Genomic DNA, 72,089 nt, shown 5'->3' with positions numbered 1-72,089 from the left:
TAAACGTTTTTTGACAATCTTTTAGGTATGAATAACTTATCACTAGGCAACATCATTTGGCAATTAATTACATATTGCCGGGTGAGTCCTTCTGTATAAATCTTTGCGGATCAAAACTTTTAAAAATATTATATGGTACTATCCTTGATAGGCTACCAAAGTAGTTTGAAATAGACATAATGTCTCCATGTCTGTAAAGATTTATGTTAAAAATTTTCAAAGGTCCCGTTTATTAGTTATAATGCTAAATTATTAACAAACTCACCCACAATGTTATGTTCTGTTCACTCCTTCCCCTATGCTTCCTTCCTTTCTCCTTGCTTTATATTTAAATACACTGAAAGGAGAATTTACCTTGTTTGTTATGACCTTAAACATCTTGAATTTTTCCGTACTTCTGATCCAATGAGCCCTTTCATTTAAAAGACAGAATCTAAAATGTAGCGCAAATATATGATTTTATCTCATATTTAAAACTCTGGTTATTCCAGGTTTATAATTTTGTTATTTTTATATACACCACTCCCAAGACAACAAAGCTCATATGCCATTTTCTAAGGGAGTAGCAGGTGGAAAATAATGAGGGACAAGACTCAAGGTCCTCAAGGGGGAGGAGGAAACTTGGGGACACTGGTAGAGGGAAGTTGACACTGGTGGTGAGACTAGGACTTCAACATAGTATGCCTAAAACTCAACTATGTATATCTTTGAAAATCACAGTGTCTTAATAAAATAAAATTTAATAAACATTACTTGACAAAGAAGTGTCAAGTCTAATATGTGGGATAAAAAGCATTGTATAACTGAAACCCAAGCACGAAAATTTATAAGTCTATAACTGTACCTCATGGTGTTTCACTAATAAAAAAAAAAGCATAGTAAAAAACCGTAGAAACTGAGAATTGATCTACAGAATTGAATTTACTTTGGTGTGGAGGGAGGGGTAAATTGGGGTGGAAGCCTGAGACAATGATGGAGGGGAGCAGGCATTATGGTGAAGGATGTGGTGTTGGAAAGTTGTATACATGAGAAACTCAGTCATTGATAGTATTCTACCTTAAGGTAAAAAAAAAATGGAAAAAAAAAAGTCTTAAGTTTCTTCCCTTAAAATTTCGCTTCTCATTGATAACACTGACTTAATCCCATAAATGAGTTAGGCTGATTTTACCTATTTCCCTTTATTAGGTAAAAAAAGGAATCCCGTTCTTCAAAGTTTCTGACACCTAGCTACAGTTACAGTCATTCAGAGCAGTTTTTCTCAATCTTTTTCCAAAGTTGAAACCCCTTGAATTTTGTTTCCCTTCTGTGACCACCCCCCGAACCCTGTCCTGTTTTAGCAGCTAACCCCTGGTCTCCTGCCATGACCCCAGCAACCTTTTTGTGATTTTTTTTTCACCCATAACTTCCATGAAATATCACAGGGGTTCACAGAAGGTCATGTAGCTTTGAGTTTAGAAATAGATTTAGATGACATGAGTTCCTATTTTGTAGATAACAGAGTCTAAGAGAAGAGTTACTCAAGGTACATAGTAAGAACTTATAGGTCACTTGATTCTGATTTTTAAAATTTGATAAAGTTTGAATATAAGATAAATTAAATTAACAATGCAAGCATTAATATTTTACTATGTTTCCTACACACATACATACATACTTTTTTGCTGGAGTCATTTTAAAATGGGAATACTGCTACTTGACATAAAAATTAATGCTAAATTCTTTCCCTTTAATTATTGATTTTTAGCAGAATACGTTGATATATTAATCACCTCTAAATAGCTATGGTCTTCTAATTCACATAGAAACAATGTGGCTTTAGCTAAAACGTTTAAATATAAATATTTAAATTTTAACATTGATTCTTAAGTAAAGGGGTTTATATATATATACATATATAATATGCTAGTTGATACAACTGGCTAAAGCTTTTGTAGTTCTCATTTAATTATACCTCAAAGCATCATATTCTATTGATTTTTATCTTTATTTTTAGCAAATAGCTAAACTAGATATATTAGAAATTATTATTTAAGAGGCTGTTTTTAGTTGGTTTCCATTATGTTATTAGTATACATTTCCTAGGAAAAACATTTATGAATTTGGTCTGAGTTCCACATATATAATACAAAGATTATTCTGTTTATTTTAGTGCATTCTCTGAGTGATGTCACATAAATTACTATTAAATCCCCTCAAACGGTTTAAAAATAATTTAAAAAATTATAAACATTAATGAGAACAGGAGTGAAAATATATTTGAGACCAGGAAACATGATTTTACAAATGATTAGCAGTTTTATTTTGTGAATTACTGCTTATTTTTGAATTTAGAGAAACAAGTAAAAATGTAGACCTAAGAAGAGTCAAGATGTTTTAAATATATCTAATTTTGACAACATTTTGTATTTTCTCATATTCTGTAGAACATATACTCCTTACAGATATGAAATAATATTAAGCACCTTGATTCTTCTCTAGGAAATTAAAGGGATATAAAAACCTAAATGCAATACACACTTCTCTTCATTTAAATGGATTAGTTCCTTGACACTATTTTGGTTCATGGGCTTTGGCAAAAAGTCAAGGACAAAATAAATTTTTGTTGAATTGGTAAAAAATTAAAATTTATATAGATACTATTATAAATCAATTGTAATTTTCTTGGTTTAGTTAAGATGTGATTACACTGGAAAGTTCCTTTTGTTCTTCCCATAAAATGCATGGTGAAATATTAAACTTGAAAATGCCTAAAATTTAATAAAAGTAAGTAAAGTAAAGGCCCTCCCGTTGATCATCGATTTGCTCAAGCAGGCCTAGTAACGTCTCCATTGGAGACTTTGTTGTTACTGTGTCTGGCATATCGAATACATAACGGGGAGCTTGCCAGGCTCTGCTGTGCAGGCGAGATACTCTCGGTAGTTTGCCGGGCTCTCAGCGAGGGGCGGAGGAATAGAACTCGGGTAGGCCATGTTGACTGCGTGCAAGGCAAACGCCCTACCGCTGTGCTATTGCTCCAGCCCTAAAATTTAATACTAATGATTAAACAATTATTGTTACTGTCACTGTCACTGTCTTCCCATTGTTCATCGATTTGCTCGAGCAGGCCCAGTAACGTCTCCATTGTGACGATTGTTACTGTGTTTGGCATATCAATACATCATGGGTAGCTTGCCAGGCTTTGCCGTGTGGGCGAGATACTCTTGGTAGCTTGCCAGGCTCTCCAAGAGGGGTGAAGGAATCGAACTCGGGTCGGCCATGTGGGCAAGGCAAACACCCTACCTGCTGTGCTATCGCTCCAACCATATTAATGTTACTATCATAGATAAATGGATCTATGGTAAAATTAAAAAAATATGAGAAATAGTTACCCAATTAGAAAATTCACATTGCCAATCTTTGTTAGATTCTGTTGTAGCTTTAGCTTCTGAGAATGTATCTTTGATAATACAATCTCATTTCCAAAGATAGTAACCTACTTTATTGTGAGAAGAACGCTCAGCTATGAAAAGTTCTTGGATTAATATGTGACTCTGCACGGGGTTTTGAAAATTAGTGTATATCCTCAATACAACCAAACACATATTTTGTTATTTCTCATTGAATGAACTAACATTATACAGATTACCACCTTTTGACCTTGGAAGGAATTCTTGTCATTTCAAGATAATTCTGGTGTTAAATTTAGTCACTTGTGGTTTAAAATTTTGTTTCTTTGCCATTAACTATATAGTCATAGTCAATGTTTTCTCCATTCTCCTTTCTCTAATCTTATGTTTTATGTGATGGAAGCAAGGGTAGAACAATAGTAGAGTATGCATTTAATATCATAGACCCTGAGGACCTGAGTTCAGATGTCATCTCTAGGACTTCTTAAGTGAGTGAGTTTAAGCAAGCTACTTCACTTCTTTCTCTGAGCTTTAGCTGTCTCACCTGAAAAATAGGGACAATTACAGTATGTATCTCATAAAATTGCAGTGTGAACTATAAGGCCCATTTGTCAATTGGCTTTAATGGAGAAATGCCATCTGTTTGGTCATTAGGTGTCACCACTTCTGTGCTATATCTACCATGGGAATTTAGACTTATTCCATGTCTCCTAGCTTGGGGTCATCCTTGTTCCACCTATACAGCAGCTACTACACTGAACAAAGTACAATACATCTCAATTTTCAATTACCTTCTTTGTCTCTCTTAGGGGTTGTGGAAGTTTTTTAAATGATAACTCCAGGTGAGAGGAAAGACTTTATGGAAAGCAATCTCAAGACTTCCATCTATCTTCATTTGTCCTACTGCCATTATCACTCAACTCTGACCTCCCTATGTTGGTGGAGAATTCTGACAGTTATTTTCTCTCGGGTTAAAAATGAAAAGCCAGCCATATGTCCCTATGCTTCTAGAAACCACATAACTGCCTAAATAATTTTATCTGAAGCGGGAGCAAAAAAAGAAAATGCTATCACAGAATCCAGGCATTCTTGTTGTTTCTACTCCTTTTGCTTCCTCTTAAGAGGCAAAGCATTGCATTTATAACATATTGAAGCACACCTTCTTCCTGTGAGTTTTAATTCAGAGTTTGAGCTCAGTTCTTCAAATCTGTCTGTTAAAGTTAAAATTTCTCATAGTGGATATCCCAAATCTCCTGTGTCTAGCTATAGAAAATGATAGAACTTTATAACTACTTTTTTTCTTACTTTGAGTTTAAAGTGAGGATTTTGGGAAGTCTAAATTAGACAATATTTTCCTTTTTATATGATTCTATTCTTGTCTTTCTCAAAGGTTGAAAAGTTGTGGGCAACAGAAATTATCAGGAGAAATTCATACAAATTGTTGTTCTACGTCTCATATTTATAGCATAATGCTCATACTCAATAAACTATAAGGAGTGATTCTAAATATGAGGTATCAAGAAAACAAGTTATTATGCTGTCACTTTTGATGCTTAGAAACATTCTCATGTTGAGGTTGAGAAGATAGTATAGCAGGCAGGATGTCTACCTTGCACACAGCTAACTCATGTTTGATTCCAGCATTCCGTATGGTCCCCTGAGCACCACCAGGAGTAATTTCTGAGTGCTAGTCAGGAATAAACTAAGCATTGCTGGATGTGGCCCAGATATTCAATGATAACCAACAAGCTTGCTCTTGAAACAAATGAAATCGCCATTCTGCCTTTCACTATTTCTTTCTTTTTTAATTATACTTCAGTTTTTGAACAGAATAGTTTTCAATGCATCTGATCCTTATGCACCTTTCCCATCCCTACTTCCATTCAATTTAAAAATATATATTTTTAAATTTTATTTCTCATTTCAGTGTATGCTATTGTTTATGTGGCTGACCAAGACAAGTATGAAAGATATCACTAATTAACATTTCTCATTTTAAATCTCAGATTCAATAAAAAATCTTGATATTTGATTTGATTTGATTTGATATTGGGACCATGCCTGGTGTTGTTCAGGGTTTAGTTCTGGCTTTGTGCCTAGAAATCAATCCTGGTGGTGTTTGGGGAACCAAATGTGGTGTTTGAGGATTGAATAGCCATTGGTTATGTGCCAAGAGTGTCTTAGTGTCTGTACTGTATATACAGTCAAATACTATTCTGTTTTGTTCAAAATAATATTTAAATATTTTGTTAGTTCTCTTCTCCTATTACAATCCTAGTCCTTAATTTAGAGGTATTCAATGATGTCCCATTCCAGTTAGGAAAATTGGTGCATTACCAACTCGGCCTGAATCTTTAAACTTCAAATTGGGCATCATGGATCTTCTTTAAACTTTCACAAAATATTAACTAATATTTACAAAATTTGACCTATAATTATTCAGTGAGTTCTCCCTATATTTCTATTTTCCAACCTTGTTTGACTAACTCAATTAAGTCCTTCAATACTTATAAATTATGGAACTTATAAAAATTTTATTTTCTTTCTAATTCCCACCAGATTAGGTTTTCCTGTAGTACTTCTTGAAGCATATTTTCTTTTCTTTTCATATCTCTTATTAAATATACTTTGCAAATATATATGCATGTATACAACGGTTAGTTTAATGACTATTTTTTCTCTATTCTCTAAATTCCTTGAGAGAAAAGGCAATGTTTATTTTGCCTACATTGGATTTTCAGTATCCTGAGACTGACACTTAGAAATTGAGCAATGAGGGGATATGGTGCCACCAGCAGGTCAATATGTACCTGTGAAGTGACTGCATCAGCAGCCTCATGGTGCCTTCAGACTTCTAGAAACCCCAAAAGTGATGCCATGCCTTTGGCCAGACCCCAAAAACTTGGGGCCAGTTTACCAAGAAAGTAAACATCCAAAAGTTAGGTATGTGGGAGACACACCCACAAACCACCTCCGGCTCAGCTATATAATTGGAGGCATGGCCTCTCTGGTTCCTGATCAAACTGCTTAATGGCCATGATTACAGAGACTCAGAAACGAATCTTGAAACCCAATGGCTTTTGGTAGAAATGCTTCTTGTCCCTGCAGTAGGCTACTGGCGCTGGGCCACCCCAGGTGGGAATAGGTTTTGTGGCTTGGCCTGTTCCTCCTACGTCCTGGTGACTGTCATCCTCCAGAGGCCACTGGAGAGTCAGGTTTGGGTCTGCAGTGACAGGACACTTAGGGCCTCATGGGATGGGGGTGAAGCCCTTTCCTCCTCCCCATCCCAACAAGACCCTAAGTCGCCGCCAATGAACGGACTCTCTGGCTTCTCCTCAAGCTGCTTAACGGCCATGATCCCAGAGACTCAGAAAAAAATCTCGAAACCAAGCAGTTTTTGGCAGAAATGCATCTGGACCGCATAGTAGGCTACTGTCATTGGGCCACCCCAGGGGGGAAAGGGTGCTGTCCCTCTGCCTGCTCCCCCTTGGTGGCCTGGTGGCCACCATCCTCCAGAGGCCATTGGACAGTCAGGTTTGGGCCCACAGTGATGAGACACACGGGACCTCACAGGATGGGGGTAGAGCTGACCCTTTTCTCCCCACCACAATGAGACCATGAGTCGCCTCCCACAAACGTTCTCTCTGACTCCTGATCAAGCTGCTGGTCATGATCCCAGAGACTCAGGAACAAATATTGGAACCCAGCAGATTTTGGCAAGTAATCCCTCCATATTTAAGTGTTAAAATTTTGGAATTTCAAAATCACACAGCCACTACTGCAGCCATGAGACAGCATATGTTATTCATGACCAGCAATAGAAAACAAATTGTCTACTGTTGCCTTTTCGGAAGATCTGAGTTGGGGTAAAATTCCAAATAATAATGGTGGTGTGGTGTTGAAATGTTGAATGTAATCAAAGTATAGAGAGAGTAATTTGGAAATCATCTGCCTCACAGGAAAGGGGAGGGTTTGGGAAGGGGGTGTACTGGGGATTTTGGTGGTGGATAATAGGCACTGGTGAAGGTATGCATGTTTCATTGTATGACTGAGACTTAAATCCAAAAGCTTTGTAACTGCTTTCACAGCGATTCAATAAATAAATTTATAAAAAATGAAATTGAGCAATAAAAATATGTTAAATCATTAAAATATGAAAATATTAAGAGGGTGTTCCAGTAATGGAGTAGTAATAAAGGTGTTTCTTTTTTTCAGGCAAGAGTTGCCGAAGCATGAACTATTATTCTATTATTGGCAACCACATACATTTTTAAATTTTTTTGTAATTTGTTTATTAGAAACTAAAATATATCAACAGAATGTTTCTTCTGATTGGCCGACTCCAGTGTTGTACCTCTCATAAGTACATTGTGTACCATCTTTATTGAGAAATAAATACATTCATTCTGAAGAAATTATGCTTATAATCAATTGTTTAATTAGAGGAAAATAGACACTTAAGATAGCTAAATTATCAGTTACCACTTTTTATCATAATATTTCATAAAAGGAGGAAGAACCTATCATTAAACTTACTTTACTACATACATACATATATATGTATATATATATATATATATATATATAAAGAGCTTGTCTCTAAAGTTGCATCAGCAGAACAAATTGTACTAGATTCTTGAAAAATAACTGGGGAATTACTCACAGAAAGCATCTGTAGTGGTTTAGCTCAGACTCTCAGTATCCTAAAAACAAAGGTGCTAAAATAAATGTTCTAAACTAAATACTGTGGGACATTAACATGCTGTATATTACTTGAGAAAACCCTCAACAGAAAGACAAATATGAAAGTTGAGGAAAGGGAAATAAATGAACACTCATGTCGTGTTGGAGAAAATTGTAGTATGTTTTTCTGTTAGGAACAGCCTTTAGCATAGATATTTTCTTATGGTATACATCAGGGTCTGTAGGGCCATAAAATTTCTGAATGTCTTTTCGATGCTTAAGTGTATTTCGTCCATTGTTTGAGGCATTATTTTGAAAGTACACAGTATGGTGTATTTTATTTTGTTTAGCAAGGAAAGGGCACTCTACATTAAATAATATATATACATGAATGTAATAATGACCATTTTTTATGAAAGCTTTATATTTTCATTTTTCTTTCTTCCAAATGTCCAAGTGTGACATAGGAATAAAATATATAGAGCTCAAATCTAGACACCATCTAAAAACATGTTTCTCATTAAATATTCCTGGCCTTTAAGACTTTAAAACTGGTCATTTTGTGAGACAAATATTATGTCCCTTTTTAAGAGGCAAGGCCATGTAATGCCATGATTTAACTGAGCAGGATGGATGATACCTTCCTGCCCAATATCAGTGTCTCTTTGCTCCTGATCTTAGCTGGATTTGGTTGGTTACTTCAGAGGTTGGAATAGGGTTTATTCCTTTTACTTAAATTATAATCTCTGTTAAAATGCACATCATTCTTCTTTTCTTCCTTACAATTTATTTCTAACCATTTAAACTTTAATGAACTATATCTGGTATTTTCTGAAAATCAGACTGGGTAGGTGATATAGGAACCTAGAACTGTAATTCTGCTCCTTGTGTAGACTTGAAGCTTCTACAGATAAGCTAGTCCCTAAAAACAGAAATAGCTTAAAAATAATAGGACTGAAATGATATCTCATTGCTGTTTTGATCTGCACCTCCCTGATGATTAATGATGTAGAGCATTTTCTCATGTGCCTATTAGCCATTCGGATTTCTTCTTTGAGAAAGTTTCTGCTCATTTCGTCGCCCCATTTTTTGATGGGGTTGGTTGTTTTCTTCTTGTAGAGTTCAACCAGGATTTTGTATATCCTTGATATCAACCCCTTGTCGGATGTGTATTTGGAGAATATCCTTTCCCATTCTGTAGATTGTCTTTGTATTTTGGTCACTGTTTCTTTGAAGGTGCAGAAGCTTCTTCATTTGTGATAGTCCTATTCGTCTATCTCTGTTTTCACTTGCTTGGCCAGTGGCGTGACATCTTTGAAGATACCATTAGCTTTACCAAAAGACCAAAAGCAACCAGTGTTGGCATGGATGTGGCGAGAAAGGGACTCTTCTTCACTGCTGGTGGGAATGCCGACTGGTTCAGCCCTTCTGGAAAACAGTATGGCTGATCCTCAAAAAAATTAGAAATTGTGTTCCCATTTGACCCAGCAATACCACTCCTGGGAATATATCCCAGAGAGGCAAAAAAAGTATAGTTGAAGTGACATCTGCACTTGTTTGTTCATTGCAGCACTCTTTACGATAGCTAGAATCTGGAAAAAATCTGGGTGCCCGAGAACAGATGACTGGTTAAAGAAACTTTGGTACATCTACACAATGGAGTACTATGCAGCTGTTAGAAAAGATGAAGTCATGAAATTCATATACAAGTGGTACTACATGGAAAGTATCATGCTAAGCGAAATGAGTCAGGAAGAAAGGCACAGACATAGAAAGATTGCATTCATCTGGGGAACATAAAATAGCAAAATAGGAAACTAACACCCAAGAATAGCCGAGATAAATACCAGGAGGATGACTCCATGGCTTTGAGGACAGCCACACATGCTAGGGGAAAAGGCAGCTCAGATAGAGAAGTGAACACCAAATAAAGGGTGTTGGGAGGTTTTTCTCAGCATGGGAAATGCGTGATGAGAGTAGACTATAGACCGAACAAGATTGCCACTCAATGTCTCTTTTGCAAACCACAGCACTCAAAAGGAGAGAGATAACAAAAGGGAATGCCCTGCCACAGAGGTAGGGTGGGATGGGGGTTGGGGGTGGAAGGGATACTGGGACTGGTGGTGGTGGAGAATGGGCACTGGTGGAGGGATGGGTATTTGATCACTGTGTAACTGAAACCCAAGCACAAAAATTTCTAAGTCTACAACTGTACCTCATGGTGTTTCACTAATAAAAATTTAAGGAAAACAATAGTAGGAATGTGGTTCTCACCAAAGGACCTAGCTCATGTTTTGAGAATCTAGTAACATAATCCTCTTTCATTTAGTAAAAAAAAATGTAAAAATACTGGATGAATAAACATGGGAACAAATGATGTTTAGCTTGAATTTTATATTTTTTCCATACAAAACAGTATTACCTAGATTGACCCTACATGAAGGCAATAAAATTAACTCACTATGAAACTTTGATTAATTGTTGAGTCCATTTGTTTCTGTAAAAGGTATTTCTCAAGAGTAGACAAAGGCAGTTTTGGACATGTTTATTTTTTTTCATGTCACAGAGGTGCTATTTAATAAAGTAGTCTTCTTGGGTACTAAAACTCACCTTGATTCATTGAAAAAGTTTGACACAGCTGTTAACAATGTCCAAGTTATTCCCAAGGAACTATATAGTAAAAGTCTGTATTATTTAGGAAATGACTAAATAAAAAAGAATTAAATAAAAAAGACAGTACAAAGTAAAGCAAATTACAGATAGGTGGATATTATGATTTATAGACAGTTCACAAAAATTCATGAAAATGTCATTATATTAGATATCTTTGATCTATACCTTTACTCATCCATGAAATTTTTGCTTTTGTTTCTATAGAATTAAAAGCATGTATTTGGTATCTTATATTTGCAAATTTTTTATTTGATTTGGGCTGGAGCGATAGCACAGCGGGTAGGGCACTCGCCTTACAAGCGGCCAACATGGCCGACCCGAGTTCGATTCCTCCGCCCCTCTCGGAGAGCCCGGCAAGCTACCGAGAGTATTCGATATGCCAAACACAGTAACAACAAAGTCTCCAATGGAGACGTTACTGGGCCCGCTCGAGCAAATCGACGATCAACGGGAGGGCCTTTACCTTACCTTTACCTTTATTTGATTTAGTGTTATAATACTTTTCTGAAGGGTATTGCTCCACCAAAGTTGAGGATGACTTCTGGAGTCACAGTTCTCTGGCATTGAATCTTGACTTTAACACTGCTTATCTGCTTAACCTTGGCATGCTACTTAATATTGCCGTGCTTTAGTTTTCTCATTAGAATAAGAAAAAATTACCTATTTCATGGTTAGAAATATGCACTTAAAAATTTCTGGTACATATCCCTTTAAACTCACTAGTATTATCACTGTATTCATTTATGAAAAAATAATATTCCTTATGCACTCATTGCCTTAGTGAAATAATATGACAATTGTGTAGCTATTAAAAATATCATACTTCAATTATCTGAAACATTAAGTTCAAAGCATATTTTAAGCACACATTATCAATATAATTTACTTTTTGAAAATTAGCAAGTCAATAATTTTATTTATTTGATAAATCTCAATTAAGTCAAATAGTGTAGCATAATAATTCCAAAGGTCAAGCTTAATTTTGAATTCTGCTCTGGCATTTACTGGGTCTGTGACCCTGGGAAAGTCATTTAAAAGCTTTAGGCTTCAGTTTCCACATTTGTAACATGGATGAAAATTAAATCTGCATTATTATATGAATATTAAACACTGCACTGTGCCTGACACATAACAGAGCTAAATAGAAGGAAGGTATAAAAAGCATAGTCAAATTTGTCAAATCTAGAGAATGATGTTTTTGAAAAAAACTATGCCAATTTATGCAACACTGAGCTAGTTTTGAATGTAAAATTGTTCTTTCTTGATTCTAAGTTCTATTCTAAATAAACAAATTATAAATTAAGAGTTGAAGGCATTATTGCTTATAAAGAAACTTTAATGTGTGAAGATTAATGTGCTCTATAGCTAATCTCTCAGTATAGGGCTTTCTTGTATTGTGATGAAACACTGAACCCCTCGCACAAGTGGAAGAGATTGAAGTATCTCCTATTTAAGTCAGTATTTCTTAATTCCTTAAAATTCAGTGTAGGACAAATACTTCTGTTCGCTCCATCAATTTAAGTTTATGTAGCTACTAAGGTAAGACCTAAATTCAAAAACCTTGTGTATAAATAAATGTATTCAAGATTATATCACTTATGCTTGCTACTAATAGCCTATGATACTGTCTGCTAGGCAATCTTGTATGACATTGTTAGCACCAATGGATGGATACTGTTTGTTCATTTTTTGCATTCAGTTAAATTGGATAAAATAGGAAATTCTTAAGTCTGTATTTTTAAATCCAAATTTCCTGAAATCACAGTGAGACATCAAGGACCTCAGATCATCTAAACACACACACACACACACACACACACACGCACACACACACATGCACACACACACACACACACACAAATCTGGCTCAACCTTACAAAATGAAGCTCAGGTAAGGGTTTTTGACCTGACAACATGCCTAAGATTACTCTGAAGCTGAAGGGCCTTAATAGGGATTCAATAGAGTTTCTAAATTGCAAGTAATGCTACTTCAGAAAATAACTTGAAGAACTGGGACAGGCACCTTCTCTAAGATTGTTTCTTTAAGTTGGTGCTCTGGTTTTTCTACTTGCAAGGAAAGGATAGAAATAAGATTCTAGCACTGTAGCACTGTCCTCCTGTTGTTCATTGATTTGCTTGAGCGGGTACCAGTAATGTCTCCATTGTGAGACTTGTTGTTACTGTTTTTGGCATATCAAATATGTCACGGGGAGCTTGCCAGGCTCTGCTGTGCTGGCGGGATGCACTCAGTAGCTTGCCGGGTTCTTTGAGAGGGACGGAGGAATTGAACCCAGGTCGGCCGTGTGCAAGGCTAACACCTTACCCACTGTGCTAGGGAGGAGAATTTGAAAATGAAGTTTATCACTTTATTTTAACTTGTGGGTGAAATATAAAATTAGCCTCTCAAGATCTTGAAAATGCCATTAGTGGTCCTTCCTGCCCCGCCGAGATCACAAGTTGCCCCCCACGAGTGGCTCTTTGGCAGAGCATGGCCCAGAGGCACACGGACCTAATTGGGAACCCAGCAGCTTTTGGCAGAAATGTGAATGGACTATGCATTAAGTTACAGCGCCATGCCCCACCCCGCATCAGGAAGGAAAGCGTGTCTGTCTTTTCCGTCTCCCCTCCTCCCCCACCCGGTGGCAAGTGGCCGCTGCCTCAGAGCTTATTGGACAGCCAGGTATGAGCCGGCGGTGACGGGGCAACTGCAGCCTCATGGGATCTGGGGCAGAACTGGTGTGTCCTTCTTGCCCTGCAGAGACCACGAGCTGCTTTCTGGCATAGTCATGGACCAGAGTCACACAAACCAATCTCGGAACTATGTGGCTTTTGGCAGAAGTCCCACCAGACTTAATTAATAAAATATCAGAAATCCAAAATCGCGCAACTGCGATAGTGACCACGCAACATCATAAGGTCTTTATAACCAGCAATAGAAAACAAATTATTTCACCATGCCTTTTCAGCAGGTCTGATTGTTGGGGTAAAATTCCAAATAATAATGGTGCATCTTTTGTCAAAATAATGAATGTAATCAAAGTAGGGAGAGAGTTAAGTGGAAATCATCTGCCTCACAGGCATGGTAAGGAGTGGGATGGGGGGTATATTGGGGTTCTTGGTGGTGAAAAATATGCACTAGTGAAGGGATAGGTGTATGACTGAGACTTAATCCTGAAAGCTTGTAACTGTTCTCATGGTGATTCAATGAATAAACTAAAAGAAAAGAAAAGAAAAGAAAAGAAAAGAAAAGAAAAGAAAAGAAAATTCATAAGCACATTTTAATTCATAGGGATTAAAATGTGAAAACTGTCTATTAAGTAACGTGAACACTTTTTAAACTCTTCCATTTAGGGCTGGAGTGATATTACAGTATATACGGTGCTAGTCTTGCATGCAGTTGACCTGGGTACAGTCAACAGCACATAATATCGTTGGTCCTCTGACTAACATGAGGAAAGCAACAGAGTCAGGAGTTAGACCTGAGCACTGCAAGGCATGACCACCACAAAAACAATAGACCTCCATAAAAATCAAAACCTTCACAATAGTCCTAAAATGTAAAGCACATAATTATATAAATATTATACATAAAATAAAAGTATTAAGTTAATTTTTTCTTAGGGTCACTACTAACCTATGGCATACACACATGTCTGTGGAGCAATCTAGCCCAGAAATATAAAACTTAGTCAAAGTACCACAGGTCCGGAGACTGTCCTTGGGATCAGGGCACAACTTTCCATTTTCTGGACTCAGGTGTCTTCTGGACATTCAGACTATGCTATGTTATATATGCACTTTTTGTTTATAAGGTCTTAAACTCATCATCTTCATTTTCAGATGGCAAATCTAGAGAATGACTGAGGGGAACTTAATTCATATCTGCTGATTTCAAAATCAGTGTATTTTTGGTAAAGTAGGCTGTCTTCCTTCTCATTGCTTCTTTTTGTCCAAAATTGTTTATTAAGTTTTTTATTACCCTACATCTCTCCAGGAATTTCTGGTTGTAGAGTTGCCAGGATTGCATTGGCACCTGTAGCAGAACTGGCTTTTAACTTTGTGACGTCATGCTAGCCAGGCAGCCACTTTAAGTCCCTGAGATTTTATTCCATTTTCCTTAAGGGTTTTATCTCCACAACACTGCTTGAAGTCCTGTCACAGTGCAGAGGAGAAAGATAGGCCTCTTATGGACAATGTCATATCTGATTGAAAGTTTTGGAATTAAGGCTTTACTGCTTCTCACAGCAGACTCTTTCAAGCAGCTTGATTTTCTCATCCTTCTCTGGGAAATACACGTTAGATCTGGGCTATAGTAAAAGCTCTCACTGTTTTGACAATGAGAATATTTTCCTTTAAAAAATAATTTTCAACTTCAAGCAAATTTATTTGTCCATGTTAAAATAAAAAGATATGTCAGAGTGCACAATTTAATGTACAATAAGAATGATGATTTAGGGAAAACAAACCAAAAAAGCCTGGATTTATATAATAACCGTTATTTAGGTAGCTTGTGAGCAAACTTTATTATCAGAAAGATTTATTCTAGTTAATTCACTTGTCTTCCACATCACTTTTTGAGATGTACTTTTCTTTTTCCGTGAATGGGGTAAATAGTAATTCCAGTCCCATATGATTATTCTAAGAACTATGAATGAGTAATTAGAAATAAATGGTAACCTTACCAAGTGAAATGGATGTAATTCTTTTATCCTTTGAGATAAGAGCTGGAAAACATTTCAGAGTAGTAAAAATAGCTTATCAACTTTAGTCCTGAGGGTAGCTGTCTTCCACCCACAATGGTGAAGCAATAGTGTGGAACCTTCGGTTCCTGAAATCTTCTGGAAATTAATGGAGCACATCTTAAGGAGAGAATGTCTGTTGTGTGTGAAGGAGAGCAGAGGGTGAAGTGGGATCTGCTTATCAGAAGTAAGATGTTCTCTTTCCTAAGAGTTTTCCTAAGGCCCCCAAAGAGCAGGACTGTCTTTTTATTTAAAGTGTCTTAAGGACCTTGACAATGAAGTTGTGGTTGGTTTGACCATTAAAGCCAAAAGTCTTCTTATGTCATTCATGTGGGTCTTTTATTTATTTAAGGACTATCCTAGGATACTGAGGTAATGAGACATATGGCTGTTCTATCAATCATTATATTTGAGCAGTATACCATAGAAAGAAGGGAGCTTCTGCTATATTAATATTTGTCAATCTAATTTTGAAAGTTAACTCATGCCTTCCTTTTCCACATCAAAAGTGACTTTGCTCTCCATGGACTTATTACACTAACGTGATAATTAAAACAAGAAAACAAAACAAAACAAAAACAACAACAACAACAAAAAAAACCCCAATGCATTTCCTTCCATTTACAAAGACTTAATCACCAAAGGGCAGGTCTTTAAGAACAGGTAAAATACCATTTGCCCCCCCCCCATACGCAAACTTTTGAAATGCACTAAATTATTCGAGTAAACTGTTAACAATTCTATTGTATTTCTGCTTTTTATGTGTAGACCAAAACCACCAACCAAAAGATTTTTTTTTCAGTACACAAACTACATCCTGAAACCCTAGAGAACAAATTTAGCATTTCTGCAGCGTGTTTTAACTTTATCTAGCTATTTAATGGGCATCCAGGAACTAACATGAAACACCAGACTGGAATTTAAATATCAAAGTCAACTTTTATTTATTTGTTCAGTTTGCATTGACACTTTAAAAAAATCAACACCTATTACTCTCTCCTGAGAATTCAACAATACTCATATATCTTTGTCAGTTCATGTTCCCCGACAATGAGCAGTCATTAGAGGAATAATGATATTTCACCCCTAATACTTGCTGTGCTCCGTCCTGCTTTATTTTGGTGCTTCTGGAGAAAATTATACATAAATCATTGATTTGACCAGGTGCTGTATTCTGGAAATTCTTTGTTGAGGAAATGTTTCCTGACATTATCTATTGACAGTGATATTGAGAATTCTCTCAGAATCATGTGCTGAGTAATAAATCCATCACTATTTTATATATTGAGTTTTGGTGTAGAGCTCACTGGCAGTGATGCATGGTGGTACTCAGAGGCCATTGTGGCTATACCTGGCTGTGCTCTGGTGGCCACGTAATGCCAGGAATTCAACTCAGGGCCCTGTACATGCTAAGCATGTTTTCTATGATTTGAATGATCTCTCTAGCCCATGTTTAAATTTTTAAAGTGTAGAGTTGGTTCTAAATTAGTTAATCTAACTGCTAAACAATTCTAATCTGAGAAATGCTGCATTTGATTTCTTCCAGTAATAATTATTTTTCTTTTTCAAATGTTGGTACTTATTTCTTAAACTTAACAATTTTAAAATTCTGACTTTGTCACCCTTAGCACATAGGGCTGGAGCGATAGCACAGCGGGTAGGGCGTTCACCTTACACGCGGCCAACATGGCCGACCCGAGTTCGATTCCTCCGCCCCTCTCCGAGAGCCCGGCAAGCTACCGAGAGTATTCGATATGCCCGACACAGTAACAACAAAGTCTCCAATGGAGACGTTACTGGGCCCGCTCGAGCAAATCGATGATCAACAGGAGGGCCTTTACCCTTTTTACCTTTAGCACATTGAGGTCAAAATAAACATAGTATTGAAATAGTCTTACAAAAATCTCTACCTTTAATGTTGATAATTATTTTAAATAATCTTTAGCCTGTTAATAATGGGGATAAACTATTCTTTAGTTTCTTGGATATAGACTATCTATGGTCTATAGATAATCTATATCCCAGCAGGTAGGGCATTTGCACACAGCTGACCTGGCCGACCCGGGTTTGATTCCTTCACCCCTCTTGGAGAGCCTGGCAAGCTACCGAGAGTATCTTGCCCACACAGCAAAGCCTGGCAAGCTCCTCGTGACGTATTCAATATGCCAAACACAGAACAAGTCTCACAATGGAGACCTTACTGGGCCCACTCGAGCAAATTGATGAACAACGGGAGGACAGTGCTATAGTGCTACCTAACATTGAGTAGAAATCAGACTTAGTTTGTATAGCAAGCAAGAGTGAAGGCCTTGATGTTTACATCCCATGTAACTCTTTTTCAGGTTTGCAATGGAACAAATATGGTTGCTGCTGATTCTAACTATTAGAGTGCTTCCAGGGTCTGCTCAGTTCAATAGCTACAATTGTGATGCCAACCTCCACAGTAGATTTCCTGGTAAGTCTGAACCTAATCTTTTTTCTAATTGTATCTAGAAAGAGTCATTATGTTTGGCTAGGAGATCATTGAAATATATATAAATAAAATATGGACGAATAGCCTTCTATATTAGATAGATATTAACAAATAGCCATTGTTATAATGGCCACTCACAGATGTAAAAAATATTGGCTGGTGGGTGATAAAATTGTAAGCGACACTAATTTCATTCAAAATTAGTTGAATGATGCCTAATTAATGCCAGTTTTTTCCCCCTCTAAGTTAATTTGGACTTCCAAAACTACTTATAAGGTAATAGGTTTATTTAGAAATAATGCTTAATAAAATGTTTTTAAAATATTATGCATTGTCCTAAAATATTATTTTTATGAATCGTTGGTCATGACCAAAGTACGAAGAGATTATTTTTAGTCTGCATTTTAGAATGCATTTCATAGTAATAAACCAATATTGTGACAGACATGATATTTGATGTATTGATGGACATGTCCAACCGGCTCCTGAAATCTGTACTCTGAGAAGTCAGTCAATGTTTCATTTAAGTGTTCATAATTCTAGATCAATGAAATAGAACCACAATGAAACATTCATGAAATAGAAATTAAACAATCTAAAACCACTTTACCAAATATGCCATGTCAATTGAAATACATTCTGCTATGTTCTATATACTTCAAACCAAACAATACTCATACATTTGGAGTATTCTAAGGTAAGTGTCTACTTGCAGAGAGTAATCATAGAGCAGCATATAGCAAAAGTTATGCAGTCTATGTGATTTTTTAATTTATCTGAAGAGAGGTGATCTAACTTTTCCCAGAATAAGGGTCTGAATGTGAAACAATATCTTAATGAACTGAGATCTAGTAACTAAGCTCTTGGCAAATTTAGTAAGGTATGATGTAAGAAATGTAAAAATCAGTCTAGAAACTATTCAGAGGCCGTATTATGAATGATCTTAAATAGAACAATGCATGTTTTGAAAAATTGTTTATTAAGGAAATTTTCAAATATAAGCAAGCAGAAAGATTAAAAAGAACACTCATCAGTGATCATTTTTTCACTTTATAAAATAGATGCAACTGTTAAATGTGATTTTAAGATAAACAATAGCTAGTCAACAAATAGGAAGATTTGACAAAAACATTTTTCAACTATAACTCATTCAAAATTTACTTGGAAATTGGGGTTAGCATCTGTGTTAGAGAATTGACTTCATCTAACGGAAAAATTAATGCATTTTATGAAAGGAGATATTATTGCAATTTGTAACAAGATTTTCTCTGAAGTTAGACCACCACGGTCCACAGTCACTGAGAGACAGGATGCTATTTATCCTTCTGTTTACATTTAAAGCAGATGGATTCCAGGTCTTTGAGAAAGACCCAAATCAGGAAGGTGAAAAGAATCTCTCTAGTTTTCAAGGGAATTTACACATATTCTGAGGACAGGAAAATGTACTTGCATTTGCAAGATTTCTAAATTAAAAATGCTCTGAGAAAACAGGAAAACAAGTTGTCTCTTATTTTCAAAGGGCAGAAATAAGTTTCTTATTTTTAATTATGGTTTCTTTGTTTACATGTTAGCATTCATAATATTGTCCACCATAGACAACAAATATCCAGACTTCCCAATTTGACATACGTGTGTGCACATATAAAGAAACATTGATGAAATTAAGATGTATATTAAATCTACAGTTTAGATACATTAGAAGTCTCAAGATACCTTTCAAGTTGATATGGTTTTTCAGCACATATTTGCAGGTTGTTAGTAAAAGACAACAAGGGAGAAAATAAAGCCTAAAGGTTAATTGTTTACTACCCTCTTGATATGAAGCTTCTCTTTGACATCAGGATCACCTTCATATCATGAGGAATCCCAGGAACTGCTCAGAAACCAAGTAATGGGTTAGAATGAGAATGAGTCTGACAAAAGAGAGGCTCTATCTAAATGCAAAGCAACGTTAATAATGAGAAGAGTAATCATCTCACCCTATCTGACCTTCACTGCTTCCTGACATTAGAACTATCTTTTAAAAATTTTTATGGCATTTATTCTTGAGCCAAGGGAATTACCATGGTCTAATTCATTTTAAATTTAAAGAGGTATTACTTTATTTTAAAAATAGTTAACTCTTTTGTAGTCTAAAAAATAGCTCTAAAAATAGTTGTTCAAATGGAAGGAGCGTTAAGTTAGAGTGCCAAGGAATTGGTTTACCAGAGTGAAACATAGATAAATATTTTTGTTTCTGTAATTAAAGAATATCTTTTGAACTTAGCCCCTTTTGGGAGAGAAGGCGATAGCAAATAAGAGAGTAAATAAGCCAAAACATTTAGGCCCCTGAAAAGGTCCTTATTAAGAAATGCACAATTAAGGATAAATTAAGTTTATGGCATTAGACATGTTGAGGCTGACACTTCCCTATGCTGAACTTTGGTGTCTGTGGTATATGTGAGTCAGTTACTTATCTTGACACCTTATATTTTCTGTAAAATAATAATAATAAAGAAGAGTAAAACAGGTTCTGTTAAGTGAGTCTACATACATTGCATAATTCTCTCTTATTCCTACCCAAAAAGCTCCTTACATCCATTTTAATTCTCATTTTAAAAGATGGGAAACTGTAGGATTGAAGTGTTCCAATATTTTAAAGCTGGAAATTGTTATATATAAAACTAGGATTCTTGCCATCAAACCATGTTTCCTTAAAATAAAATATGAACGTTAACTTTAAAATGAAGTATAAATGTCAAATCACAATGGAAAGTACTACATTAGAAGTCATATAGTAAGAAAATAGCATATGAAAAAGACATTTATTTAGCCTTTTCAGACTTGCTCAACTAAGGAAATACTTTCCTGTACTGCCTATAAATATTTAAGTGAATACAATTGTTACTCAGGAAGTTAGAAGATCACTCATTTAATTGATAGAATTGAGTGAGTTAACCTAAACGAACTGTCTGTTCTTGTGTTAGGCTTCGGTCAACCTCTGCACTGCTGTGTCCCATAACAATGAGAGGAACATGAAATAATTACCCCAGAGAATACATTCTAGTCCACTAAGTAATAGGAAAGGCCAGTTCTCCTAGATTTCTATATCATACTACTGTTTTAGTCTCCAAGTTGTCAGAAGGATGCTTGTTTTTTGATTTGCACCTGTGACTGCAATTGCTAGAACAGATGAGGCATAAGAACTGATCCAGGCAGTTGTGCTGATCACAGCCTGATTAATCTGCAGTGATAAAATGCAACAGGGAGAGGAGCAATTAGCTAGCAAATTTCAGTGACTGAGAAATTCAGAGTCCATATCATTGTATTTTGATATTTAAGTTCCTTATTTCAGGACTTTATTTTTTTCTTTTAAATTCCCTCTATTCTTGTAAACTCTATTTGACTGTTGTTTTTGTTGTTGCTGTTGTTTGTTTGTTTTGCTTTTTTTCTTTTTGGGTTTGGAAGTCACATCTGGCAGTATTCCGGGGTGTCACTCCTAGATATACTTAGAGGACCATGAAAGAATGGGATTCTAACCCAGGCTTCCACATGCTTCCTTGACCTTTATGTCAATTACTTGAGCCCTAAATTTTTTGTTTTTCTTTACTTGCTTCATAAAGATGACCAAACTTTTCTTGTTCTAAACAATGCCTAATAGGAAGTATTACTTTATAAGCTGCAACGTTTGCCTCAGACTACATATGGATTTGCTACAATATGAGAAACAACAGCTTGCCATTGCTAACGAGAAACAGATGTGGAAAACTGAGGTCCCCCTCAGAACCTGTTCAGTATCGAAAGAAGAACTCTCTCCTAATTCACTTTAAATTGCTCATCAGCTGCTGGAATTCTGTGAAGATGAAATATCAATACCCCTTTAGGACTTCTTGTTCTCATAGCACCCAAGCTCAGTATTGCATAAAAACTTGTTAAGAGGAAAAGTAACTTTTAAGAAAACGACTTAAAACAATAATGTAGCATCTGTTCTCTAAGCAAATTTGAGTTTATGGAGTACTTGAATATTACTGCATTCATTATACAGAGCTAGCCATGGAAATGACATACAAATTACTCTTCTAATCTTCTAAAATTGCATAAATTAGTTTTGAAATATCTATAAGTGTCCAGGAAATAAGTTATTTCTAGCTGAGATTTCTTTGCTACTACCAAGCTATGCGCTCTTTAATGTACAGAAATGACCCCCCCTTTTGTATTATCATTTTAAAACAAAACTATTATTAAGATACAAGTGAACTCAAATTGTCAGGAATACTTCATCTGAACTGCAAGGATATCTGTCTGCTTAGAACACCCAAGTTCTCCCATCTTGCATCACCAATGATTTCAGAGTGCCTCAGACATAATATCACCTCTTGAGGCCGCATGCTCGGGTCCTCCAGAGAGTAACTTACCATCACTTCAGGCAGTGTTTCTCAAAGAGAACAGCACATTGAAATCCCATGAATTCAAAATACTGAAACCTGGATCCCCCCTTCAGAGATGATTCTGGTGTAATTGGCACAGCTGTGGCCTCGTTTTCAACTGTGTTGTTAGGCATATTAGAAAGATGTCAACTATTTAAAAGCCACCCTGGGTGGTTCAAATAAGAAAGAAAGTTGAAGGATAGGTGAGATTGTACAATGATTATGGAACTTGCCTTGCACACTGCCAACCCCTGTTGAATCCCTAGAACTGCATATGATTTCCTCACCATTGCCAGGAGTGACTCCTGAGCACAGAGGTAGTCATAATCTCTGAACACTGCAAGGTATGGCTACCAAACTATTTAAATAAATAAATAAATAAATAAATAAATAAATAGAAATGTTTGAGAACTTCTGATTTCAAGTAGTGGTCTTCAATAGCTGGTCCATGAACCCTGTGCTTGTCCTCAGTGTAGAAAGTTTGAAAATCTCTGTTGTACTTCAGTGGTTATAACTACCAGTCTATGGACAGATACATAGGTCACAAGTCACGTTGAAGGTATAAAAATGTGGAAGAATACTGGTTTAAATAATAATTTCATCACTGAACTTAGAATAATAGCTAAGATATGAAATAACCCAGACGCCCAGCTACCAATGAATGGATCAAGAAGGTATGCTATATATACACAATGCAGCTGTATGAAAGAACAAAATCATGCAATTTTTGAAGAATGAATAGAACTGAAGAACATCATGCTAAATGAAGTCAGAATAGTAAAGTAAAAGTAAAGGCCCTCCCGTTGATCATCGATTTGCTCGAGCGGGCCCAGTAACGTCTCCATTGGAGACTTTGTTGTTACTGTGTCTGGCATATCGAATACGTCACGGGGAGCTTGCCAGGCTCTGCCGTGAGGGCGAGATACTCTCGATAGCTTGCCGGGCTCTCCGAGAGGAGCGGAGGAATCGAACTCGGGTTGGCCATGTTGGCTGCGTGCAAGGCAAACGCCCTACCGCTGTGCTATGAAGTCAGAATAAAAGGGAAAATATAAAGAATCTCTTATACGCAGCACTTAAAGATACACAGTGAGACAGCAACAAAACTCTCAAGATAGCTTAATGGTGGGACTCATACACACAATTGTGTTGTGAAGCATGTGAGAAGGAGTGGGGAGGTAGACAGGGAAATTGGTGATGGCTGTGGGGTCAGAATTATGTTCATGAGAAACCAGTAAGAATAGCTAGTATGAGCCAAGAGTAAAAGAAGTGAACAAAATTTAAACAAAGAAAGGGGTGGATGTGTGGAGACAGGACATCTTAGTCCCAATTCTTGACAACTGAGCACAAAAGTACACCTACTGGAGCATGGTCTCCGAAAGCCATTCATAAATCTTCTCTCACAGAGACTGAAACCCAGTTAATTCTTCAGGTAAGGAAGGGAGTCAGACATTCCTCCCTTCCTTACCTGAAGAATTAAAACAATTCTTTTGTATGTTTCTCTCAGTCTCTGTCTCTCTGTCTCTTTCTTATATCTCTTTTTTATTTATTATTTTTTTTCTTTTTTGGGGGGTTGTAACCCAGCAATGCACAGGGGTTACTCCTGGCTCATTTACTCAGGTACTACTCCTGGTGGTGCTTGGGGAACCATATGAGATGCCAGGAATAAAACCCGGGTTAGCCACGTGCAAGGCAAATGCCCTACCTGTTGTGCTATCACTCCAGCCCCTGCTTATCCCTTTTTTTTTAAATCTAGACTTCACTCTCCTTCATAGTACATCATACACATAGATATTTGGTAGAAGTGCTTAAACCCACCACAATCAATCTGTTTTGGGGCTCCCCTCTACTCAGCATATGTAGTAGATCTAATCATGCAGGTCAGTTGCATAAGAGACTTACAACACAGAATATCACTTGGAAGCTCTGGTTAGAGCCTGTAGTCATATCATCATGCTTGCTTTGCATGATTGCATAATTGAGTGTTAACGCCTACCCAGCAGACTGGCATGCATTTGTTTGCAGCTTCTGACAACAAGGTTTGGGAAATCTATCACTGTTTAAAGGAAAATGATTAAAAATTTTATTATTAATAATGAGGAAAGATATTTGTTGACAAGAATAATGGATTTGAAGGTTAACTATGTAAACAAATAGCCCAAAAAATCATTAATTCTATATTATTTAATGGGTTGGATTTTATCAATTAGAAGTTAGAAAATAACTGACATTAAGGACTTTAATGTTTGCCTGAAACTCTGAAAACAGTAATTATTTCAGGCAGTTAGCAGTAAAGGCAAACAATACAAGTTCTAGAAGGACAGTCAAGATGAAACCTTATCAATTATGTTCATATTGTCCATATAAAGAACTTGATATTTAAATATTATAAAAACAATTTTTGTGAAATTCTTTAATTAAGTGTATTCTAACCAAATTTTCCTTAGTGCATTTTTTGGCCTTCTGGGAAAATTGAGAGTTTTTAAAGACTTTGTAGCATAATGGAAAGCAAATATCAACTTCCGCATATTAACTAAGCACTACAGTAGAAGCCTTGGAGTTAAGTTGATGTGGGTCATATTGGAAAAATGTTCTGATTATTTTAAGGAACAACTTAGATATTCCTTTTATGTTCTCAGTGTATATCTCTTTGTATTGTATTGTACTCATGGGCCTCACATATATCAATATTTTTATAATTGGTTGCATATTTGCTTTTCAGAAAATTTGTTTTCCTCACTTCAAATTCTCTAAAGATTAAACTCATATTTCCAATTACCTGTTCTACATTTCTGCTTGAATGCTCTTGTACTTGTACTTAAGTCTTTTAAAAATGGAGTAAATAATTTCTCTTTTTTTTCTGGACAATTCTTTCCAAACACCTCTACTTTTCCAAGACATAGTTGTGTATATACTATTGTATACAAAATTTTATCATACAATTACATCCTGCATTGTTGTTAGGTTTCCTCTGTCTGTGCTACTCAGCCACGAGCTCCTTGAACTAAAGGACTCTTATAAATGTTTTTACCTTTAGAAACTAGCACAGAGACACAACACAACAAGTAAATATCTTTTTTTTAATATTTTGTTAATAAGTTCTACAACCCTCTTCAACTCGGAATGCTGGTATTGATTTTATTTGTTCAAATGCCATGCCTCTCACTCTTCATTCACATTAAAACTGACCTCAAGAATTGCTCTTCTAATCCAGATTTTCACTTTTTCCATCAATGGTAAAGAAACATTTTGAACTGCTATGCTGAAGTGCAAGTCCACAGTCCAGATTTTGAGAAATGATATATTTGCTAATACTATTGGAATATGTATGAAAATTATTTGAAGAATTGAAATTTTACCAGTAATTATTAGAAAATATTTTTTATTTTTATTTTAATTGTTTTAGTGAATTAGGTACTTTTTACTGAACAAACACATGTTTAGAAAGAGGTAAAAAGGAAAAAAAGAGAAATATATATATGCTCAAGAGAGAACATAGTCTTCACCTGAGTTACAATAAGCAAGCAAAGACACATGGAGACAAGCAAGTTAGGTGCATATTCAGGGAACATGGACTTGTAGAGCAAGCCAGGAAGTAGTTTTCAAAATTCTTAAGCATTAGGGTCTTATGACAAAAAAATATTCAAACTATCAAAATTGAGGTATTTTCTGCCTCAACTGTATTCTTTTCAATTTAATCAAGCTAAATGCAAACTTATTGAGAAAAAAGAATATTAAGATATATGCATGATAGAGATGCAAATGATATTGTGAAAATATGCATGCAGAAGGTAAGAGAGTAATTCAGTATTTTGGTAACTTCATTGTTGGTAAAAAAAAGAAAGCAAAGTTTTTGATTCACAAAAATGAATAGATCTCCTCATTACTCCACTTACATGGCAACTGTATTTTATGGTAACCCAAATCGGAACATATTTTTGTACATTATGAGAAAGATCACTGACAGAATGACAGATTAGTTATTATTTGCATAATTTTAGAAAATACTAAACAGGAAAACCTAAAGCCTGGTGGAGGAGTGCAGAACATTTCTTCCTTATTTTTTAAACCCTGAATTTAATTGAGTACTATATTTTATTTTATTCCTTTGAAAAAGAAATTGGTTAAAATATTGATAGAAATCGTATTCTGGCAATAAAATTGCAAATAAACTTTGTAAGAAGATCCATTTAAAAATACTATATATAAACATTGAACAACAACAAAAAATCAAATATTAGAAAACATTTGCTTCTCATTTTTTTTCTTGTCTTTAGCTGGTTCTTATTCGGCTGTTTAATACTACAGAGTATTGTTTAAAGTGATGCTGCAATTTGAGTCACAGACTAAACAATAACGTCCAAAAAATTTAGTTGTTGAGAGCAAATATTTCATAACTCTGAAAATAAAGCTCTATTTTTGGCAGAAATTGACCTTTGGCAACTTGCAGCATCATTTTTCCTCTCCCAGTCTCACAAATGAAAACGTGCTAAATAGATGACTTTAGTATCTACAACTGGGAAAAATATGTTCCTTGGAAGGGACAGTGAAACATCTTTAGAAAACTAGGTTAAGATGTATTTGAACAGATCTCTTTTCTTATCCTGCAAAAAGTCTTTAATTTGCTATTTCTTCAAGTGGGATGTTTGTAGCAAATTCACCTCCACTGCAGAGGTTACAAGTCTTCAGCTATAAAGCAAAAAGTAGAAAGAACAGAACTGCCACTGCCTTTGTATGCTACCCTGAGCATGAATTAATTCCTCTCAAAAGATGAAGTTAAGGCCCTTCGCTGTTTTAAATCAAATAGAATAATCTTTCTCCACTGTGGCATGTTTATCAATAAGTATTCTCTCCAATGTATTTATGATATGTCAAGTAATTCAATATACAGGTTCTGTATTACACCGGGCGTTATGCAAGTTTTTGTTGAGCTCTCTAATACTAAGAACTTTATTTGGAATTAAGGCAGGTACTTTGTTATTCCCTGGGAGATCTTTCTGTGCTTAAATGTTTCCTGTGATCATCCCTTTGCCACATTTTCCACTGTACTTCACTCCCTGCCATATACTCTGCATGAAAATTCTAATAGAAACAAACTATCCAATTGACCACCTGTCTTGAGCACTTTACACACTATGTCTTTATTCGTGTTCTTTTCTTTGTATTTTCACTTTGCCACTCTTTTGCTTGTTTGCTTTGGCTTTGGTTCCATCTGATAGTCCTTAAGAGACTACTCCCGAGTGACGTATTCCGGGAACATGAAGTTCTAGGGATAGGATTCAGGAGGCTCTCATATGCAAAGCATGTACTCCAAACCTTGAACAATCTCCCTAGACCAATTTTTTTTCCTTACGTAATTAGTTCTTACTGTTATTTCAAAATCAGCTCAGTACTTATCTACTCCACAAAGCCCAGAATGTTCTTCTTAGAGATGATTTGGATGAGACTAGTTTTCTATTCCACTTCAATTCTCTCTTCCCAATATTTTTGTCAATGTAGGTATCATCTGTCTTCTTTTTTTTTGACTGCTGTGTATTTGAGAATAAGTAACATTGTTCTGTGAATCCTTGATGTAATATATTTAAATATTTTCTGTGATTTATTATGTATCAATTATCTTTTGGAATATATCCTTAAATATAAAAAAGCTCCCTACTTCTCACTTTCAGTTTATTTAGGAAACAACTATGCAAATAAATATTTGATTTTAAGTAATAAAGCAGCATTTGATTGGGAATTGTTGGGAAAGGACAACTAAATGTGATCTGAAGGGAAGAGGAGTTAATCTGACAAGAACTGAAGGTAGAAGAAGCATTTCAAGTAGAAGAAAGGGCGCTGATTAAAGTCCTTGTATACACTGTATACACTGTACTAGACTTTCAAAAAGTGTAGCAGTACATTGGGGTAGGGTGCTTGCTTTGCATGAAGTCAGTTGAGTTTGGTTCTATCACCACATATGGTTCCTGGAGTCCCATAATGAGCGATTTCTGAGTGCAGACCCAGGAGTAAATCCCGTGTTCTGCTTGGTGTGGCCCAGAAACAAACAAAAAAAATTTTATTTGAAGCAATTGTAGATCATAAGGGTGGAAGGAGAAGAGAGATGAGAATGAGCAGGCAAAGCCGGCAACAGACCTCAGTGATGTCAAGAACCTGACTCAATATTTGGACTTCGAATTCATTTATGATAGGACTTGTAAAGTAATGGAGGAAAGACAATGCCAAGAAAGTGTATCAGTTCTTTAGCCACCTTACTCTCAGTGTCTGAGTTTAAGAGATTTGCATGAGACACAGAGATAGAACAGAGTATAAGGTCCACGGTCCCTGAGCACAAAGCCAGGTGTAATCCCTGAGAATTATCCGATGTGGCTGAACCTCCCTCAACTCCCTCCCCCCCTCAAAACAAAAAAAAAAAGATATTTTCAACCTTAGTTTGCAAATGGACATTTCAGATAAAAAATTCACCCTTTTCTGAGCATGTGTGTGTTTTCAATGTGGCTTTAGCTTCTGCCTTTGTAGTTTAAGATTGCCAGCCGTGACTGGGTTGGCAGACCCTAAGAATTTAGTGAGCTGGACCAGTCAAAGTGGTCTAACTTGGTCCAGCTAAAGGCTCTCAGTTATCTCACAACTTGTATTTTCAGCTTCTCTATTTCAGGGCGAGGCAGTGCTCTAGGCTTATCAGAACACTTGTCCTCCAGAGTGTTTTAAAAGCATCTAAGGAAAGGTACTACAGCTATCACTGCTCAGCTAAAAATACCAACCCTAGAAACAAAGAACTCCAGTTCAAACAGTTCTGGCTGAACATTATCCCCCACCAATCAGACAAGCCTCAAGCACAGTCAAGTGTGCTTTATTCAGCATTATTATGCAAAAGACCACTGGATGGTTTGTTTAAGAATAGGATATAAATTGTTTATTAATGATAGGAATGGTTCCAAACTGCTTCTGGTGTGTGTGTGTATCTGTGTGTGTGTGTAATATTTTTTGGAGTGGTGAATGGCTCAACATATCTTCATGATTATATGTTGCTGAACTTTAGACAATATGTTATTTGGATTCAGACTGAAAAATAATTTTCCTTTACACAGCAGTACATTATATGTGCAATGTGTATAATGTTAATATTTCTGCTTTTAACTCAATACTGCACTAGAATTCAAACTTTATCAAATATAATTTGATGTTCTAGATAATGTGAATTATTTAAACTTTTACTATTTCCTCTCTTTTCTGATTGTGTGCTTCTTTTTACAATTAGCCTATAGTAACAATTTCTGAGAGCTATAGGAATATGTTTGTAACACAGATGTAGACAGGAAAAATAATGATTTCAGGAAAGGAGCATATTTAAAATATAATACTAGCTATTGGGAAAGGCACTATCATGTATCTCATAACTTAGTTGTGAATTCAGTGTCTGTGGATGTTACAAAGTAGTGGACTGTGGAGAGAGTCCAGCAGGTAGGGTGCTTGCTTGTACACAGCTTACTTGGGTTTGATCCCTAACACCTCATTTGGTCACCCAAACCCTGTCAGGATTATTCCTAAAAGCTGAGCCAGGAAGAAGCTCTGACTACCACTGAGTGTTGTCCCCAAACTGAAAGAAATTTAAAATTAAAAAACAAAGTAGTTTGTGCTTTGGTAATTTGTACATAATATATCAAGATCTGTGAAAACATCAGGGCATCAATAAAATAGTTAATTAAAAACAGACACGGACCTTGGTGAAATGAGTAGTTGTTGAAGAGTTTAACAAAAAGGCGATATGATTAGATTCATATCTTAAAAGATTCATAACTAGAGGGAACCAGGGGAGAAAATAAAGGAACTCTTTTGGAAGCTAAGAAAATATTCTAGGAATAAAAGTAAGAGTAGCTTAAGTCAAGATCTACTATGTAGGAGAAAAATCAATAAATTTAAGATATTTTTGAAAGTTGATATGTACTGAAAAATCATTTATCAAAATGAACTCTATTATTAAATAAAAGTTATCATTTTAAAGACACTAGTACTTTTGAAATAGTGTGCTAACATAGTTTGAAGAGCTGTGAAATTGTTCCACTCATCCATGTACATAGTCTTATAAATAAATGTTATTTTAATAAAAATGTAATGTGTTTAAATTTTAAGAATAACAAAGATGTGGTTGCATTTAAACAGCATTATTGAATGTAAGTAAAGATAGTCTCCCAATTTTGAGTGTTTATTATTTTCTCTGCTAGCAAAATGTACTTTATGATGGATCCATATAAACTATCCACTAATAAAGTGAATTTTTTTTGTTCTCTACAACAACTAGTATTAGTATTTGCCCTTTGGCCATGAAAAAATATTTTCCATATTTAGTCAATACAAATAATTTTACTTCTTTTTTTTGTATGGGCTGGAGCGATAGCACAGCGGGTAGGGCGTTTGCCTTGCACACAGCCAACATGGCCGACCCGAGTTTGATTCCTCCGCCCCTCTCGGAGAGCCCGGCAAGCTACCGAGAGTATTCGATATGCCAGACACAGTAACAACAAAAGTCTCCAATGGAGACGTTACTGGGCCCGCTCGAGCAAATTGATGATCAATGGGAGGGCCTTTACTTTTTTTGTAATGAGTGTAAACTTATAACCAAATAGAAATTTCCATCCTGAACTATTCACTTTTATAACACCTTTTTAGTAATAAAAAATCACAATAGAACAAAAAATATTCTACTACCCCAAATGCTGATTACTTTACACTTAGATTAGAATCGTGTTAGTAAGAAAATTAATTCTGTGTTGAACAACAGTAATACATGCATGTATTACTTACGTGAATATCCTATTTGTTTACCAAATTACGTTTATTTTGCTTTCATTTGTTCTTCTTAAAAATGTCAGAATCCTTTCTCTAAATTGTTTAATAGATTTCTGTTTGTTCACACATATTGAAAATATTTCAGATTCTTTATCTAAGTACTTAACAGAGTGAAAATGCAGTAACGTTCCTGGCTTAAATTTCTACACTCTGTAGCAAAGTACCATAAAATAAGGTGACTTGAAACTTGGTTATGACAGAACTCTGGAGACCAGAAGTTCAAATGAAGGTGTCAACAGGGCAAATTCCCTCTGAGAGTTGATACTCTGGGTAGAATTCTTCCCAACCCTTCCTTGCTTTTGGTGCCTTGATGTCAATCTTTGGCATCCTGTGGTTTGTAGATTCTTTAATCTAACAGAATAGCTATTAATTGATTAATCTAACAGATTAGCTATTCTAATCTCTCTCTTAATGGACATTCTTTTACCCCTTTTCCTTAACATGACATTCTTCTTACAAGGACATCAGTCATACTGGATTAGAGACCCACCCAAGTCTAGTATGACACCTAAGCATTGTATTGCAATGACTCTGGTTCTGAAAAAAGGGCCATGATCTAAGGCACTGAGATTAGGATTTATTTATTTATTTTTCAATGCAGGGGTCATAAAAGGATCATAACCCAAAGTAATTCCCAAAACCAGTAAAAGTAAAATGGTCTTGGGGTTGAAAAGATAGTAGAGCTGGAAAGGTACTAGCTTTTCATGCAGTTTACCTGAGTTCAATCCCTGACACCCTATATCGTCCCCTGAACTCTGCCAAAAGTGTCACTGTCACTGTCCTCCCATTGTTCATTGATTTGCTTGAGTGGGCCCAGTAACGTCTCCATTGTGAGACTTGGTGTTTTTGTGTTTGGCATATCGAATACGTCACGGGTAGCTTGACAGGCTTTTGCCATACGGGCGAGGTACTCTTCGTAGCTTGCTGGGCTCTCCAAGAAGGGCGGAGGAATCAAACCTGGGCCTATCAGCTGGGCGCCGTGCAAAGCAAACGCCCTACCAGCTGTGCTATCTCTACCTGAGGCCCCAAGCACCTCTGTGTGTGGCCCCAAATTGGCACACTGTCCTCCCGTTGTTCATCGATTTGCTCAAGCAGGTCCAGTAACATCTCCATTGTGAGACTTGTTACTGTGTTTGGCATACTGAATACGTCACGGGTAGCCATGTGGGTGAAATACTCTCGGTAGCTTGCTGGGCTCTCCAAGAGGGGCGGAAGAATTGAACCTGGCTCTGCCAGGCCAGCCACGCACAAGGCAAATGCCCTACAGCTGTGCTATCTCTCCAGCCCAAAATTAAGGGGGAAAAATTCTTCCACTGGGAAATTATTTACCTACCAAATTATTTATTTTATAAATATATTTGTTTCTTTTCTTCCGCCCCTCTCGGAGAGCCTGGCAAGCTACCGAGAGTATTCGATATGCCAAACACAGTAACAACAAAGTCTCCAATGGAGACGTTACTGGGCCCGCTCGAGCAAATCGACGATCAACGGGAGGGCCTTTACCTTTTTACCTTTATTTGTTTCTTTGCATGTAGAAAAATAACTAGAGACTTAGAGAATTACTGTGTGTTGTGCATGTTTATGCTACAAGTGGCGCTGTGTTCTTACCTTTGCAGAGGTGACTTCATTTGTCACTCACAGAATGACTCATAGAAATCTGAAATAAAGCAATTTGTGCTTTGAATTTTTATGCCTAATCCACTAATTTGACTGAGTGCTAATCATAAGAAAATTTTTCTATGCATTTCTGCTTGTAATATTTGCACAGTAGCTTTTTCATTCTCTTTATCTATGATGTTATTTTATAAAGACAAAATGAAATGAAATTTATTCCAGTGCATGATTTTGACTCTTTTTTGTGATAAAATGGATTATGAAATACTTAAGTGCTCAACAATATGGCTCAGGATGAATTTGTTTTTGAAGTAAAAAGATTTTATTTGGAGGTTTTGAGGGAAGGAGGAAGAGAGAATGTGGGAGAGAGTGGAGAGTAACGTGCTCAAGAGAGAACCCGGGCTTCTCCAAGGATGGAGAGAGCCCTACACATATTTAACATGAAAGACACCTCAAGAGGGGAGATGCAGGCGACACATGTGCTTGGGTTCCACACGTACTCAGCCATATGTGCACAAGCAGCACCTGCGCTAGGGTGGCATATGAGCCAAGCTCAGGATAAATTTTAATAGTTTTTTCTGTATACTTGGAAAAATGCATCTTTTGTACAATTTTTACTATACTAGACAAGTAATCTGAATAATTTAATATCTCTAATTCAGAATTTATTCAGTAAGATGATTTTTCCCACTCAACTTTCTAATCTTTGACAGTATACTCAACTACAATTTACTGCACATTGAAAGGAAATAGACCAGAAGGAAACAGAGATAAACTATAATCTCCCTAGTCTCCTAAGTAACTACTTTCCTTATGGTTTACACATGGATTATGGAGTACTCAGCTAGTGGAATGAGTTACACTGATGAGGTCAATAAATACATTGGGGATGTTAACATTTCTTGTTCCCTTTATTGTGCGCTTTGACCTATTTTTTTAAATATTTATTTTTATTTCAGCTGAAAGAGACATCAATGTCTACTGTGGGGTGCAGGCCATTACAATGAAGATTAATTTTTGCACAGTCCTTTTCTCTGGTTATTCTGAAACAGATCTAGCTCTGAATGGAAGGCATGGGGATTCCCACTGCAGGGGATTCATCAATAACAACACCTTTCCTGCAGTGGTCATTTTTATCATCAATCTCAGCACCTTGGAGGGCTGTGGAAACAACTTAGTGGTAAGATTAGTGTGAAACTGTGTGTTATGTTTGGATCATAACTAAGAAATCTCTCCATTTTGTGAAATAATCAGAAGCTTAATTTATCTCTCAAGAAAGAAACCCAATAAAATGGAAGAAGTCATTTGCCTTTGTATTTTTTTAAGGCTTATCTCACAACCTATAATTTTATTTTCTCTATAATGTTCCTGTTTATTAGAGTCAGCAGTTAAGGGCCCTAGATTGTCCATTCTCCACTAAATAACACTATTTTTGTGTGAGTGACACTAGTGGATATTTTTTTACAAGGTATCATTACCTTCTTCATGTTACTTTTGGAAGTGTCTTGATACACATTTATTTTTTTCCTAGTTAATTTGGCAATGGATTTTTGGACTATGACTTCTTAGTGACCTCATTCAGAAAGAAAAATGAAATGGACAATGGGAAATTCAAAATGTTCTAGATTTTGTGTCTACTCTGGAAGGATTCTCATTACTGTTTTGTAAAAGGCTGTCAGCACTTCTGGTGTGAAATTTTTACTGTGTGTAACTGTCTTTGAAATTAAAAATGTTTATTTATCAAGTATTATTCATGAAATCCCAGTAGCATAGTCTCTCTAATTCCTATGAATAGCAAAACTACTGTTTCAAATATTTCCATTTTTTTGTGTGAACACCAGTCTACATTTATGTATTTATCAATACATTACACATCCAAAACCAGAACTGCAAAGAATTGACTGACCCTGGAATTAAAATTAATCAAAATAAAGATGTTGTGATTTGGGGGATATTTATTATCTAAAATTCATCTGGTACTAGTTTTCATTTTGCTCACTAAATAGAATCTTACTGGTAACTCCTAGCAAAGACAAAATGATATACAATGAGCGTAATCACTTAGTCCAACGAGGAAGGAGAAATTGATGTTTGCACTTCATAAATTAGTCTTTGGTGTTACTGGGAAGGCTTGGTTATAATAAAGGTGGAATATCTGAGACTTGGTGAGGAATGGGAGACAGGCTAAAGAGGTCTCTTTGAATATTCTTCCTTATTTTTTCCCAGAGGGCAGTTAGAATATTATGTCTATGACCATTTCCAAGTCTGCACTTTGGGGTATTATTGACTCTTTTTATTAAAAACATTTATTCATCTCTTCAAGTTATGTGTAGAGAAATTATGAATTGGGCCTAAGGGAGATTGATGCAGGCTGATTATTATAAGTCTTCATTTACTTGGGAGGGGAAGCCTTCATGGAGAATAGTAGAATCTCCTCCTTCTTCAGTATACCCCTAAACCTTTTTGGGGGGAAGCTTTATTCTTTAGATTTTCCACCTACTACCACAGGAAAAAAGGCAAAAAGCCATAAAAAGCACCTATACACTTTATACAAGTTTTAGAACTGAATTACTGCTATAAAATATTATTTTATAAATCTAATCAGAATGGGTATGTACATATATATGTGTATATATATATAGGCAGAATAGGAATGTTTATTGAGTCAGTAGGGCAAGTGTTGAGAAGAGAGGAAGATTTGCTTATTTTTCACTTTTGCTTTAGGTGTGAGCAACTTTGGACTATGCTTTAAGAATTCTTCATGAGAGGAAATAAGATAACCAATAAATCAGTGTATTGGAATAGAATAAAATGTTTTTATTAATAAATATTCTCACTCTGCTTGTGAATTCATTGGACTATTGTCTCAGCTCTACCTATATGTTTTTAAGTTCATGCTTAGACTTAATTTTATTGTTGAAAATTTATCACAGGACTGGAGAGATAGCTCACTGGATTGGAATGCATGCACTGTTTTTATTCCCCTAAGCACAGCGAGGAGTAATTCTTGAGCGATGAGCTGAGAGTATCACTGCTAGGTGTGACCCCCAAAAAACAAAAATATTTTAGGTCTCCATTATATCTTATATATACTGTATTCTATATGATAGTTTCCAAGGTGGAAGAAGCCCCAACCATGGCATTATGAAAGTCAAGAGCATTATTTATTACTTCTAAAGTGCTACTTCTGAAAATTTCATTGATTGATGAGTTCAGTGAAAACTAACTGAACTAAGAAAAGCACATGTTAGAAAATATACATATGTGTATATATACATAATGATAGTGATAATTGTCTTTTGGGGGTACACACTTAGCTTTGCTCAAGACCTATTCCTGTTCTGTGCTCTGGGATGACATCTGGTATGGCTCCGGCCCACCTTTATGCATGCAGGGGATCAAATCTGGGTCAGTCATCTGCAAGGCAAGTACTTTACCAGCTACCTTATCTCTCTGGCCCTGAGAAATATTTTTACATAATGTCTTGGAATTCATGAGTTTTTCTGAAACACATCTATAAACTATTTTTCTGGAAGGGATTAAAATATATCAATATATCATAGGAGACTCAGGGAAGATTGCACTATAGCACTATCCTCCCGTTGTTCATCGATTTTGCTCGAGCAGGCACCAGAAACATCTCCATTGTGAGACCTGTTGTTACTGTGTTTGGCATATCGAATATTTCATGGGTAGCTTGCCAGGCTTTGCCATGCAGGCGAGGTAGTCTTGGTAGCTTGCCGGGCTCTCCTAGAGGGGTGGAGGAATCAAACTCAGGTTGGCCCAGCCAGCTACGTGCAAGGCAAATGCCCTACCACTGTGTTATCGCTCCAGCCCTGTGCTATAGCTTTAGCCCCAGGGAAGATTAGCTTTTAAAATAATAGGGGATTTTATTTTTCCAAAATTTATTATGGATGGGGCCTTGAGATGTGGCTCTCACTGTTCTGTGCTAAAGCAGCAAGAGTGAACAAGACTGAAAGTTCTTTCCTACACACAAAGAACTCTGACAGTGACTGAATGGACTATTAAGTAAAAAAAAAGGATGCTTATGAATCCTACTATGATGTTGGGTATTACATATGAGAGATTTAGGAGAAAGTCCTAGGGAAGACGAGACCTAGATGGGCTGCAAGATGTACTAAGATAAATTAATGAGAGAAAGAAAGCATAGGAAATACACAAAAAGACCCGAGAACAATAAGGATACTGGAATTGGACCAGACAAATGATCGCTTATTATTTATGAATATGAATTATGAAAAATATTTCTGATAAATGTAAAGTTCCATTTAGTTAAAAGGTATACCCAATCATTTATGAGTATTTTCAAAAGCATGCAGGTTATAGTGAGAAAAATAGACCCTAGAAGTGATGTTGTCTGATGTTATGCTTTCTGTGAAATGCCTTTCTTTATACATAGCCATTTAATCACTGTATTTTATGTACCATTTTAACAGGTATCCACACTTCCTGGAGTGAGTGGCTATGGAAATGCAACTTCAGTGCAAATAGGAAATATTTCAGGGTATATTGATACTCCAGACCCACCAACAATCATCAGCTATTTACCTGGGCTTCTTTACAAATTTAGTTGTGTCTATCCATTGGAGTACTTGGTTAATAATACACAGCTTGCCTCGTAAGTTAACCTAAATTCCCATTTTGTTGTTGCTTTCTCATATTATCTTATGTTTGAGCCACATTTTGTCCTTGATGTACTTATAAAGATAACAGTATTTGTTGACAATATGCCAAATCAAATGCAATGGAAACTATATACAATTAAGGCTAATATATGTTTCTCTACCATCTACCACCTATTTTTCTATCACCTATAATTATTATGACTCGTATCAACTTTCCAAGGGACTTAATTTTTCACTGAATAAATATTGGCTCAAATTATTGAGGTGTCAGCTTTGGGTTCTCTTTACTCTCTTCCAAGTTCTCATGTAGTTCAGGAGACAATGACATCTTTCTAGTTCGCAGAGCATTAAGTCACTATGCTGTTTGCTGTTCAGTTCTACATAGTTTCAGTTTCCATCGCGTGCTCTCTCATTGTGGAATTCTGCTACTTCACAATCTGAAATCTCCAAGTCTCTTGCTGTTGCTGATTGTTACCCAAAATTTGGCATCTCCCAGAGCTAAAAGGATTCCAAAGTGATTGAGGTTATAGCCATTGATTTATAATCACAAGTGCACTAATTTCCAAAGCACATCCTCCAAGACAGGATTATATCCACAAAGTCATTTGGATTTTTCAAACATGTTTGATAATATTGAATCATTAGCAACATCTTCCCTATCCAACTTTAGGATCAGATTTAATGAAACTCTGGGGTGTTTTTTTTTTTCAAATCCAAATCACCATATAGGTCACCTATTACTTCAATGTGAAAAAAATTCTAGCACCAATATTGATTAGTCTTACATGTGTACAGTCCTGGGTTCATTCCATGATATTTCAGGCATCTTCATCTCAGCATAGCCAGTTGTAGCCGTGGTGGTTTCCTGAGAACATCCTGACATAATCACACCTGGGAGTGCCTCCCCTCCCCTCAACCACCACCCTGCTATGAAGAAGAAAAAGTTATAGCTGTTATCATGGCACAATGATGAATACTACCTGGTCAAAAGCAATATTTTTTATATGGAAAAGAAGAAAAGTAGACCCTGAGATGAAAAATATATAGAGTACAATAGATTATCAAATGTCATTGTCTCTCACTGGTCCCTTCCCACCTCCCCATTAGACACATTGCTGAGTCTTAGTTTTTATGGAAATTCATTAGTTTGTTCAACAAATGTTTAGCATACTTCTACTACATACCATAATATAGTGCAGCAATAAAGAAAATAAAGTCATTGTATGAAGCTTCTACTCTGAAAATGTATCTATGAAAATGCATTTGCATCAGATGCATTTCCTGAAATAAAACTTTCTTCAAATCAAATACATGTGTGTGAGTGAGTGTGTGTGTATGTATACACAATATAAAATGGGAAAATATGCCTTTATAAACAAAAAAATATTTTTTGATAATTTTACTTAGTTCTCTTTTATTTTTCTGATTAGTTTTCTGTTCAGAACAATATGCCTACTTCTAACCTAGTCAAAAGTACCAAGGCTGCTCAAGAGTTTTAGTACCTTGGATCTAACTTTAGGTACAAAGAAAACTTTTCATTTAAAATCTCATCAACGTTTTTTCCCCTTTCTAAATCTATTTTAGATCTTCAGCTGCTATTTCTGTGAGAGAGAACAACGGTACATTTGTCAGCACTTTGAACTTGCTCCTTTATAATGTAAGTGATGGGTGAAAATGTTATTTTCTCTTTTACTGTTCCTAAGAGTCATTTATGTGAATGGCCTTTGTATAAAAATCTAATAAAAACCACATCAGCCTCATACTTTGGTAACATTTATCCATCTTTGCTACTATTTTCTAGTATGTTAGTAACATATTTGTACTAAAAATGCCCTTGTTTTCTGAAATTTGACAAAAGATTTAGATTTTGTGTTATAAATGTGATTCTGCATAACTATTGCAAATGTCTATCTATATCTACATGAGTGTATATTTTAGTTATACTCAGCATTAAGATTGTATAAGTAATATTTTGTGATATGTAGATATTTCCATTAGAGGTATTCTGAGTGAAGAATGTGTTAATATTCTCTATGTGTTTTTAGCTGATGATAATTTTGTCACATCTAAAATAATTTGGGTTGTCTACACAGTATTGCCTAAACTTTTGTCATGTAAATATCGACAGTGGCAGCAAAATGTGAAAAATACATGGATTTCTATTTATAACTCTAACATTAATCCCCCAAATGATATTTTCATGTTGATTAAAATTTTTATTCATACATTTTAAATGCCTGATTTAAATATCAATTTTTCAATCTATCAACCAACATTTTTGTAAATTATGAATCTGATTTTTGCATTATTATTCATGTCATCATGGCACTGAGTTATAATTCATGCAACTGATTTAAAAGTCAGTGCTTTATACTTTGAATATAATGAGCTATAAATATTGTAGTAGGACATTTTCCAAAGGCATTAAAAAAAATCATGTTTATAAGTTTGTAGTCTGACACTACAGAATTCTAAACAACAAATTAATATGTGTTGAAATGAAGATTGCCTTTCTGTCATTTCTAAGCTTTCTTCTCTACAGAGCAGTTGCCAAGTTACTTGAGTCTATAACACTCAACAATTACGTCCAATATTCCTTCCCAATTTGGTCAGATATTTATTATTGTTGTGAGCAATACATTTAAATGAGAAAATTTCTTTCAAATGATTTATATCTGCAATCTCCATGAGGTAGAATTGAGGTGACAGGTTTGGATTCAATATTATTTGTTGTAATTGATTGACACAAAGATCAGAAACAATAGCTGATCCTTTAAAAAAAAAGTGTGAAATACACCCTAAGGCATTTTATGATCTTGTCATTTTCTGTGAAATTGAGAAAGCACTGAAGAAGCAGAAAATCAAGTTTCAGAAGTGAGGAGACAGGCTGGAGTGATAGTAGAACTGGTAGGGCACTTGCCTTACATGTGGTTGACCCAGGATGGATGATCAGCATCCCACACAGTTTCCTGAGCCCACCAGGAGTGATCCTGAAGCCAGGAGTAAGCCCTGAGCACCACAGGGTGTGATCCCAAAACAAACAAACAAATAAAAAACAAGCAAAAAAACAAGAAGTGAAAACAGCTTTCCTCTGTCTTTATCATTGGAACTAGTATTCCAGACCTGTTGCTAGCTAGACATAATCCTTAAAAGAGTTTCTGGAATATTATTAGTAAATAATCTTATTTATGTGATAATACTAATGATTTCAATTATGTAGCAGTAGCACAATCTGTTGTTTGATAGCTTCATTATTACTAATGAAATAAGTAGTGTTAAAATACTTTTTAGTTTGCAACCACTCTTTGCATGAATGTGAGGTTAATGATTGAATTTTAAAGGTTATTTATTTAAAGGTTAATTAATTTCTCTGACAAACTAGTATTTTTAGGTTAATAGACTTTAGTTTTGGAATAATTTTAGATTTACAGAAAAATCAATCTAAAAGTACAATTTCCTTATACCTGTTCTCCTGGTATAAACTTTCCTCGATTACTTACATCTGACAATATGCAGTATGTGTTGCAAATGGCAAACTGAATTTTTCCATTATTACCTAAAGTTTATAGTTTATATTGAGTTTAATTCTTCATGTTATATATTCTATGGATTTGACAAATGTATTTTACATGCATCCATCACTAATTACTATGCCATACAAAAAGGTTTCACTTTTCCAAGCTAGTTTTCAAATATGGCACCATCATAGTATTTTGCCATGCTTCATTCAGTTCATTAAAAACTAACCTTCGAACTAGAAAAAAAAATTGGAACATTTTTATTAATTGATTCAAAACCACTTTTGTTGAGTCTCTGGTATAATAATCCTTACGTAAATGTAATTTTAATGAAACAAATCTTATTATTGTTTTACAACTATTAAGGTTCATGTCTTCCTATTTCACATACATATTTTTAAGAATTCCTAATCTTGAAGAATGATAAAATGTTATTTTTTACCCACTACTCTTATTTTTTCACTAGTTAGTCAGAGAAAATAAAAGTTTTACCCAATTTGGTTTCAGTACAGTTGTTTATTTTATGTTCTGGAATTCAGAGAAACACTCAGGGAAATTTTATTTATAAAAAAATAATTTTGTTGACTGTGATTTTAGTAAATGTTAGTCATTTCAGGCAAAACTAAGGCCTTATTTTGATGTAGTATAGATTCATAAATTTTCTTCTCTGTGTAATGAAAAGGAGTATAAGTTTGTAGATTTTAACTTGGCTCACATTAGTATCTTCAGGATGCATTCAAAATGGTATATCTTGTGTTGGTTTGTGGCAAATATTAATAGAGTTTTTAAAACTTGAGTAAAAACCACAGCAGAAATATAACTTGCAAGGAAAACATAATCTTTCAAAGGAAACTATATGAAATAAAATCATAAAATTAACTTTTAGAAACAATTTCAGGAGAAGAATGTGAGATTTCGTGATTAAACCACAACCAAATCATATGTTATTTGCAAATGACTTGGCAGTGCAAAACTTATGAGAAAAAAAGGAATAGTTTTTCTGGACAATTTTGATGCAAGTATAAGATGAAAGAGCTTCGTAGTTAATGAAGTGTGGATTACTTGTAGAAGTTGGAATAGGGAGCCAGAAAGATAATTAAAGAAAAATACTACCTATCAGAAATGGTTAGAAGAGCTATTATCATTTATCACAGAGATATAGCAAATAAGTATTGCATATAACCTCTCATTTATCTGACTTTATTTGGGAATCAAATGTTCCACATGAACGCAACTTTTTCAAAACGAGAGCATCCAAACTATTATTGCTTTAATTTTTAAAATTCATAATTTGTTTAGTTCTTCCCAGCTTTCTGAGAATATTCTCTGTATTTTGCCTTTGTTTGATGACTTTGAGAGTTATAATGAACATTAATAACTTTGATGCAAGTTAGCAATATCTTCAGTTAACTATATTTTGTGGAAATAATGTATTTCTACATTAAATGATTTATTTGATGTTTAAATTATGGAGATATTTTCTTTTAAATGTTCTACATTGTTTTTATCTATTATCAAATTACAGCTATCATTTTTCAATTGCTAATGTACAGCTTTACTCTACTATTCAGAAGGCATAAAAGCAAGTTATTGAGAACTAGTCTAAAATAAAGGGAAAGAGGTAGAAATTAAACTCAAAACAACTTGGTGGTTTAATAATGTATTAAACTTAAAAGGAAATATGAAGGAAGAAATCTATCCTATGCAATCTAGAAATTCAGGAAAATCTTTTCTTTATAAAACATTTCAATAAATTTTGTTAATTTCAAATAGTCAGATAAGTTATTTGGGTAAGAATAATTTTTCATGGCATTAAAAACTTTCAGTTTTACTGGCAAATAGCTTAAACTGAAGTAGAAATAATTTACATTAACTAATATTAGGGCTGGAGCGACAGCACAGTGGTAGGGTGTTTGCCTTGCATGCGGCCAACTTGGCCTACCTGAGTTGGATTCCTCTGCCCCTCTCAGAAAGCCTGGAAAGCTACCGAGAGTATCTCACCCACACGGCAAAGCCTGGCAAGCTACCCATGACATATTCGATATGCCAAACACAGTAACAAGTGTCACTATGGAGACGTTACTGGGCCCGCTCAAGCAAATCGATGAACAACGGGAGGACAGTGACAGTGACAGTAACTGTTAACAGCTAGCCATTATATATACTTGAAGCATACCTGACAGAGAAAATAGTTTATGTGGTAGAGACCATTCTCAGCATGTATTTTTTTCTGACACACAATTGGCTCATGAATACTCTCAGCTTGAACATCACACTCTCAGGCCCCAGACTATTACTAGAAGTGTTCCTAGCACCACCTCCTTTCCACAACTAGTAGACACCCCAAAAAGTATATTTATATTGAATATTAATCAGCTACATGGAAGATTAACAATGCCTAAGTATAAAAATTAACTTCTTATGTGATGTAGATACCACATCACGTGGCTTAAGAACAACCTTGCAGTCTGAAGAGATAATACAGGGGTTGACGTCCTTGCCTTATATCAAGGCAACCCCAGACTAATCCCTGGCAAATGCCAACTTAAATTACCCCCAAGTATTGGGAGTATCTTCTGAGTGTTGCTAGGTGTGGTGCCTTGGCTCCAAAACAAAACAGACAAACAAGCAAAAAAGAACAGTTCTGCCAAGAAATTAGAGAGTAAACAGGATCCTATTTATAGTTGGTTTTGTAGATGTAAATTTCCCTTCATTTTTCTTCTAAGACATTCTTTTAAGAAGAAAATATACAGTTGTGCCTAAACAATGGTGAATTAACTGTTCATATATTTTTTATCAATAGGATTCGACCTACAGTCAGCAACTGATTATCCCAAGTATAGGATTACCTTTGAAAACCAAAGTATTTGCTGCCGTCCAAGCCACTAATCTGGATGGCAGGTATTTTCAAACTCTTATCTTCTATTGGTTAAAATCTCATCGAGTTAGTTCATTAGCCTAAATTTAAAGGTACTGTCATTGCCTCACCATTTAGACAAATTAATAGAAAAACATAGTAAATAAGAAAGATTAAGGGATGGCACTCAATTTATGTCATTAATTGGAAAGCAGCATTTTCTCATAAAGAGAGACAGTAACTGGAAGGGGGTGTGGGGTGGTCTGGGATTCCAGATCTTCTATTTCTTTTTCTGAAAGATTATTAATCAGATGCAGTCAGTTTGCGGTCACATGATTTCTGTACTTTTCCATTTGTATGTTGCTATTTGTATTCAATTGAATTTTCAATAGTTATTCAATTATTATGTTCAATATAAATGTGCTGAAAGACAAAAGCTCAGTTTTATAATAAACTGAGCACAAACTATATATTATCCTCAGAAAAAATATCTCAAGAAATCAATTAAGGTGATGTTATACTTAAAGATTTTAGGGTCAGACTTTTAGTACAGCATGCTTGACTTGCATGCAGCCTACCAGGGTTGGATCCCTGGGCACCACATAAGGTCGCCTAGAGACTGCCAGTAGTCATCTCTGAGCAGAGAACCAGGAGTCAGTCCTGTGTACTGCCAGATGTGGGCTCCAAACCTAACAACAACAAAAAAGAAATTTAAATATTTCAATCACAACTGAAAATTATTTAAATTTATCAAATTCTGTTTTGTAAATAGACTGTGCAGGATTGAAATAGATCAAGAGGTAGGGTGCTTGCTTGCACACTTTCAACTTGGTTTGATTCCCTAAACCCCCTGTGGTCTCCTGAGCCCCACAAGGAATGATCCCTGAGCACAGAAACAGGAGTAAGCCATGAGAACCTCTGGGTGTGGCCACCAAACAAAAAACAAAAGAAAGAATTTGTGACATGTGAATAGCTGATAATGGAATTAATTTTGTATTATTATTTAAACTTCATTCTGAAGAGATTACTAGTTTTGATATTTGCTTCTTTGCTTTCTTGGTGTCTTTTTGGTATTTCAGTTTTTGGTATCTATGGTCTTTAAAGTTGTCTTACTTAATGCAGTTGCTTTCATTTTCTTGGCATTCAGTTCTTACAAATTAGTGATTACACTAACGCAAGAGCTGCAATGAAGTTAGACATAAATCTGGTCCATGGAGGAAGGCTCTGGATTTGCCCCTGGGCTTTCATCGTCTAACACAGTGTCCATTATAATTCCTGTGTCTAATCTTACTGATTCTGGCATAATTTACTATGTATATTTTATGCACCAAATTGCTTTCATGTATACGATATTATAATATTTGTCATCTTTTAGAGACAGTAACACTTGGAGAAAAAAGAGCATTATTCACGATGATGGCATAAATATCCACATTGCTCACATTTGTATTTGTTTCTTCAGACTTTGCCCATTCAGTCGCCTTATTTACATCTGAGAGCTGGCTGGCATTCTCAATGTGTGGTCTTAGTCTTAACCTCACTTGATATCTATGTTAATTTGTTGTAGATATTTAAACAACCCAGTAAGACAATGTTTTAATAATTATGAAGCCTCCACAAGTAACTAATAAAGAAACTAGAATCCAGGGAGCAAAAGTTGGTCAATATTTATTTCTCTGTTATTAATAATTAAACTCCAAAAGAAGTTTCTGACTCTAGTTTATGCTTGCTACTTTCTGCAGATGGAATGTCTTGATGGATTATTGCTACACAACCCCATCAGGGAATCCAAATGATGATATTCGGTATAATCTCTTCCTTAGGTAGGTGCCTTGCATTGATAGCAAAGGCCCAAGTACAGATAAATCAAATAAAATAAATTGATATAAACAAATTACTAGATGCTTTTAGAACTCTAAATTTAAAGTTTTACACTGAAGTTTTTATAAAGTTGAATATAAAAGTCAAGAGGTTTTCAACACAAAATGCTGATAAAGCTATTGAATGAGAATTGTAAGTGAGTTAGGTCCATCAAAGATGTTTTATTCATGTTTAGAATATGTGGGGATATTTTAGTGCCTTAGAAAAAGCGTGGCTAGTATTTTCTTGGCAATAAGACAAAGGCAGAAGGAGGGTGCTATTTATCTGCAGCTGGATGTTCTCACTGTATGTCAAAAAGAGAATAAAATTAAAGTAATGCTTTTGATAATTCAGACCCCAAAATGCTTTCTTCATTTATCAGTGTTAAATATGAAAGTGTAATATGGCCTATCACTCCTTTTTTTTTATCAGCGCTAATAATTTCAACCTCATTTCCCAATAGACAATGATAGAGTGAATGTAATCTACATTTGGGAAAAGCGGACATTGATCATAAAAATATTCAATCATCTCAGTTCCCTTTCAGCATTTTTATCTGACAGATAATAGACTTGATAGTCAAGCAATGGCTTCTAATCGTGCTTAAAAATTGCAGTTGGCTCAAATCACTGTTGCTTATTGACACATGATGGAAGTAATATGATGGTAAACCAGAAGAATATATTTCATTAGCTAAGGTTAAGGTGATGTTCAGAGGATATGATGAAACTGACACTCTCATTTCTGATTGCTGGAAATGTTTGGGGAGCATTTTTGGGAAAAGTGTAAGTATGCATAAAAAGCCTAAAAAGCATCATCTTATTTAGTTTTAAATCCATAAATTGTGGTGCATCTTCTAAAATATTTGTGATTTCTTAGTCTATTGGTGATATCTAAAATAGTGAAGTATAGGTGCAACCTGTTTTGCGGTAGGAAATGTTCAAGTACATAGATGGTGGGAACTGTACACTGGTGAAGGATGGGTGTTGGAACATTGTATGACTGAAACCCAATCATGAACAACTTTGTGACTGTGGATCTTATGGTGATTCAATAACCAAAAAAAAGTATAGGTAAATTAAAATTATAGAGAACCTGGGTGAGGTATATGGCTCAAGTGGTAGAGAATATATCTTGCACATAGAAGCCTTAAGTTTGAGCCTGGACACCACATGGTCCCACGCACATAGACATCTGTGGCTCCCACAGTTAATGCCAACAAAATTATGTAGAACCTATAAATTAAGTATTTTAATGCACTACAATTATATATAATTATTTATAAAATTAAAAAATGTTGACTCTATAAAATTTCCTCCCATTCTGCATTTCTGGAATCTTTATCCATACAAATATATTACGGTCATGGTCCTCCCGTTGTTCATTGATTTGCTCGAGCGGGCCCAGTAACATTGTGAGACTTGTTACTGTGTTTGGCCTATCGAATACATCACGGGGAGCTTGCCAGGCTTTGCCGTGTGGACAAGATACTCTCAGTAGCTTGCTGGGCTCTCTGAGAGGGGTGGAGGAATCAAACTCCAGCCCATACAAATATATATTTCTTTAAATTTTAAATGTTATTAAAATATTAAATAAAGAAGTCAGTATAGAAAGTTGTATGCATAGGTCCTGATTTACATAATATATTCTAATATTTTACAAAATAAATTCTAATTTACATAATATATTCTAGACTATATTACAAGAAAATACATGAAAAGGTTCACAGTCAGATTATAATCGTTTTGTCTTAAGATTTTCCTCATTTTCAAACATTTCTATAGGGATCACATCTGATAATCTGAAATATACTAATCAAACTATGGAGGCACCTTAATTCTGAACCTTTTCAGCTTTCTTATTAGAAACTTTAGAGTAAAGTGGTAATTGAAAACAGTTCCCAGACTACTTCCAGTGAAGGTAAGAGGAAAAGAAAACCTAAACATTCCAAACTACATAATAGTGTTCATAATAGCAATTGAGAGAAAGAAAAGATGATTCAAGAAGTAGATTACAAGGAAAATTTTTAGGACAAGAAGAAAGAGACATAGAGTAGAAAACCTAAATGTTGAACTTCCCCAGTTGTGCAGATCTTAGAGAAAGTAGAAATATACCCCTGGCAGGAGAGAATCGTTTCTGAGAGGGAGTTGCTAGCAATAGGACTGATGCCCAGTTAAGCTATCAGGTTTATGAAACACACAGAGAATGAGTGTCTTGAATGCAGAAGAAACAAGTCTAAAATAGTGACAGAAAAGTACTAGCATCTACCTCTTGTAAAGGCAAGGATTCACACAGAGAGGCAAGATCCTACTCAGTGAAAGAGGCTCCTGGATGGACCTGAGCAACTTAGCACTGAAAATAGAAACCTGAACACCTTTAAGTTCATATGAAATTATAACTCCTCTAAAAATTCACAGTAATACTATAAGCAGAAACTGATTTTCTAAAATTATATGATCTAGGTCACTCTCATCTTGAATTAGCTTATACTTTTATTAAATGTCTATAACACTGTGTGATTTGTTAGCACTTAGTTTAATTAGAAACAGTACTCTAAAAATAATTTGCAATATTCAGTACACTGAGACTTTCTAATAATACCCTGTTCTCATTTTCCCAACAATGTAGTTGCGACAAAGATCCTCAGACCACCGTCATTGAAAATGGCAGAAGCCAGCATGGCCGGTTTTCCTTTGAAGTGTTCCGATTTGTGAAACACAAGAACCAGAAAATGTCCACTGTCTTCCTACACTGTGTCACCAAACTTTGTAGAGCTGATGACTGCCCTTTCCTTATGCCAGTATGTTTTTAGAAGCATATTCTCAATTGTTGACTTAATCTAAGCTGAAAAGTTATCAAGTGGTAAAGACTAAACTTTAATAGAAGTGAATTTAATAGAAATTTAATAGAAAATTTAATAGAAAGTGAATTTGCATCTATTTGAATAGGATTTATTCAGTCACTGAGTAAAGATTGATTGACTGTGACAAGTGTTACACTAAGGATGAAAAGCAAGGTGGCATAAATTCTGAATTCAATCAATACTTTAGGAGGATGAGATAGTCATAGAAGAAAATAAGACTGCAAAGTTGTGGTGCAAAGGCAGACCTGTATTGTAGTTTGTCATAGGAAACAGTTCTCCTCATTGTGAGAAAGATGAAACAGGAGAGGTTAGGAGCATTGGTTGAAGAAATGAATCTCAGGTTATGACTTTGAAGATGGATGAATTCCAAAGAGAAAAACATTAAAAGTGTGAGATATGACTATCATATCCACATCAAAGGATGGCCAAAGTCACCGATACAAAAAACAGTAATTAAGGGACTCCAGAGTAGAACAGCATAGAGGATGGTGTGAGATATCCATATCAAAGGATGGCCACAGTCACAGATACATAAAACAGAGTGATCAAGGAACCTACAGAGTAGAGAAAGGTGGAAAACCTCGGGAGAGGGCGGGGTTGATGCAAGAAAGATGAATGGGGGTTATATGGACTTGAAATTCTTGGGATTAAAAGAAAAAAATCTATGAAAGATATGGGCCTGATTTCATACGATCATCATTGTGATAGACAGTCATTCCCTAGTGTATAAAAATTATTACAGCCCTCCTAGTGTCACATCAATTAAAGTTTTTTAACTTCACATTTTAAAAATTGAAATAACATTGGTATATTTATATTGATGTTTCTTCACCATCACTTCATTTCAAATTAGCTATCCCAAAGGGAGTTACATGGAAAGTCCACTACCCTTAACTTTACACTGACCAAAATTTAAAGGAAAGATTTATTAAAGGTTCAAGAGAAATAAAAGTGGAAAAATTTGATAAACACAACTCTTTTTCAGTAAAGCCACTGGGCTATGTAATTTAATGAGGCAGCGCACAATTACAAAAGGAGGAAATAAGAAATATGACCCTAGATAGACTAAGAACCTCTGTCGCAGTTATATACAAAGTAATTAAGTAAATGCACAGAAGTAAATGTATAAAATTAAACACGTGATATCGCTTTCAAAAAAATCTGCTTTCTAAATGGCCCTAAAGAAGCCTTTTTGTCCTGGTGTGGAATTTCACTTGTTTTCATTTAACACCACAGAACTGTGGCAACCGAGAAAGGAGAGATGCAGGGAGACCAACGTGGAACCCTCAGAGCACTTCTGGAAATGCCCTGCTTTCTGCTGGTCCCATCATAACTCGGAGTGGTAAGACTAGTCCCTTTTTTTGTGGAGCTGTAGATAGTTCCTTAAATGATCTTTTGTTATTTGCTTTCTCCAGAGTACCTCAAAGTGACTCCTAAATTGCACTAATTAGCTGTGAGACAAGATAAACTGCTAAACAACTTTAATTTCACAGTAGTTTCCTGTTTTCTGTTGCCTTGGACACATAAAAGGCAATAATGTCTATACCACATTTACCTTTATGCAGTCCATATATCAAATGGAACATGTTTCTTTTGCCTTTCTAGATTTGCTCTGTTCTCCTCTACCCTGCTCTCTGCTGCTGAAAGTTGGCCTGTGTGAACTGCGGCCACGGGGAGTCATGTCATCTAGTTTGTGGTTGGCATTAATCTATAGGCAGTTTGTCAGATGATGAGCATACAGTCCACATTGCACCTATTGAATTCCATACATCTTTGTTAATAGTCTCATCAAATGTCCCTTATGTTGTCTAATTTGAATACCATTGTTCCTCTCAAGATTATAAATATTACAAGCCACTATACAGTACACTACTTAATGCTCACAAAACATAATGGGCATATACATGTATACCACTGTAGTATCACTGTAGCACATTGTTCATCAATTTGCTCGAGCAGGCACCAGTAACCTCTCCATTGTGAGACTTGTTGTTAATGTTTTTGGAATATTGAATATGCCGCAGGGAGCTTGCCAGGCTCTGCTGTGTGGGTGGGATTTCTCAGTAGCAGCTTGCCGGGCTTTCCGAGAGGGACGGAGAAATCGAACCCTGGTCAGCCATGTGCAAGGCAAATGCCCTACCCACTGTACTATCACTCCAGCCCTATACATGTATATACATATATATTATCATTTTTACAAATGTTTGTTTTTCTATCCCATCACCCTGCACCCCAACTCCTCTGGACCATTGCTTTACTTTAATGCAAAGCAATCCAGAATAAGTGTGAATAAAATTGACGTGCAGTGTAAACAATATGAACTAAAGTCAGAAAAGTTCATTCTAATTTCAGCTTTATTCCTACATGATATATGATTTGGGATTTTACTTCTTCTCTCCCTGAGATTTTTTTTTTTCATTTTTAAAGGGGAGCATGAGAAAGTAGGCTTCAGAGTTTTTTTTCCCCTAACTTTATAGCTCCAATTTTTTTTAAAGAGGAACAGGCTTGAATTATATTCTAATAATTTTTCTCTATGTAATTTTAGCTTTAAGGCTATGATTATTGTTTCAACTTGATTAGCTTTACTTTTTCTCCCCTGTCTCCTATCCCCCAGTGAAAAGAATATTTTACTTAAGATAGATAGTTAAGTAAAAAATAATTTTGGCCTGAAAATTTAGAAATTGTTTTAATTATTCATTCTCTTTTGTTTGCGTAGACACAGTATTATTTTAAAGCAAACTAGAAAGTTCTTTAAATAAAGCAGGAATTTATTGAATATGCAATATCAAACACTATATTCCCTGAGTGTTTCTTAGGGTTTGAAAATGAATGGTTTGTGGTTTGTAAAAGACCCAATTCTTGTTTCTATCTAGCTACTAGAAATAGCTTATGAATTATATTACACTACATGGAAACTTAGCTCTCATTGCCAAAATTTAGGAATGCTTTTGGTAGGTACCAGATTCCACACCCTCCTCCCCCCCCAATCTTGCACAAAAAACTGTGAAAATGTCCACATTAAATAGAAAGTCTTCCTCATTAACTTTCTTGATTCCTTCTTACTTGGGCCAAATCAAATTTAAATGTTAAATAGTTTAAATAATATTATAATGTAAGATTAGTTTTAAAACATAAAAATTATTATATCCTCAAAATCTTCAAAGATATACCAAGTAGACATTTCTAACCCTATCATAACAAATTAACTATTCTGGTTTGTAGGTTTCACATTATTTAGTATTCCATCACCTGAAGTATCTGTGCCCAAACCTCTATTGGGCAGAATGCCTCTATAATGTCAGTCATCGATCTCTTCTTTTTCAGTTTGATCTGTTTCCACTTCAAGAATGATATTTATTCTTCATTAAACCACAGTTTTTTATTAGACATTTTGCTCTCTCCTGGCTAGGTCCTCAAAAGATCATGTTCAAATCTTCCAGATCTTCATAATTCCTTTCATACTTTGTGAAGTTATATTTATGATTTTGATGAGTTCTGTAGAATATTCCATCTGTATTTTTGTGTGTGGGTGGTGGTGTTCATCATGGCCTCCTGTGTATAGGACAAGATATAGCAATTTATACATTAGAATCTGTTTTTTAAAAACTCCAAATAAGCATAGAACTCAGGAATTCCTCAAGGCAAATCCTATGTAAAGTTAATGTCCAGTTTAACGACAAAGGCTACCCTTTGTGTTTCCTTAGTTTTACTTTATTTTTACCATACTTCAGCTAGAATTCATCGCTTCAGGTCATGGGGTTGATGACGTATAGACAAGTCCCATTTCAGCCTTGGTTCAAAGCTCTCAGATACTCAAAAGTTTTGCCCTATTTACTCACTGAACAACTCTTTTCCTTTAGACATCTGGCTTAGGTAAAATTCAACAAGTTGTTAAACTTAAGAACTTCTGTTCTGTGTTTTAAGGATATAAAATCCATTATGGTTGTTTTTGTCCAAACTTTTTGACTTATTGCTTTGTTGATTTAAAGAAATATTCACATTCTCAATATTTAAAACACTCAAAAATTTCTGAAATGTTTCTAGTTTAAGTTCCCAAATACAAAACTCTTTGACAGGGAAATGCTTATTATAGGGTAAATGCTAGAAATTAGAAGGTACAATTACTGGAAAGCAAAAGTGTCTAGTTGTTTTTGTTTTTATAAATTCCTATGGAGAGGACCAAATAAAATTAATTATTACAGTTTTATTCTGTGGCCAATTGGTAATGCATTGTATGTTACTTAGATCCTCTTGAAGAAACTGTGCATTGGAGAGATAGCACAGTTGGTAAGGTGCTTACCTTACACTGTGGCTAACCCAGCTTGATCCTGGCCCCAGAAAATCTTGGGAATGAGAACAGGAATTTTCTGGATAAACTGGTCACTATTTTTAAACTCACCTATTTCCATGAGAAGAAAATGTCTTTATAAAATGGAGTGGTTAGGGTTAAGGTTTTCTAGAAGAGTTTTACTATAACATTTTGTGCTGGTTTTGTTTAATTACAATGCTAGGACATTCTAAGAGAATTTGTGTATGAGTGCTCTATTAATTCTGCACACAGTCCTTCAGGATTAAAACAGAATCTTTTCTGCCAAGACTTACATGTCTAAAAAAGAAATGGCAGGGCATCTGATATTTTATAATCATTCTTGTTTGTCATCCAGTAACATTTTAAAAATAATTATACTATTATTCTGTACCTTGAGTTATTCACCTGCATAACCAAAAGTAGTTTTTATATGTGACTAGCTTGCATTACTTTTAAAAAATTACTCTGACACCAAGATTTTAGCTAAGCATATGCTTATATTATCACAGAGACTGTGACAGATGGCAGTTTCTTCATCTGTAAAATGGGGATAGCAATGATATTTAAGCCATATGGCTACTATGAAGATTGATATACCATATAAACTATAATGTATTGCACAAGTATTCAGTATAATGATATTAATACTTCAGAATCAGTCAACTGCACATATTTGTGGTGCAAATAACAAACACAAGCACACACTATGCACAAATATAAAATTATTTCATTGTAAAAGCTCTAAGTTTAATTGCTGAGTATAAAATAAGAAACAAAAATTATGAACTGAAGTATATACATGCTTGTAGTTTTTATTATAATATTTTCCAGGGAAAAGTGAAAAATAAACAACTTCAATCTATTAATTAACAGATGCAAACAAAACAAGTTTAAGAATTGTGCTTTTCTTTTCTTTTCTTATTAAGTATGAATTAGAAACTTATCTTCTTTGATTTTAAAATGTTTTTTTGAAGATTACAGTGGGTAAACTGGCAATGCTTAAAATAGAGTGATACTAAATGGATGAATATTTCTCTACTAACATAATAACAAATGGCTAGTAATAGGCTATAAAAATGGAATCACTTAACAATTACTGCCCACACTAGTCTAACTAGTGAGCTAATGATGATTCAAAGTTGGCAGGAAAGTATGCACCACGTAAAAGTTTATGATTATATTTGTATGCCCAGGACAGTGCAGGATATGAGCTTGGAGAATAGATAGTTAATGGCATCTAAGATGTGTGTAGCAGAAAGTGGGAAAGCAGATGGTTAGGAGGACTTTCATTATGACCATCCTCATGACACTTGGGCATTTAGTTGAGGGCATGTAGATATTAAATTATAAAAAAAGACAGGCAAATACTTAGAGACTAAGTCTTGTCTTTATTTTTCCCTGTTTTTCCTCAGATGAGACTCCAACCAACAATTCACAGCTTGGTAAGATAATTAACCTACAGAAAAATAAAAGTTAAAGAAATATAAACTTGTCTTTGTTCTAAAACTATAAGCAACTAAATATAATAATATATAGTATTACCCATTTTTATGTTTCCAATAACAGTTAACTGATGATTACAGAACTCACATGTGAGAAATTGGTACATTTTTATAATATTTTCCCCTTTCTTCTCCTTTGGTACTTGGAGAAAAATAGGTGTTTAAACCTTACAACTAATTAGGTATTTAGACTGAGTTATTGTCAAATAGATTGTCGCTTAATCCAATGTCATTATGTTAGTCTAAAAGATATGGTGACAGATGTTTTTCAGGAATAAATTGTAATGGGGCTACAGAGATAGTACAGTGGCTAAAGTGTTTACTTTAAACTGTAATTAAATTGTCCCAATTTAATTCGGGACAGGGAATATGTCACTTCTGAACATCACCAGAAGTGATCCCTGAGCAAAGAATCAGGATTAGTCCTTGAGGACAGCTAGATGTGGCCCCCCAAATAGCATACACTTGAGTAAGGACGGATGTATTTGCTATTAAACTTTACTGCGTATGCTTTATTTTTTTCAGGTTCTCCGAGTGACAATCCTTTCCAGCTGAATTCTATCACCAGTGCATTGATATCAGGAATGGTCATTCTGGGAGTCATGAGCTTTTCCCTTCTCCTGTGCTCATTGGCCCTTCTACACAGAAGGATGCCCACTAGTTTGGTCTTAAATGGGATAAGAAACCCAGTTTTTGATTGACTGTAACTAACTTCTGTTTCTTGGGAGAACTTTCACTGACTATAACAAGTGTGACTGCGTCATTGTTCTATTTGAACTGAATGCTGTCTTGCCGGCATTTGATATTTGTAGGTTCAATAGATTTCACAGTGTAATTTGTCGGTATGATGACAATGAAAGAGTTCTGATAATTTTTTTTTCTTATGTATGTGGTCACTTCCATTTATATTGCACCAATAAGTATACTGATGGCCAGTAAAAAGCATTCAGGTTCAAGATTCTACAGAATCAATTATATTTTCTTTTGTAAAATGGAATTTATTTTATGTTCATTCCTAAGCATTAAAATCCATTGTGATGCCATTTAGACTTGCATATTCGGTCTTTCAACAAGTGAGTTTTTGCTTTATTCCATATAATTCCAGTTGGTGGAGAAGTTCTAACTGGAATGGCTAGTTTTAATGAGGTTTCATTATTCATTTTTGATCTCCTGTACTTCTGGTTGATTTTCATGTGTGATACATATGTTTAAAAATGTTTATGGAGGACCAGCACTTACCTTTCATGCAGCTGATACCAATCCACAGAGGGCACCCTGTACACCACCAGAAGCGATCCCTGAAAAAATCCTAAGCACAGTTGGGTGTGGCCCACTCCACTTCTCTCTTAACCTCCCCCCAAATTCTTATGGAAACGTACATTAACCTGGAGCATTCATTTATGCGACCAACAAGAAAAATAATTCTAACCTCCAGAGAGGCTACTTGTGATCCTAAATTATTATTCATTTGCATAGGACTGGCTGGAATTAATTTTTTTCTCTCTGGTTCATGTGAGAACATCAGCACATGTTGACTCGCCTCACAGGTAAAGAATAAACCATTTTACTTAGGTGATGATGTTTGTGAGAAGTAATGAAATCTCTCATTAAATCTTTCACAGATACTTAAGTGCATTATTTTGTATTAAATCCTGTGAATAAGATAATTATTTCACAAAAAAACAACTTATCATTTTGAATTTTGTATTTTGAAATGACTGCTTGTGTTTTGAAATGACTGTTTTAGCTGTTGACCTTAAATTCTATACATTATTTTATAACACCGGATAATGGACCTATCATTCTGTAAGCAAGTTCATCTCGTATGATTTTTTTTATCACCCTTTCATCATAAATAGCAGAATTGGAGCAATGAGGAAGTAAACCAGGTTTGTTTTCTTTAGCTTAGATCCTAAAGACTTGCAGTATGTAGTTTTTAGTTATACTGAATATTCCAGTTACTATAGCTTAAAACCTTAAGAAATATGTGCACATGTTCTTTCAGTTTTTATACCTCAAACTGTTGTTTTTTTCTTTTTTTTTTGTACTTCAGGGGTAAGTTCTGATGACATGTAAAAAATGATTGTTTAATAAAGTAATTGTAAATGAAAAACTTTAAATTAATGACTTTGTTTTAAATTTTAAGAGATAGTTATACTCCCAGGGTCAGAGTGATAGTACAGCAGGTAAGGCATTTGCCTTGCATGTAGTCAACTCTGGTTTGATCTCCAGCATTCCATATGGTCCCTCGAGCACTGCCAGGAGTGAATTCTATGTGCAGAGCCAGGAATAACTCAAATATATCTCCCAAAACAAACAACCCCCCCCCCAAAACAGCAACAACAAAAGAAAGATAGTTATCTACTCTACTGTCAACACTTTTTTCCTACTTTTACAAATATTAAGAAAAAAATAAAAATAAGTTGTATCCTTCTGGAGCTGGGTGAACCTTTTCCTTACTATGCTTTCTGGTACAGGTATTATCTAGGGAGCTGTGTCTGTGACATCAGCCTAAGATATTTCACATTGATTTTGAGCTCTGACTAAGATTGTATCAGATAGGAAAGATAGGAACTCAGTTTCTACCTGGAGTTGAAGACTCTTGTGACAGTTCCGTCAAAATCCAGCTGCTATTCTTTGTTTTGAGTTGTGACACAGAGTTGAGGAGACATCCTTTTCCTGACAGAGGGATAATTCAGTCTTTCAGAAATGACTACTATTGGCTGCAAGGAATGATAAAACAAAATTTTCTGCGACTTGGATGGAACTTGATATCATGTTAAGTAAAATAAGTCAGAGGATAAATATCAGATAATATCACTTGTCTGAAATATACATATATAATTACATAAATATATTACATATAAATATATAACTATTTAAATATATATATACATCTTGTATATGTATATGTGTGAGTATGTGTGTCAATGAGTGTGTGTGTGAATAATAGAAGGAAGGAATGCATGGTACCAAAGGAAGATGCCCAGATTTCCTTTGACCCTTTATATAGAAATGAGAAGGACAAGGAAAGAAAGAATCTGGTGGGATTTGGGGAGTAAAAAGAGATGGACAAGAGGTAACATGGGTAGCAAACAAGGATCTCAAGCACATCGGTGGTATAGGGATGATATATGTATATATATATACATATATACATATATATATATTAAAGCTGAAAATACTGTAAGCATGAAATCAAAACTACAGCAACTAAACTTAAACATACTTGTCAAGGAGGCAGGCTGTGGAGTAGGAGAAACCTGAAGGTAATGAGGTTGTCTGAAAGGAAGTCAACATCAGTGAAAGGAAGTCAACACCTATAGTGGAATTGGTACTGGAACATGGTACTCCTAAAGCTCAACTAAGAATCACTATATACAACACAGTGTCTTAATATCTAATTAAAGTTTCAGAAAAATAAATAATTTGTAACCTTAGGGAGATAAAATGAAATGGCAACTATTCTAGGTCCTCCAAAATTACTGGTCAGCTTTGGGAGCATCACAGACGTGAGTTCATGAGGGGACTTGCTAGTGGAAAACGTAAGGCAGCAGACCTCCGAAGTCAAAAAAGAACAGAGAAGTCCACCGATAGCACAGTTGTAGGGCATTTACCTTGTGTGTGGCTGGCCCAGCTGAGCTGGGCTCTATTTCTCCGCCCCTCTCGGAGAGCCTGGCAAGCTACTGAGAGTATCTTGCCCACACGGCAAAGCCTGGCAAGCTACACGTGATGTATTCGATATGCCAAACACAGTAACAACAAATCTCACAATGGAGACATTACTGGACCCGCTCGAGCAAACTGATGAACAACGGGAGGACAGTGCTACAGACAGTGCATACGAGCCCTAGTTTAAGGGGTTTCTGGAATACTTGAGAGGAGTGAATTCTAATAGAATGGAGCTTCTGTAATAAGGACAGGGTAATTGGGAAAGAAAATTTGCCTTCATTCCATATTTATAAGAATAGCAAGTTAACCACAGAGCAATTGTTTGTAGGACTCATTTCTTGAATTATTTACAAATGGGACAGCATTCAAAACTACGATGAGGTGTCATCTCACACCACTGAGAACGCATGTGTCTAACAGACTGGAAGCAGTCAGTGTTGGTGAAGATGCAGTGAATATAGAACTCTCATTCACTATTGGTGGTAATGTTAGCTTCTGTGGAAAACAGTATGGTGATTCATCCAAAAAGTAATAAAGGAATTCCCATGGTTTTCAGCATTTCCACATCTTAGCATATTTCCTTAAAACACAAATTGGAAAACATATGTATGTACCTATGTTTATTGCTATTCTTAGTATAATGGCCAGGATATGGAAATAAACCAAATGTCCAATAATAAATTAATGGATAAAGACATTGATGCATATACATAGTGGAATATTTTGCAGATACAAGAAAAAAAATCCTATACTGAAACTGTAAACTGGAGAATTTACTTAACATGTTATGTAAAATGTCAGGGAAAGAAGAACAATAGTAGATGATTTCATTCATCTGTGGAATAGGCAAAACAAGGGACTACACAGTTTTGAACAACGACAAATTCTTGGCCTTGGATTTCAATATTTATAAACAAATAGTGGGGGATGGGGGGTAAAGACTAGTTTAGAGCTGAGTTAAGGGCAGTAGTTGAGGGTCATAATTCCAACTTTCATGGTGGTGGGCAGTAACTTGCATATCGATGCTTTAAATTTTAACATAGTGGCAACCATATTACCTATGCTTTAACATAACATAGGTAAATTAGTTAAAATTAAATTATATATTATATACATAATTATCCATTACATATAGCATAGGTAAATTAATTAAATAAAATTAATATAAATAAATAAATACAATGGTGCACTTTGAAATTTAGAAAAAATATATTCTAAGGTAGAAAAAATAAATATTAGAGTTAGCTGGTATAATAAGATCACCAGTGAGAAAGAGCTAATAGAATTTATGTATATAAAAGACTTATTTTAATTTCTCTGTCAGAAGACAAAACTTGAATCATTGGCAAATTTTGCCTAAATTCTTCACCTACATTCTCCTAAGACTAAAAGGAAATGAAAAGTGAATAAACATAATTCATATTTACACATTTGTGAGAATATGTTGATTAATTGCTTCTGATTAAAATATAAGCAATGTCTGCAAATTGAAATAGTTCAGGAAAATAGAATTTTGATCAGTGCTACCATTAACTGAAATACTAAGAAAAAAATGTTTTGTGGTGTTTCAACTCATGGGATGCTAGACATACTATTTAGAAAATTCTAATTAGTAAGTTTCAGTGATAAGACACTAATTTTGACAGCAGAATTGAGAGTTTAGATTATGTTTGAATTGTTCAAGACTCTAATTTTCTTTGCGTCAATGATCTGGATATATATATATATATATATATATTTATATGTATATATATATACAAACATATACATACATATACCACATATATACATATATATGCATATATATTTAATTTAAATAGCCATCATAATTACCTTAGCACAGCGGGTAGGGCGCTTGCCTTACACGCGGCCAACATGGCCGACCTGAGTTCGATTCCTCCGCCCCTCTCGGAGAGCCCGGCAAGCTACCGAGAGTATTCGATATGCCAGACACAGTAACAACAAAGTCTCCAATGGAGACGTTACTGGGCCCGCTCGAGCAAATCGACGATCAACGGGAGGGCCTTTACCTTTTTACCTTTATCATAATTACCTTAACTTTTCCCTTTCGTTTTCTGTACTGAAACACCTCCACTACCTCTACTACTCAGCCACCACCACGCTCCAGGCCACTTTCCAGACACTCGGGCCAAGACTCACGCATGAGTGAAGCTACACAGAACCAGGTAAGCGAAACTCTGTGACCTTGGACTCCAGGTTGACCGGGACCCAGAAACAGAGATCCTCTACCTGCTACCACCAATTTCTGGCGACTCAGGGATTAAACCCAGAAGCGCCACCCTACCCTACCCTGCCTGTTTCCACCAATATCTGGTGAAATAGGGATCACGCCCAACAGCCCCACACTACCAGTACCAAAGCCTCATTGGCAGACCTCCATTACCTACACTACCTGCACTACCGAGCCACTGCCATGCTCCAGGCTGCTTTCCGAAACATCATAAGACACTTAATACCCATCTTCCAAGATTGCCGCACCATATTTAATGGGGTCAAATACGGTTTGAACCATGGGAACACCTGCAAAGGTGATTAGAGTCTGCCCTAAAATCCTCCCTCCCTCTCAGAGAACCTGGAAAGCTACCAAGAGTATCCTAGTGGCACGGCAGAGACTGGCAAGCTGTCCGTTGTGTATTCTATATGCCAAAACCAGTAAACAAAATGGGTCTCATTCCCCTCAGTGCAGAGAAGTGATAAAGACCTCAAAGAGACACCTGACCCTGAAAGAGCCACCAATACAGCAGCATTAAGAAGGATGAGGAAAGAGAGGCAGATAAAATCTCAAGGCCGAACTAGGCTGCTAAAATGAAGAAGGACAAAAATGACTGTCTGTACTTTCAATGCATGTATGCTGGGATCGGATATATCCATCGAGGACCTGATGGTCCAAGCGTGAAAGATCAAGTATGACATCATTGCTCTGACCAAGAAGAGAAGACATCAATCACATCACGCCATTTTTGACACTGGAGAAGAACTGTTTCTTGAAATATGTGACAAAAGAGGCATCGGTGGTGTCAGTGTCCTTGTCAACACGAATTTAGCCATGAGTATTGATTCATTCAAATGCCTAACAACCCGAATCGAATGATTACACTTGAATAAATGTGGCTCACTATCGGGAGTTTCAATCTTCGTTGTCTATGCACCAACATCCAGTTATGATGAAGAAGAAATTGAGAAGTTCTACATGGAGCTGGAGAAGTTCTATAAAGAAGACCACACCTTCAACAAGATCATTGTTCGTGATGTTAATGCCAAGATAGGACCAAGAAGATCAGCTGAAGAACTCCACATCGGGACCCATGGCCTAGAATGGAAGGAACAGGGTGAGCTACTGAGTTCATCATGTCGACCAACAACATCCATGGTAACTCACAGTTCCAAAAGGCTGAATCTAAACGTTGGATATGGGAGACTCCCGGTTCATGGTTCCACAGTGAAATTGACCACATTATATTCAATCGATGGTTTTGCCTGCCGATGTCGCTGTTGTCCCAAAATTCCAAATGGGATTGAGACACCTTCTCCTTCATGTAAAATTCTACTTTATGGATCTGGGAGAAAGGGCTATAAAGTTTAAGAAGAGAACTTCCAGAACAACCACCAACTGAGAGCTCTTTGGCACAATTGCAGCAACATGGGAAGATGCTCATCATTGACAACATTGACGAAGAATATAATCAACTGGTTCAGAACCTCCATGATTGTGTGAGGAATGCCAAGAGAGAGATAGCCACAGAAAGACGCAAGTCTTCGAAAACTCTTGAGCTCATTAGCCAGAGTGGCTTGGTGCAAGCCTCAGGCAACCGCAAGCAAATGTCCGAGCTTGCAAAGCAGTGCAGAGAAGTGATAAAGACCTCAAAGAGACAAGAGTAGTAGATGCTCTGAGATGTGGCAGAAGCTGGGAAAAGCATTCTCAACACCTACCTGTCCTTTGCCAACTACAAGACCAAGACGACTGCCCTCTGAGGTCTTGATGGATCTATCACATCTTCCAGAAGGGCAATGGAGAAGATTATCCATAACTTCTACTCGGATCTCTTTAATAGCCACGTCCACCTGTCCTCATACCAAATTCCGCAGGATGGATACGTTGTTCCCAACATTCTCCCTTCTGAAATCCAACACGCCATTTTGTTGGTAAAGAAGTGAACAGCACCCAGCCCAGACAAGGTCAGACCCAAACACCTAAAGAACCTGACCTCAGTACTCATCAACACATTGGCTCGGCTCTTCACACACTACCTGTCTGAATGCAAGATTCCATCCCAATGGAAAACCAGCAGGACTGTACAAGAAGGGAGACATCCACAACATTGGCAACTCACCTGATCTGCCTGTTGTCTGTCATCTACAAGCTGTTCACTCGAGTCATCCTGAACAGAATTGACAGAACAGTAGATGAAGGACAACCATGTGAGCAAGCTGGTTCCAAAAAGGATTCAACACGTTTCACTGTCCTCCTGATGTTCATCGATTTGCTCCAGTGGTCCCAGTAACATCTCCATTGTGACCCTTGTTACTGTGTTTGGCATATTGAATACATCATGGGTAGGTTGCCAGGCTTTACTGTGTGGGCATGATACTCTTGGTTGCTCTCGACAGAACAAACATCTTCGAATGCAACAGTTATGTGTACCTAGGTTGAGAAGTCAATATGATGAATGACCTGGCACCTGAGTTGGGCAGGAGGAAGAGAGCTTGGAATGCCTTCTAGAGCATCGAAGAAATAGCTAAGATGATGAAGAACCTCCGGCTCTGGGCACAGTCTCTTCGATTCCACAGTTCTTCCTGCATTAACTTATGCCTCAGAGACCAGGGCCCTATGAGAACAGGATGAGAACGCTACCCGGGTCTCTTTACAATGAAGAATCGAAAGACTATGCTTGGAGTATCACGCTTCACTCAAGTGAGAGAAAGAATCCGAAGTTTCGACCTCTGTTGACAATGGAGAATCAGGGATGCTGTCTTGTTTGCCAAAGCATTGAAAATCAGATGGGCTAGACATGTAATGCGATTGGAGATGACATGTAATGTGCTGGACTAGAGCCATTACTGACTGGATTCCATGGGAAGTCAAAAGATCACGTGGCCACCCAACTATGAGATGGTCAGACTTCTTTGTCAAGACCCTGAATGATTGGGTTGAGGCTTTTCGTGTTCCTGGAGTGAGCAGACATCATTGGGCTACACTAGCACTTAACAGGGATGAATGGAGACTTAACTGGTGCCCACTCCAGCAAATTGATGAGTAATGGAATGTCAAGTGATCAAGTGATTGAAACATGAAGGACCATAATTATATGAGAGTTTTCTCAAAAGCAATGTGACCCAAATTTTAACATTATTTTTTATTAGGAATTTGGTTGTATTAGTGTTGCCAAAAATGGAATCTTTTACTTAATGATATAATTGTTTGGTCATTAAATATTGGACGAGCCTAGAAAATTAGGACTTGATCATTTTTGGTAACTCTAACTCATACTTATCCAGTTCCTGAAGCTATTTCTTAAATGTGGTTTTGTAAATTTTTTTTGTATGTTCGTGAACAATCAGCGAAAATGAAAAATTGCCTTAGAGGATATATACTAAGTTTTAGAATTTATTTACTACTTGGGAATTGGAAATGATTTATTTTTTAAAAGCTATTGTTTTGCTAACATATATTTTTTTGTTGATAAAATGCCATAGCAGAGAATGATGCAGCATGCACATTGAGAGAGAAATTGAATCCAATAATACTTCTTAAATCCAATAATGTTAAATCATAGATTTTTTTCGTCACTTTCACCCACAAAAAATAATAGGGAACAAATGTAATTCACTATCTTTCATTAAAAGATTTATGAAAACATTAAAGCTTTCTTTCCATTTATCAATGGCATATAATGAGAATTTCTCTTATTTCACAAATTATTCACCAACATGGATGATTTATGCCTCTATAACTTGACCAGTAGCTCTTTTTAAAGTTACCATATATATTATGATTAAATCAATAGAGAAAACATGATTCTTAAATAAGTAAACAACTAAATACATAGGCTAGGGAAGTATGCATACACTAGAACTTGTGTGTATAAATGATTTTTAGACTGTTGCATGTATAAAGATTTTACCTAGTTACCATAACTGTGCTTTCCAAACTCATCTGACTTATTCTTCTAACACAATTTTTATTAACCACAGTGATACTCTTAGACATTGTCTTTTTTTTATTATCCTTTCCCCCCAAAATTTATGACTTATTTACATTAATCTAGTTGGATATTGGTGCATCCGTGACTTATGGATTTAAGTATTATTTAACAATAACTACTGTATAAAAGAACTGTATGTTTCATAATAAAATTCCTTCACTTCATTTGACCTATAAAATTGCCTTGACTAGTCTTAGATCATTGCTTTTGTACCTGGATTTTCAAACCTTTTGTGATGAGAAGTGTTATGTTAACATTTTGATGGGTATTGCCTGCATTGGAATTCTGGCTTAATGGGGAGAAATCACCATGATTTTAATACTGAGTGATTTTTGTTACTAGTCATGGTCTATATTTCTGTTTTTAAGTCTTCTTCCATTACCTTTTTTCAAGTTCTGTACTTCCTACAAAAGTTGAAAATTATCTTATACAACTTTTGTTAGTTCCACTTCTAGGTATCACATGTCTTGACATATATACAAATAAAATATTTTTTATAAACTTAACTTTCTAGATATATAAGGTGCTGGATAAAAATGTCAGTAATTGTTATTTTGTCTACCACTATTGATGGAGAGAGATGTTTGTGATATTACTGCCCTGTGAATCCTCTGAAGGCTCAAAACTTCAGATACACTTAGGAAGTCCAAAGACTACACTGAAACCTACATGAAAGATTTTTAATTTTAAATTGCTCTTTATTTTCTTCCACAAAAACCCTTGCCACTTAAATTTAATTACACTTTGTTATATAAACCTCTAAGCGGCCAACATGGCCGACCCGAGTTCGATTCCTCCGCCCCTCTCGGAGAGCCTGGCAAGCTACCGAGAGTATTCGATATGCCAAACACAGTAACAACAAAGTCTCCAATGGAGACGTTACTGGGCCCGCTCGAGCAAATCGACGATCAACGGGAGGGCCTTTACCTTTACCTTTTATATAAACCTCTAAAATGGAGGATTTTTATTAAATTAATAATTGAATTTTTGTGAGAACAGGGATGGACTCCAGGGCCTTAAACAGGCAAAAGAAACATTCTACTGCTAAGCTATGTCCCGAGTCATTGATAAGGAGATTTTTAATTTTTTTGATAAATAAGAAAATTTACTTTGTAAATCCATGATCTGCAAAGTTTCTCATAATAAAGTTACTAGCTTTCTATGTTCAAACACCAATACCGCTACCAAAGTGACCTTTTCTCAATCACTGTCCCCATTTACAAAACTATCCTGCCATGGAGAATTTTAAAAAAGAATTCCCTTACCCGAGAAATAAATATAAAGATTGTAAAAACATTTGAAAACTACATAAAAGTTAAATCTTATACAGTTTATATTTTTTTAATTATTATGAGATATGGTGATTAAACTAATGCATATTTTATTAAATACTTTTAAAAAATAAGAGATAATAAGATGTCGTGCGGCCACGAATGCAGCCGTGCGCTTCCGGGAGCTGGGTTTTATAGTCTCTGGGTCTTGGCCGTTGATAGGATTACATGGCGCCAGGGGGCCAGTTGGTGGGTTTGACCCCAGCCTACTGGAAGATGGAGAATCTGGGTGGAGGATGCTCAGCCCCGATCCAAGCAGGCTTGGAGATCTCAGCCCCGGGACCCGCATGCCTTTGTTCTTCTGCCAGTACCTTCATGCGTGTGGAGAGTGGTCTCAGCATGGTGGTGGCTGGTTCTGGAGGTCTTCTGCTGTTGGAGCCCTGCTCGGGACGGGGAGGGAAACTCAACCCGCCCCCCTCCTGGGGGCCCCGGCGAGGACAGCCAGGCATGGGGGCAGGAGACTCTGTGCCTTTCTGTTCTCTTCTGGGAGCCGGGTTTTATAGTCTCTGGGTCTGGGCCAGAACGTAATACCGAATGTAACCTTCCCACACTGCAGAGTCTGGCAAACTCCCCGTGGGGTACCCAATATTCCAAATACCAGTAACAATGATGGGTCTCATTCTCCTAACCCTGAAAGAGCCTTGAATATGGCACTTTTTAAAATCTCTGGGCTAGGATGAAGGAGACGTTACTGGGCCTGCTCGAGGCAATCGATGAACTTTAAAAAAAAACAAACCCGGGTGAATGATAAGTATTTTTTCAGAGCAGTATAGCAATAGCCACAGACACATGCAAGGAAAACATCCTACTAGCTCTCTGACCCCTGAAGGCATTCTTGTTTACAAATGGTCAGTACAGGATCTGGAGAAAACAAGGATTTCAGAGGGCTCTAATTTATCAATGGGTGCCACAGTTCTACTAATCTATTCACTAGATAGAGAAATGGATTAGCATAACCAGGAGAAGTAGATACTAGAGAGGACAGCCTAGGAAGTACTAAAGCCTTTGGCAGAATGACATAGCCAGCCTGTAACCACCTGGAAAAGATAATTCAAATAAAATAGACACTGGCCATACTCTTCTCTAATTTGATTTATAATTCTTGCTGCCAAACATTGCTGGGGATTCGAGGGCAAGATAACATAGTGAGGCAATACTTTTTTTATCATTTTTTTTTATTAGTGAAACACCATGAGGTAGAGTTATAGACTTATAAATTTTTGTGCTTGGGTTTCAGTTATACAATGATCAAGTACCCATCCCTCCACCAGTGCCCATCCTCCCCCACCATGGGTCCTAACATCCCTCTCACCCCCCATCCCCCTCCCGTCCCACCCTGCCTCTGTGGCAGGGCATTCCCCCTTGTTCTCTCTCTCTTCTTTTGGGTACTGTGTTTTTCAAGAGAGGCATTGAATGGCAATCATGTTTGGTGTATAGACTACTTTTAGCATGTCTCTCCCACCCTGGGAGGGTCTTCACAACACCCTTTATTTGGTGCTCTCTTCTCTATCTGAGCTTCCTTTTCACCTAGAACATGTGGCTGGCCTTCAAGTCATGGAGCAAAATTCCTGGTACTAATCTCAGCCATTCCTGTGTGTTAGTCTCCCGTTTTGTTGCTGCTTTATGTTCCCCAGATGAATGCAATCTTTCTGTGTCTATCCCGCTCTTTCTGACTCATTTCGCTTAACATGATACTTTCCATGTAGTACCACTTGTTAGCACAGCGGTAGGGCGTTTGCCTTGCACGCAGCCAACATGGCCGACTCGAGTTCGATTCCTCCGCCCCTCTCGGAGAGCCCGGCAAGCTACCGAGAGTATCTCGCCCGCACAGCAGAGCCTGGCAAAGCTCCCTGTGATGTATTCGATATGCCAAACACAGTAACAACAAAGTCTCCAATGGAGACGTTACTGGGCCTGCTCGAGGAAATCGACGAACAACGGGAGGGCCTTTACCTTTACCTTACCACTTGTATGTAAATTTCATAACTTCATCTTTTCTAACAGCTACATAGTACTCCATTGTGTAAATGTACCAAAGTTTCTTTAACCAGTCATCTGTTCTCGGGCACTCAGGTTTTTTCCCTATTCTGGCTATTGTAAAGAGTGCTGGAATGAACAAACAATTGCAGATGTCACTTCGACTATACCTTTTGAGGCAATACTTTTAGAGGTCAACCTCTGCAGCTTGGACCAAAACAAAGACAGTCAATCCATGTGCCTCAGAAGGAAAACTGAATATGGAAACAATATGGTAACTAGAAGGTATAAAATTAAAAAATTGGAAATCAGTTTACATGAACATAAAGAGACTTTTTTGACAGAAAAGTTGATTGGTTTCTATTTTCCTTTGCAGTAATTTTCACATTTATTTTCTTGTTTTGAGGCAACACCCAGTGGTGCTCAGGACATACTTTTGACTCTGCACTCAGGGATCACTCCTGGTAGGGTTCATTGGACCATATGGGGTGCTGAGGATCAAACCCAACTAGGCTGTATGCAAAGCAAGATGTGGATCCACCACACTGTTTCTCCAGACCCAGTAATTTTCACATTTCAAATTTTATTAGCATTAATTTTATTTAGTTATCATGATTTATAATCCTATAAATAATAGTTTTAGGCATACAGTGTTACAATTCCAAATCCTCTACCAGTGTCTATAGGTCTTCTCCTACCCCTCACCCCAGTCATTTCTTAAGAAAACTATTTTTTTAATTTATTATTATAGCTTAGGTACCAATACCAATATTATTATAGCTTAAGTACCACTATAATACCAATTATTATAGCTTAGAACCCTCCCCGCCCCAATGGACCCAGGCCTGGCAGCTGACCTTCACTACCCAACAGCTTTCCACATGCTTGGGCTGAGCCTCACGCATGAGTGAGGTCCCATGGAACCCAGAAAATGTGGAACTTTGTGACCTTGGACTATGGGCTCAACGGACCCAGGAGCAGATATCCTCTGCCTGCATCCCCCCCCCCCCCCCTACTCTGGCTACCCAGGGTTCATTTCCATAAGCCACCTTCTGCCAGCGCCAGATAATCTGCTCATGGCCACCCTCCAGAACTCACAGCTGCTTCTCCAGGAATAGAGCATAAAATGAGGCACCCATAACCATGCCACCTGACTCCGCACCACACTGTTTTCACTTGGGGCCCCCCAGAGGGTTCGGGTGAGAGCCCTCCCAGCCCAAGGGACCCAGCTCCAGCAGCTGACCTCCACTACCCAACCACTGCCATGCTCCAGACAGCTTTTCCATGCTCGGGCCGAACCTCACATATGAGTGAACATATTCCTGAACTACACGCCATGAATCATGATAAGACACTCTACCAATTTTTTATAATAACCACACCATATTTTATGGGTTTTCAGACAGTAGGCAACAAATCATAGAGAAAAAAATATATATATATATTGCAAGCTACTGAGAGTATCCCGCTCTCACTGCAGAGCCTGGCAAGCTACCTGTGGTGTATTTGATATGCCAAAAACAGTAACAATAACAGGTCTCATTCCACTGACCCTAAAAGAGCCTCCAATACGGCATCATTGGGAAAGATGAGTAAGGAGAGGTTGCTAAAATCTCAGGACTGGGATGAATGAAGATGTTACTGGCACCTGCTTGAGCAAATCGATGAACAATGGGATGACAGTGATGACAGTGACAGTGATGAAAGTACTCTATGTAAACATCTATGATTTACAAAGTTTCTCATAATACAGTTACTAGCTTTCTAAGTTCAAATATGAATCCTACCACCAAAGTGAACTTTGACCTTCCCTTAACCACTGTCCCCATTTACTAAACTACCCTGCCATGGAGAATTTTACAAAGGAATATTGGAAAACCCTTACCCGAGAAATAAATATAATAATGTTTGTAAAAACATTTGAAAACTACATAAATGTTAATCCTTATAGATAGTTTATCTGTTTTTTTTATTGAATTACTATGAGATATGGTGATTAAACTAATGCCTATTTTATTGAATACTTTCAAAAAGACCTCAAGAGAATGATAAATATTTATTTCAGAGTGGTATAGCAACAGCCAAAAATAATGGACTATATTCCACATATTACTCCTAGCAACGGCCCAATGTTAAGGCTTACTGACTTCCAGAGGTTTAATCAGGAACATGTTACTTAAACAGCTTCTGGACTTGGCTGAGAGACATCACTAAGGAGACTAAAATATAACCCATAATTTTCCTCTCCACACACTTGGATGAGCCTCACGCATAAAAGAACAGGCAGAGGAACCCAGTTGTGTGGGACCCGGGGCTGAAATCTCCAAGCCTGCACAGTTTGGGACTGGACCTGCCAGTAGCTAAACAGTTACACCCACCAACTGCCGTGTAACCCCAACAACGGCCAGGATCCAGAGATTATCACACTCAGCTCCCGGGAGAGAACAAGGCAGAGTCTCCTACCCTGTCCCTGACTGTCCCCACCAGGGCCCAACAGCTGAAGACCTCTGGGCCCCAGCCAAGGCCATGCTGGGACCACTCTCCACACACTTGGATGAGCCTCACACATAAAAGAACTGGCAGAGGAACCCAGGTGTGTGGGACCTGGGGCTGAGATCTCCAAGCCTGCACGGTTTCGGACTGGACCTGCCAGTAGCTAGACAGTTACACCCACCAACTGCCGTGTAACCCCAACAACAGCCAGGATCCAGAGTTTATCACACTCAGCTCCCGAAAGCTCGCGGCCACAAAGGCGGCTGCGCGACATCTTTTCTTCTCATTCCTACTTTGGACAAACTGGCAGGCTACCGAATGTAACCTGCCCACACGGCAGAGTCTGGCAAACTCCCCGTGGTGTACCCAATATGCCAAATACCAGTAACAATGATGGGTCTCATTCTCCTAACCCTGAAAGAGCCTTGAATATGGCACTTTTAAAAAAAATCTCAGGGCTAGGACGAAGGAGACGTTACTGGGGCCTGCTCGAGGCAATCGACGAATGACAGGATGGTCGTGATCGTGAATTTTCCTCTAGAGAGAACAAGCAATGTAGGAGAGGCATGGCCACGGCGATGGATTTCTTAACCCACCTTTGGGTCAGTCATCAGGATACTAGACAGGTCTCTAGGTGTTCAGTAGGGAAGATAAGAAGTACTTTACTCAACATGTGCGAGGCTTTACCTGATGTCTGTAGGCTGACTCTTGGTTTCCTGATTTTAATCTTTTCAGGCTAAAAAGGCATGGAGTAGTTTGCAGGCCCACTTTAGTTATAAATTTCTTTTGGGTGGCAAATAGTCATTTAAAAATATCTATTGTTAGTTTCAAAGTGATTTTTCAAGGTGTCCAAAAGTTAAACTTTTTATGGCTTTTTCCATAGATTGTCAAAAAATATTTGCATTACAGCCCCAAATTTCCTGAACTTCTTGAGAGATAAATGAATTGAAAATAGCTGAATTCCTCTAAAAAGCTTTCTCTTATCGGGCTCTGGAGGTAGATCAAACAAGTTGAGTATATGTCTTGCACACATGAGGTCGCTGGACAGTGTCAGATGGTGCCAAGCACTGCTGGGGCTGAGAAACAGCACCACTGTGAGACAGGCATTGAATGATCTGACCCACACAGCTGGGCCCAGTATAGACAGGAATGGGTCTTTGCTTCTGAACTGCTTGGCAGGCCCCTGGACCCCACCATCTAAAACACAGCCTTATCTCATGGGATTACTAACTATATAACTATTTCCAGAAGCCTGTGAGAAATAAAGATATATTCAGATTAATGGTTATTACAACCTGTTATCTGAGAAATGCAAACTAAAATGCCACTAACATACTACATTGTGCCAGTCAGCATTATGTATCAAAAAAGTTAAGAGCAGGGGCTGGGGAGTTAGTGCAGTGGGTAGGTATTGGCCAACCCAGGCTTGATCCCTGGGGCTTCATATAGTCCTCAAAGCCTATCAGGAGTGATTCTGAGCAAAGAGGTGGGAATAAGCTCTGAGTAACATCGGTGTGCTCCCATCCCCCAGGGTGAAAAATAAATCAGAAGCAAGTACTGATGAGGAAGTGGACAAGAAGGAAACTCACTTAATGTTGTGTGGGTATGTAAACTGATTCAACCTCCATGGAAAATATATGGAGATTTCTCAAAAATGAAGAATAAGAGACTGGAGAGTATAGGAGTTAGGTTGAATCTCTTGTCCTACATATGTTCCCCCAAGAATCTCCAGAGATCACTCCTGAGCCAGGTATAACCCCAGAGCACAAATAGAGCCTAAAACCCATCTTCTTTTTTTTCTTTTTAAATTACTTCAAGAGCCTCGAAGAAATAGCTAAGAGGATGAAGAACCTCTGGCTCCAGGCACATCTCTTTGATTCCACTGTTCTTCCTGCATTAACATATGCCTCAGAGACCTGGGCCCTACGAAAACAGGATGAGAATGCTATTCGGGTCTCCCAAAGAGGAATTGAAAGAGCTATGCTTGGAGTATCACGTTTTACTCAAATAAAAGAAAGAATC

General features: G+C 36.4%; 1 protein-coding gene across 1 annotated transcript; it reads left to right on the top strand.

The window, feature by feature from the left end:
• Positions 1 to 17,830: 17,830 nt before the first annotated feature.
• ZPLD1 (zona pellucida like domain containing 1) lies at positions 17,831 to 55,071 on the top strand. Its single transcript, XM_056109428.1, has 10 exons — positions 17,831 to 17,936; positions 33,775 to 33,995; positions 37,273 to 37,454; positions 39,046 to 39,118; positions 43,783 to 43,880; positions 45,579 to 45,659; positions 48,325 to 48,496; positions 49,796 to 49,901; positions 54,281 to 54,310; positions 54,896 to 55,071. The coding sequence occupies exons 1-10, from the start codon at positions 17,831 to 17,833 to the stop codon at positions 55,069 to 55,071; spliced, it is 1,245 nt and encodes a 414-aa protein (XP_055965403.1).
• The last annotated feature ends 17,018 nt before the right edge of the window (positions 55,072 to 72,089 follow it).

The sequence above is a fragment of the Sorex fumeus genome, unplaced genomic scaffold, assembly GCF_029834395.1.
Source record: "Sorex fumeus unplaced genomic scaffold, SorFum_2.1 ptg000265l, whole genome shotgun sequence".
In the NCBI taxonomy this organism is placed as follows: Eukaryota; Metazoa; Chordata; class Mammalia; order Eulipotyphla; family Soricidae; genus Sorex; species Sorex fumeus.
This window is presented reverse-complemented; position numbering and strand designations above follow the sequence as displayed.

Coding starts and splice junctions, on each gene's coding strand:
- ZPLD1 (XM_056109428.1), top strand. CDS start 17,831: ATGGAACAAATATGGTTGCTGCTGATTCTAACTATTAGAGTGCTTCCA. Junction 17,937..33,774: donor CCTCCACAGTAGATTTCCTG/GTAAGTCTGAAC, acceptor TTTTTATTTCAG/CTGAAAGAGACATCAATGTC. Junction 54,311..54,895: donor AACCAACAATTCACAGCTTG/GTAAGATAATTA, acceptor TATTTTTTTCAG/GTTCTCCGAGTGACAATCCT.